At 38.2% G+C, this 70,564-nt stretch overlaps 8 protein-coding genes and 1 non-coding gene across 10 annotated transcripts in view; 3 read left to right on the top strand and 6 right to left on the bottom strand.

The window, feature by feature from the left end:
• LOC109226198 (uncharacterized mitochondrial protein AtMg00810-like) lies at nucleotides 14,590-15,420 on the bottom strand. The gene is made up of 3 exons (XM_019390991.1): nucleotides 15,012-15,420; nucleotides 14,894-14,966; nucleotides 14,590-14,821 (listed from the first exon to the last, which is right to left on the bottom strand). Exons 1-3 carry the CDS (start codon nucleotides 15,418-15,420, stop codon nucleotides 14,590-14,592), a joined length of 714 nt encoding a protein of 237 aa, XP_019246536.1.
• Nucleotides 19,706-22,738, bottom strand: LOC109225804 (GDSL esterase/lipase At5g45950). Its single transcript, XM_019390589.1, has 5 exons — nucleotides 22,374-22,738; nucleotides 21,541-21,671; nucleotides 21,172-21,405; nucleotides 20,534-20,786; nucleotides 19,706-20,052 (listed from the first exon to the last, which is right to left on the bottom strand). Exons 1-5 carry the CDS (start codon nucleotides 22,663-22,665, stop codon nucleotides 19,862-19,864), a joined length of 1,101 nt encoding a protein of 366 aa, XP_019246134.1. The 5' UTR covers nucleotides 22,666-22,738; the 3' UTR covers nucleotides 19,706-19,861.
• LOC109226196 (uncharacterized mitochondrial protein AtMg00810-like) lies at nucleotides 28,866-29,531 on the top strand. Its single transcript, XM_019390990.1, has one exon. It carries the CDS (start codon nucleotides 28,866-28,868, stop codon nucleotides 29,529-29,531), a length of 666 nt encoding a protein of 221 aa, XP_019246535.1.
• On the top strand, nucleotides 30,461-30,533 carry TRNAE-CUC. Its single transcript has one exon. It is a non-coding gene; the product is annotated as a tRNA-Glu (tRNA).
• Nucleotides 30,593-36,958, top strand: LOC109225803. Of its 2 annotated transcripts, XM_019390587.1 has the most exons (15): nucleotides 30,595-30,857; nucleotides 30,937-31,003; nucleotides 31,149-31,242; nucleotides 31,457-31,546; nucleotides 31,634-31,711; nucleotides 31,843-31,911; nucleotides 32,510-32,591; nucleotides 32,679-32,728; nucleotides 32,852-33,073; nucleotides 33,147-33,217; nucleotides 33,297-33,366; nucleotides 33,580-33,645; nucleotides 35,370-35,522; nucleotides 35,695-35,828; nucleotides 36,491-36,958. In XM_019390587.1, the coding sequence occupies exons 1-15, from the start codon at nucleotides 30,737-30,739 to the stop codon at nucleotides 36,561-36,563; spliced, it is 1,440 nt and encodes a 479-aa protein (XP_019246132.1). In that variant the 5' UTR covers nucleotides 30,595-30,736; the 3' UTR covers nucleotides 36,564-36,958. The 2 variants fall into 2 exon arrangements, with proteins under 2 accessions (XP_019246133.1, XP_019246132.1); XM_019390588.1 differs by lacking the exons at nucleotides 35,695-35,828; nucleotides 36,491-36,958 and adding an exon at nucleotides 35,174-35,276 and having other exon boundaries at nucleotides 30,593-30,857; nucleotides 35,370-35,457.
• On the bottom strand, nucleotides 39,987-43,768 carry LOC109225802 (D-tyrosyl-tRNA(Tyr) deacylase). Its single transcript, XM_019390586.1, has 7 exons — nucleotides 43,561-43,768; nucleotides 43,382-43,473; nucleotides 43,188-43,254; nucleotides 41,722-41,752; nucleotides 41,390-41,530; nucleotides 40,391-40,416; nucleotides 39,987-40,292 (listed from the first exon to the last, which is right to left on the bottom strand). Exons 1-7 carry the CDS (start codon nucleotides 43,600-43,602, stop codon nucleotides 40,230-40,232), a joined length of 462 nt encoding a protein of 153 aa, XP_019246131.1. The 5' UTR covers nucleotides 43,603-43,768; the 3' UTR covers nucleotides 39,987-40,229.
• Nucleotides 44,285-47,953, bottom strand: LOC109225801 (peroxidase 19). Its single transcript, XM_019390584.1, has 3 exons — nucleotides 47,450-47,953; nucleotides 46,965-47,165; nucleotides 44,285-45,072 (listed from the first exon to the last, which is right to left on the bottom strand). Exons 1-3 carry the CDS (start codon nucleotides 47,723-47,725, stop codon nucleotides 44,494-44,496), a joined length of 1,056 nt encoding a protein of 351 aa, XP_019246129.1. The 5' UTR covers nucleotides 47,726-47,953; the 3' UTR covers nucleotides 44,285-44,493.
• LOC109225800 (glutamate receptor 2.9-like) lies at nucleotides 61,588-65,327 on the bottom strand. Its single transcript, XM_019390583.1, has 5 exons — nucleotides 65,023-65,327; nucleotides 63,468-64,771; nucleotides 63,022-63,334; nucleotides 62,477-62,868; nucleotides 61,588-62,355 (listed from the first exon to the last, which is right to left on the bottom strand). The coding sequence occupies exons 1-5, from the start codon at nucleotides 65,282-65,284 to the stop codon at nucleotides 61,828-61,830; spliced, it is 2,799 nt and encodes a 932-aa protein (XP_019246128.1). The 5' UTR covers nucleotides 65,285-65,327; the 3' UTR covers nucleotides 61,588-61,827.
• The window catches only part of LOC109226195, a 2,892-nt gene continuing 1,522 nt past the window's right edge, over nucleotides 69,195-70,564 (bottom strand). Inside the window, exon 2 of the mRNA XM_019390989.1 lies at nucleotides 69,195-70,564. This exon is cut by the window's right edge and continues 849 nt beyond it. Within this exon, the coding sequence (XP_019246534.1) occupies nucleotides 69,195-70,564 (1,370 nt within the window).

Here is a 70,564-nt window from a genome sequence, read left to right as displayed (position 1 = left end):
TATTTCAAGTTTTAGCAATCAGGAGCCCGCCTGGAGAACAGAGGCATATATTTTAAGTTTCAGCAGTCAGGAGCCCGCCTGGAGACTAGAGGCATACATTTCAATTTTCAGTAGTCAGGAGCCCGCCTGAAGAACAGAGGAATACATTCAAGTTCAGCAGTCAGGCATCACCCGGAGAAAGGGCAAAACATCTCAGATCACAGTTTAATTCAGCAACAAAGGAGGCTTGCGGAAAGAATGCGAGTCAACAGTCCGAGACGACCAGCGAAAGGCTGTCACAATCCAAAATAATAAAAGAAGAGGAGAAACAAAAGAAGGCAAAAGTGAATCCAAATGCAGAAGGAGAGAAAAATGTGAATTGCTTGAGACATGATTGGAGTCACAAGCTTGGTGTGGTGTCCGGGATTAGTCCGAAAAGCTGAGGAAGAATGAATTAGCACCTGCAACTAGCAAGCATCAAGGTTCAGATTCAAAGTCTGCATGAAGAACCATTCAAGACTCAAGATCAAGCTTCGGAAGACTTATAGATAGGAATCTTGTAACTCATAGTTGTCAGGCTTAGCTAGTCTTTTTCATTTCTTTTGATTTTGATGTAATAACAGGACCGCAGACTGGAACCTCGGCGGAACGGCACCTCGACTAGCTTTTCACCTCGGCATACTCCATCATCTCACTCACCTCTGAACTACACGTGGCCTGATTCCTTTATAGCCAAGGATATGCAGGCAGCTCAGATACCAGGGCTCAGTCACATTCCCCCTTCTCAGTTTTAGTCTCTCTCAAATAAGGGTCGGGTCAAAAAACCTATCTAGTCGTTCTTTGTCTGAAAACTCTTCGCGTTTCCAGTCAAAGAGGGGCAGCTGTAGACATGTGATTTTTGAGCCTCCCCAAGATTTTTTATATTTTAGCATGTAAATATTTAATTTAGGCCTAATAAAGCTATTTCAGCCATTTTTGACTTCTTTCCTTTATTTTCGTCATAAAAATGGAAAATTACAAAAATATTTTAGCTTACGTATCTTTCATAATTTTAAATCAGAATTATACAAAAATAGTACCTTATTTTTATCTTTATATAATTTCGAAAACACAAAAATAGTTTCATGTCTAGTTTAATTAATTAGGATTAGCTTTGGCATTGTGTAGTATTTCTATCTTATTTTTAAAAATAAAAAATAAAAAAAGTCATTGTGTAGTCTAGGGACCCTTCTAGACTCTTCTTTGGGATAAAAAATAAATAAAAAAAGACCCTAACGACTTAACACAAAAAACCTAGGGACTAATGGGCAAAATACACAAAAATACACCTAAACCTAGACTCTACCTATAAAATAATGCTTAAAAAAAATTCTGAAGGGGGGGGGGGGTAGAGCAAGAAAAGAGGGGCCTAGAAGGTTGTTCTCTGGGCCTATCTTTTGCTCCCAGAGATGCTGGTTCGAGTCCAGCTCGTGAAAGAGTTTGTGAGTATACCTCGGGTATGACTTTTTATCCTACTACTCATCCTCGAAATCTAGTCTAGTTCAGCCATAGAGGACTTGANGGGAGTGCCTAACCCCTTCTCCCGGGTTAACAGAATTCCTTACTCGGATTTCTGGTTCGCGACTGTTAAACAGAGTCAAATCCTTTCCTCGATTCGGGATTCAAACCGGTGACTTGGGACACCATAAATCTCCCAAGTGGCGACTCTGAATCTCTTAATAAAATGAATCTCGTTTCGATTGTCCTTTAATTGAAAAAACTCCTTATACTCCCTTCACGGGGTGTAATAGTAAAAAAGGAGGTGTGACAATTACATCAATAAATGCTAAATGAATCAATTTGAATGCATAAAATGAATTTCCCAAAGTTTTGCCCAAAAATTCCAAAATCGCCCCCGAGCCCACGTGGTCAAAACCCGAGGTTCGAACCAAAACCTGGCTACTCATTCCCCCACGAACCCAAATATATGATTTGTTTTGAAATCGGACCTCAAATTGAGGTCCAAATCCCCAAATTTTAGAAAAACCTAGGTTCTACCCAAAACCCCCAATTTTTCCCATGAAAATCTTTGATTTTAAGTTGAAAACATGTTAAATGATGTTAATGATTGAAAAAACGAGTAAAAATTGACTTACAAATGATTTGGAAGAAAACTTGTTCTTGAAAAATCGCCCAAGAAGTTTGTGTTTTGAAAGAATGTTGAAAAATGGTTCAAAATTCGGCTAAGTGTAAAATATGCAGGTTGCAGATGTGGAAAATGCGAACTGGGGTTCGCAATTGCAAACCCCGACCTGATGTGGGAATTGCGAAAAATAGTTCGCAATTGAGAACCCTTTCAAAAACCTCGGGCTTCGCATTTGCGACCAGTTATGTCGCATTTGCGACCAGCCCCTACTCGCATTTGCGAACCAATGGGTCGCATTTGCGATCAGCAAGCCAAATCCCTGCTCTCGCATTTGCGATGCAATTGCTCGCATTTGCGAGAGCTTCTTCGCAAATGCGAAGATTGCAGAGCTGAACATACCAGATTTTTCACAAGGTCAAAAATGCACTCACGGCCTATCCAAAATTCATCCGAGCCCTCGGGGCTCCAAACAAAACATACACACAACCTCAAAAATATCCTACGGACTTATTCGTGCGATCAAATCACTAATATAACATTATAAACATCAAATTAAGCCTCAAAATCCATGATTTCTTCCAAGTTTCACAAAATATCAAATTTCCCATTTTAAGTCTGAAACACGTCAAACGACGTCCGTTTTCAACCAAACTTTACAGAAAGTGCGTAAACCATATATAAGACCTGTACCGGGCGCCGGAACCAAAATACGGGCTCGATACCATCACGTTCTAATCAATTTTCATTTCCAATTTCCTTAAATATTTTCAGAAAACAATTTTACTCAAAAATTCATTTCTCGGGCTTGGGACTTCGGAATTCGATTCCGGGCATACGCCCAAGTCCCATATTTTCCTACGGATCCTCCGGGACTGTCAAATCACGGGTCCGGGTCCGTTTACCCAAAATGTAATCGAAGTCAAATTTATTTATTTTAATATCAAAACTTAGCATTTTTCATAGAATTTCATATCTAGACTTTCCGGCTATGCGCCCTGACTGCACACGCAAATCGAGGCGACCCTAAATGAGGTTTTCAAGGCCTCGGAAGCACAGAATGAATAAAAAAATAAGTGATGACCCTTTGGGTCATCACAGGCGGAGAACCCACCTCCTGGCTAGAGGGAGAAACGGAGGTGGTACATTAGGAGGTAATTGTGGTCGAGGTGGCTGAAACTGCTAGAACCGCTCCCAGGCCCAAACCTAACAAGCAAAGTTGACGTAAGGTTTAAGATAAATTCTAACTAGGTAGAGTTGGGACTGATGAACAGATTATTTAAATATGTTGTCACCTGTAGAAGCGGCATAAAATCACAAATATCTCTCTGAGTGCCCATGCTCGCCCGGCACATCTGCCTATACATGTAGCCGAGAACAGCAGCACCCCAGCTGTAATAGGATAACTCATCTAGCAGCTGAAGATAATGAAAAAATCTCAGACTGACTAGGTTCCCCGAAGTGTTCGGGAACAAGACACCTCCAAATAGAAGAAGCAGTAACAACCTCGTATACCGGGTGATATGTACCTCCTCTGTATCGTCGGTGATATCGAGGTGGAGTACCTCCAGGTACTGTCTAACAGGTGTCAAAGTCAACTGACTGGCACCCGACGATGCAGTCTCGTCCTGTGACCTGAAACCCGTGAGCTGCTGCAGCATGTCCAAATAAGCATCACGCGCCATAGATCTCATAGCAATAGGCAGTGAAACGGCCACGCCATCAACGGGCAGGCCATATAAAACCTCCACGTCCTGCAGCGTGATGGTAGCCTCGCCAATGTGCAGGTGAAAAGTGTGTGTCTCCGGTCGCCACCGCCCAATCAATGCCGTGATCAAAGCCCAGTCAACCTGTATCCGCCCGATCTCAATAATCTAATAGAATCCCGTATCCTGGAGGCGATGGACTACACGTTCGTGGAGATCTCTGGGCCTCAGAAAATCCCACAGGTCGTCCACTCTCCTATCGCGGAGAGTCTGGGACAGTAACTCTCCCTCCCGTATATAGGCGGACCTATGATCGCTCTGAGGCACTAATAGCTCACGAGAGTAAGGGCCGGGATGTATAGGCGGCGTGTCCATGTCGTCAACTGTAAATTAAAAAATATTAATTGTATGTTTATTATTTAATTGTACAAAATATATATACCTATTGGGTTCTAGGCTCGATATTTGAGGCCCAGTAGCACCAAACTATCATGAATATTTATGTGTGTCAAATTCAATATTTTGATTATTTTGTGTGTGTTTGTTTTATAATTTAAATTCTTAAGTTTTAATTATTTAATTGTGCAAAATATATATACCTATTGGGTTCCAGGCTCGATATTTGAGGCCCAGTAGCACCAAACTATCATGAATATTTGTGTGTATCAAATTCAATATTTTGATTATTTTGTGTGTGATTGTTTTAGAATTTAAATTCTTAATTTTTAATTATTTAATTATACAAAATATATATACCTATTAGGTTTCAGGCTCGATATTTGAGGCCCAGTAGCACTAAACTATCATGAATATTTATGTGTGTCAAATTCAATATTTTGATAATTTTGTGTGTGTTTGTTTTATAATTTAAATTCTTAATTTTTAATTATTTAATTGTACAAAATATATATACCTATTGGGTTCCGGGTGCGATATTTGAGGCCCAGTAGCACCAAACTATCATGAATATTTATGTGTGTCAAATTCAATATTTTGATAATTTTGTGTGTGTTTGTTTTATAATTTAAATTCTTAATTTTTAATTATTTAATTGTACAAAATATATATATACCTATTGGGTTCCAGGCTCGATATTTGAGGCCCAGTAGCACCAAACTATCATGAATATTTATGTGTGTCAAATTCAATATTTTGATTATTTTGTGTGTGTTTGTTTTATAATTTAAATTCTTAAATATATATACCTATTGGGTTCCAGGCTTGATATTTGAGGCCAATAGCACCAAACTATCATGAATATTTATGTGTGTCAAATTCAATATTTTGATAATTTTGTGTGTGTTTGTTTTATAATTTAAATTCTTAATTTTTAATTATTTAATTGTACAAAATATATATACCTATTAGGTTCCAACCTCGATATTTGAGGCCCAGTAGCACCAAACTATCATGAATATTTATGTGTGTCAAATTCAATATCTTGATTATTTAATTGTACAAAGTATATATCTTCATCTACCAGTATAAGAAATACTTATACTACAGGGATTCTACGCTAAAATACTATATAGTTTACTACACTAAAAGTTTCTACATTTTACTACGCTAATAAATAAACTAAATGTAAACAACAAATACATTTTAATCACATAACATTCACAAAAATATATATAACATACTAGTTTCGCAAATAATACACAAAATGACATGGAAACACTAATATCTAAAATTCGGATATTAACATAAAAAATTAAATCTCAATTTTACATTTATATTAGAACACATTAATCTAAGTTCGGATAAATATAACATACTAGTTTCGCAAATAAAACACAAAACGACATGGAAACACATTCAGTCAACCAATATACATTATTATACAAGTTTCGACATAAAATAAATCGAAATACCTCGATGTAGTGAGTGTTTTGTGTGAAAATTTGAAGACGATGGAATTAAATCACAATAATACAATGCTCCGGTACGATGTGGGACCTACGTTCTTCACCTTTTGTGTGACGGGAGGGGCCCACAAATTTTTTTTAAAAAAAAACGAGCAGTGGAGGGGACCAGAAGCAGGGGGGGTTAAAAAAAATGGGGGAAAGGGTTTCTGGTCGGGGAAGAAGATGAAGGGCGATATTTAATTAAGGGTATAGCATTTTTTTTTGGACGCTATATGTATAGCGTATGAAATGAGGACGCTATATATGTCAGTCAAATCGTCAGGCTATATAGCGTCCAAATACAAGACGCTATATCTTAACGGCAAAAGTTACCGTTAAGGTATAGCGTCTTGTATTTAGACGCTATACATAGATAGGTAACTTTTTTTTTTACACTTATTAATATATTTTGAGTCCAAAAATATACTATTTAGGTTCCGGACTCTACAAAATATACTAACTTCACCAATAGATTACCATTCATTTTTAACTTTTTTGGAGCCTGGAGGTAGGAGTTTATCATTTAGTTCGGCTTTCACCTTTACTTAGATCTTGTACATATCATATATTGTCTTGCAAATTCGTAGATAGTAGATACTGCCATGTCATTTGTGCGGCGGAATAATGATGGGTTAACTTGCACACAATTAAGTATAAAACAAAGAGAAAAGATGAAATAACAGAAGAATTTAATGGCGTTCGGCCAAATTTACTTCCTCGAGACAAAAACAAGGAAAATTTTCTACTATGAAAAAAAATAAAAGAATAGTATTAAAGATCTATATACGGTCGAAATCAGGTATGCCCGATTTCGTAGGCTCGGGGAGTTGCTTCGAGAAAAAGCTCAAAACGAACCTGGCTCGAGCCCGGCCCGATGGCGGAGTATAGAATTTGAAGACCGAAGTGCACGATGAAGACCAAGACCGAGTATGACCAACCTCGAGATAATACCGTTATGGTTTAGTAACAGAAAGAGCAAGATTCCCGCAACGGTCCGAAGATCCCGGCGTAAATTCCGGAACGAAACTGCACTTGGCGGTTAGACAACTATCTAATAATATTCCCTACTATAATTAGAAGTGTACCTTATTTAGGACCCCCTACTATATAAGGGGGATCCCATTCATTTATAACACACGATTCGTGGACAAAGGAATATACATTCTTCACTTTCTTGCTTACTATTCATCAGAGTTGCCTTATAATTTTGTTGTTCTTACTAACCTACCTCGAGGCCACCATAACTCGAGGTCAAGACTTGGCTTGCACACTGGTTTGACTTGCTTTATTTCTTCAATATATATATTTAACTCCTTGTTTATCAATTGGTATTGGATTAAATCACATATCTTTAAAACCACAATATAAGTTTAATTGTACTTGGATTTTAGGGTAAAAAGTTTGGCGTCCACCGTGGGGCTAAGGATAATAGCGATTATTTCGGTACTGATTCTGATAACACACGTTATTTTCATACTTGTTCTTGTCAAGAATTTTTGTTCTCGGGTTAAAACATGTCAAATTCCCATTACACACCCGCACATGGTGATGATGGTCTTGGATTTCGCGAGGAAAACGATAACGTAATTGCTCCAAGAGCCGGGGTGCCATCGATTAATCCCGGGGGAGTGTCGGTCGATATCAGTTCGCACATTGCTTTGAATGCCAATTTAGGCGCAGACCCCAAAGGGTGTGTACGTAGGGAAGGCCAATCTGGTGGCCAAGGAACACAAGGTGTAGGAGACGGGGGAGTTAGCCTCCAGGTAATATTCGAGATGCTACAGGCTCAGCAGGTTTCTATGGATCAGGTTCAAAGTCAACATAAAACTCCGAGTGTGGTCGAACCAGAAATCACTCGCCGTACTAAGTCGGTGCCAGAAAGGTCGAACGGTAATGGATCGAGGACTGATCCTGCAATTATGAAGATGCTCGAGGAGCTCACCAAAAAAATCGAGTCAGGGAGAAAAAATCGAAGATAATGACAAGAAAGTGGAAACATACAACTCCCGAGTTGATCAAATACCGGGGGCACCCCCGATCTTAAAAGGTTTAGATGTAAAAAAGTTCGTTCAAAAGCCATTTCCTCAGAGTACGGCTCTGAAGCCCATTCCTAAGAAGTTTCGTATGCCGGATATACCTAAATACATTTGGATAACCGATCCTAATGAACACATCACTTCGTACACATGCGGGATTAAAGGAAACGACTTAAATGATGATAAGATCGAGTCGATTTTGTTAAAAAATTTGGGAAAACTTTGTCAAAGGGAGCAATGATTTGGTATCACAACCTACCACCGAATTCCATCGACTCATTTGCCATGTTAGCAGACGCCTTCGTGAAGGGACACGCCGGGGCCATAAAGGTCGCAACGAGGAAATCGGACGCTTTTAAGACAAGATAGAGGGGTGATAAAATACTGAGGGAGTTCGTATCCCGATTTTAAATGGAACGCATAGAGTTGCCACCGGTCACAAATGATTGGGCCGTTTCGGCTTTCACCCAAGGGTTGAACGAGCGGAGTTCGAGAGCATCACGACGGTTGAAACAAAACTTGGTCGAGTATCCAACTGTAACCTGGGAAGATGTACACAACCAATATCAATCGAAGATCAGGGTCGAGGACGACCAATTAGGAGCCCCTTCCAGTTCAGTACATCCAAACAGGCTAGCAGTTAAAACCTAGAGGACATCGACAGGGAACCAAGGTCGAACAGGGAGCGGTATCAACCATATACCACGGATCGAAGGAACAATGGCTCGGGATGCAAACCTCCCCAGAATGATCAATGGAACGATCGAGGACAAAATTCTAAGGGACTTATGAGTAAAAGCGGTTTCAATAAGCACGTTGATCCCGTGGAGGCACCTCGATTGTCGGAATATAACTTCAGCGTTGATGCATCACGCATTGAATCGGCAATCGGAAGGATCAAAGATAATAGATGGGCCAGACCCATACAAACAGATCATTCCCAAAGAAATCCAAATTTGATATGCAAATATCATGGCGCGCATGGTCATAAAATCGAGGATTGCAGGCAATTAAGGGAGGAGATAGCCTGTCTATTCAACGACGGCCAACCTCGAGAGTTCCTCAGCGATCGAGCCAAGAACCATTTCAGAAACAGAAACACCAATAGGAATGATGAACAGGAGGAACCGCAGCATGTCATTCATATGATCGTCGGCGGGGTCGATATTCCATAAAGGCCTGTATTCAAATGCACTAAGGTGTCAATTACTAGGGAGAAGCGGACCCGGATTATGTGCTCGAGGGTTCCTTATCATTCAACAATGAGGAGGCATAAAGCATTTCTCAACCACACAACGACGCTCTGGTAATTTCTATCTTATTAAATAAAGTTCAAGTTAAGCGTGTTTTAGTGGATCCAGGTAGTTCGGCGAATATCATGCGATCGAGGGTCGTGGAGCAACTCGGCATACAAGATCAAAATTGTGCCCGCAGCTCTGGTCTTAAACGGCTTCAACATGGCTAGTCAAACAACTAAGGGTGAGATTACTCTGCCAGTGAACGAGTCCAGAACCATTCAAGATACCAAGTTCCACGTAATCGAGGGCGACATAAGGTACAATGCCCTACTCGGGAGGCCTTGAATCCACAACATGAGGGCAATTTCTTTGACTCTTCACTACATGATGAAATTTCCAACGTCGGATGGCGTGAAAAGAGTATACGAGGAGCAGAAGAAGAAGAAGAAGAAGAAGAAGAAGAAGAAGAAGAAGAAGAAGAAGAAGAAGAAGAAGAAGAAGAAGAAGAAGAAGAAGAAGAGGACTTTCTGACTCCTCGAACCTTGATTATACCCGAAGACTCCGACGCCACCAAATCAATGGTCAAGGAGCTGGAACAGGTTATATTGATCGAGCACCTGCCCGGCCGAAAGGTATACCTGGGAACGGGTTTAACCCCCTAGCTAACTCAGGAAAAAACTTATTCAGTTTCTTATCGATAACATGGATTGTTTTGCTTGGTCCAATTTTGACATGACCGGGATCCCACTGGAGATAACAACATACTAAGCCTCGAGCCCAGGTTCAAACCGGTGAAGCAAAAGAGAAGGCCGCAGTCCGAGGTAAAGCATGCATTCATAAAGTATGAGGTAACTAAACTTCTTGAAATAGGGTCCATTCGGGAGGTAAAATACCCCGAATGGTTAGCCAATGTAGTCGTAGTCCCTAAAAAGGGAACAAACTTAGAATGTGCGTAGATTACAAGGATTTGAACAAGGCATGCCCAAAAGACTCTTTTCCACTGCCTAACATCGATCACATGATCGATGACATGGTTGGCCAAGAGATCCTTACCTTTCTCGACGCCTATTCCGGGTACAATCAAATTCAGATGAACCCGGAAGACCAGGAGAAGACCTCGTTTATCACCAAGTATGGAATATATTGTTACAATGTAATGCCCTTTGGGCTAAAAAATGTAGGAGCTACTTACCAACGCCTAGTAAATAAGATGTTCAAAGAACAAATAGGTAAGTCAATGGAAGTTTATATTGATGGCATGCTAGTTAAGTCCCTGAGCGCAGAGGACCATTTGGCTCATTTGCAGAAAATGTTCAAGATTTTGAGGAAATATAACATGAAACTCAACCCCGAGAAATGTGCTTTCGGGGTCGGCTCGGGAAAGTTCCTAAGCTTCATGGTGTCAAATCGGGGGATCGAGATCAACCCCGATAAAATCAAGGCCATCGAAGACATCACCGTCGTGGACAGCATAAAAGTCGTGCAGAGGCTAACCGGACGGATAGCTGCTCTAGGCCGATTTATCTCGAGGTCATCGGATCGAAGCCACAGATTTTTCTCTCTACTCAAGAAGAAGAATGATTTTACCTGGACCCCGGAGTTCAACAAGCATTAGAGGAATTAAAATAATACCTATCTAGCCCACCATTGCTTCACATCCCGAAGGCCGATGAGAAACTCTACTTATATTTCACGGTGTCGGAAATAACGGGATGTGGTGTCCTAGTTTGAGAAGACCAAGGTACACAATTTCCCGTTTACTATGTAAGTCAAACCTTAGGGGAAGCAGAAACTAGATATCCACACTTAGAGAAATTAGTACTTGCACTAATAAGCGCTTCTAGAAAGCTGAAACCATACTTTCAATGTCACCCCATATGTGTGTTAACCACTTACCCACTTCGTAATATTTTTCACAAACCCGAACTTTTGGGTCGATTGGCCAAATGGGCAGTCGAACTCAGTGGGTACGATATCGAGTATCAACCCTGAACGACCATCAAGTCTCAAATTTTAGCGGACTTCGTGGCTGATTTCACGCCAACCCTCGTGCCCGAAGTTGAAAAGGAACTCTTGTTAAAACCGGGCACATCATCGGGGGTACGGACCCTTTTCATAGACGACGCTTCTAATGTGAAGGGGTCTGGGCTAGGCATCATTTTGAACCACCCACAGGTAACACTATTAGGCAGTCTATCAAAACTTCTAGGCTGACTAACAATGAGGCCGAGTACGAGGCCATGATTGCAGGTCTCGAGCTAGCTAAAGACTTGGGGGGGAAAGTCATTGAAGCCGAGTGTGACTCTTTATTGGTGGTGAACCAAGTAAACAAAAGCTTCAAAGTTCGAGAATACAGGATGCAAAGGTATTTGGACAAGCAACAAGTAACTTTGCACCGCTTCAAGGAGTGAACTCTAGACCATGTACCTCGAGAACAAAACAGTGAGGCCGATGCGCTTGCAAACTTGGGATCATCAGTCGAGGAAGATGATATTATCTCCGGGACTGTCGTCCAATTATCGAGATCTATGGTCGAGGAGGGTCATGCCGAGATAAATTCTACAAATTTGACTTGGGATTGGAGGAATAAATACATTGAATATTTAAAGATTGGAAAGCTCCCATCGGACCATAAAGAGTCGAGAGCCCTACAAACCAAAGTTGCTCGGTTCACATAGGATGAAGATGGAACATTATACAGAAGGACGTTCGATGGATCATTGGCGATATGTTTAGGGCCAGGGGACACCGATTATGTTTTACGAGAGATCCACGAAGGCACTTGTGTAAACCACTCCGGCGCTGAGTCTTTGATTCGCAAAATCATTAGAGCAGGGTATTACTGGGATAACATGGGAAAAGACACTAAGGAGTTTGTTCTAAAATGTGATAAATGTCAAAGGTTTGCACCGATGATTCATCAGTCTGGAGAGCAACTTCATTATGTCCTATCCCCATGGCCATTCATGAAATGGGGAATGGACCTCGGCCCTCTACCAACGGCCCCAAGTAAAGCTAAATTCATTTTATTTATGACTGACTACTTTTCTAAATGGGTGCAATCACAGGCCTTCGAGAAGGTCAGAGAAAAAGAAGTTATAGACTTCATCTGGGACCACACAGTGTGTCGATTCGGGATACCTGCCGAAATCGTATGCGACAACGGAAAGCAATTCATCGGCAGCAAGGTAATGGAGTTCCTCGAAGAACACAAAATAAAAAGGATCTTATCAACGCCGTATCATCCGAGCGGAAACGGACAGGCCGAATCGATAAACAAGACTATCATTCAAAACTTAAACAAAAGGTTGAATGCCAAGGGAAAATGGAGAGAAGTTCTACTCGAAGTTCTTTGGGCGTATCGAATGACACGAAGTCCAGCTTCACTATAATCCAAAGGGTCAAAGCAAATGGGGTTTTGAATGCATCATTTTTAATTAGATGAGACATCAATGATAAACACCCAAACAAAGGTCCACTGCAATTACTGCTCCTACACAAACTATTTGTTTTTATTCTCTATGGTGCGTGATCAAATCTTTTATTTTAATTAAGTCCATTCATTTAATGCATTTTTTCTGATTAAAAATGCATTTGTACCATTTTTGCAGGTTTTGATGACGTCTCCTCAGGCTGTTGTGGAAGTGGGCTTTTCGAGGCTGCAATTTTCTGCAATCCAAACTCAATTGTTTGCAATAATGCTTCGGAATATATTTTTTGGGACGCAGTCCATCCAACTCAAGCTACTTATTATAATTTGTTCCGATCCTTGCGTCCCATCATTGATTCTGTTATCAAACAATAACAATTTTTGGGTTAAAAAAAAAGGAAAAGATGTGTTTGATGAATGAAAACTGTTTAAGAAATCTTTTTCCATGATTCTATCATTATGGTGGTATGATGTCTTGTGGTTTTTCTTCCCTACTTTGCAAATACTTTTTAGTGTTTAATATTTCTTGGTTGACCAAAGATATATAGAAGTAGTAGATTGAGAGCCATTTTTTGAAAGTTTTCCATAATATTTCCAATTCCCTTTTGGTATCCGTAATAGAATTGAATAGAATTAAATTAGAGGAAAGAAGTATCTGTCTATCCTATTAAGGGTGTCCATGAGCAATGACGGAACAAAAAACTAATAAAACGGGATTCAAAAAAAAAAATTAGAATGTCACATTTGGGATTTAAAACCCCTTTACTACTATACTTTTCCTTTATGTCAAGGGAATTCAACGTCTTACGAATAACTTAAAAAAAATTTAATTTACTCTATTTACAAAGTGTAATTTCCTGATGAATGGGATTCAATTCCTTCACTCCACTTATATTCGCCACTGTTCATGAGCCCATGAAACATATCGAGATTGATTGTTATTTTGTGATGAGGAAAAGCCGATTGATATTTGATAGGCTGGTTTCCTTGGATTTTGTCTATACTTTTTTTTAAATTGCTGATATATTGACCAAGCCCTCGGTTGGTGTCCGGCGACACGCGTTGATATATCCGAGTTGAGAATGGCACTCCCTTTCAGCTTCAGCGAGGGGTGTTGGGGTGGATTTTCGGTCTGGCCCAAAATGGCCCAACGTTATAAATCCACTCAAGCCCAACATGACAAGCCCATTCTAGAAGCAGTTCGTGTCGTTAAAATATCATGGTATAGCCAGTTTTCACACTGGTCAATGAAAAATAGCCAGCGTTTACCAAGTTAATGAAAAATAGCCACTATTTTGCTGCAACAGGGACTGGTCCAGTATAATATACGGGAGTTCTGGTGCATTTGTGTACGAACTCCAGCATATTATGCTGGACCAGTATACTTTGCTAACTCCTGTAAAATTTGCGGGAGACTGGAGCACCAGTGCTCCAAACTCAAGTATATTATACTGGACAATTATACTTGCTGGAACTCCCGTAAAATTTGCGGGAGTTCCAGCATAATTATGCTTGAACTCCCGTAAAATTTGCGGGAGTTCCAGCATAGTTATCCTGGAACTCCCGTAAAATTTACGGGAGTTCCAACATACTTATGCTGGAACTCCCGTAAAATTTGCGGGCGTATTTTTCCGGATTTTGAACAGTGTTTTCGCTCAGATTTAAAGTGGCTAAATTTCGATGACTTTTGAAACTTGGCTATTTTTCAACGACCAGTGGTAAATCTAGCTATTTTTGAATTTCTCCCGTTCGTGTCTAATTATATGGGCTTTTCCCACTTTTAGCCCACCCCAAAAATTATTTGTATTTGGCTGCCGAAAAAGTATATAAAATTTGTACAATTTTTGTATATTAATATATATATATATATATATTATATATATATATATATATATATATATATATATATATATATATATATATATATATATATATATATTGCTTTATTTGGAGAACGGCTATACAATGTCATTTTACCTAATTTTGTTATTGTTCTCACTGTTATATTTCTTTTATGTAAATTTAAATACCTGAGAGTTTTTAGAATCCGAGGTGATATTCATTTACTGTAACAATGTGTATTTCACAACGATCTCTATCGTAGTACATGGAGAGATTTATAGTATTTTACATGTACATAAGAATGACTAAACTATCCTTGGATACAATATCTATTACTCCCCCTCAAGCGATGCATGATCGGAAAGAACATAGAGCTTGTCACGTAGATATAACAATCGCGGAGAAGGAACTGCTTTGGTTAACAAATCAGCAAGTTGATCTTGACTTGGAACATATTGAACTTGGAGAGTACCTGATGCAACCTTTTCACGGACAAAATGAACATCAATTTCAATATGCTTGGTGCGAGCATGTTGGACAGGATTGTGAGCCAAATAAATAGTGCTAACATTATCACAAAAAATTATTGAAGGTGAAGAAACACATATGTGAAGATCTCAGAGAAGAGAGTGTAACCAAGTGAGTTCAGCTGCAGCATGAGCAACTGATCTATATTCAGCTTCAGCACTTGATCGGAGAACAACATTTGCTTTTTAGAAGACCATGAAATAAGATTTAGGGCCAAGAAAAATACAATATGCCGAAGTAGAACGGCGAGTAGTAGGACAACCGGCCCAATCCGCATCAGTATAACATTGCAAACTGCCAAGAGAACCACCAGCAACAAATAAACCATGATTCAAAGTTCCGTGCAAGTAGCGTAAAATTTGTTTTACCGCAGTATAGTGAATATCTAGGGGAGAATGCATAAACTGAGAAACTTGATTAACCGCGAAAGCAATGTCGGGGCGAGTGAACGTTAGGTATTGAAGACCACCAACAAGACTACTATAAAGAGTTGGATCAGAAAATGAAGGAGAGTCATTTGAATGTAGAGATAATTTGAGAGAAATAGGTGTTTGAAACTGGCTTGGACGATAGTAAATTGGAACGACTAAGAAGGTCCTTAATATATTTTGACTGACAAAGAAAATAGCCGCCATCGCGAGCACTAACAGAAATACCAAGGTAAAAGTTAACTAACCCCAAATCATTCATCAAAAATTCAGACTTGAGAGTTTCAATTTAAAGATTGAAGCAATGAAAGAGAGGAGGCAGTAAGAAGAATATCATCAACATAAAGAAGAAGAACATCAAAGCCTGAATTTTGTTTGTAAATAAAGAGAGAGGAATCAGAGGAGCTATTATTGAAAACCATGAGTTAGAGAGAAAAGAAGTGAAATCGTTGAACCACGCCCTAGGGGCTTGCTTTAAGCCATAAAGAGCTTTGTTCGATCGACAAACATTATGGGGAAATTGTGGATGAACAAAGCAACTAGCTGCTTCATATATACCGTTCATAAGATTACCATGCAAAAAAGCATTCTTAACGTCTAATTGATGAACAGGCCATCGTTTAGATGCAGCAAGAGCAAGAACCGTACGAAATGGTGACTGGTTTCACCACAGGACTAAACGTTTGATCACAGTCTAGTCCTTGTTGTTGATTATAACCCTGAGCCACATGACGAGCTTTAAGACGCTCACGAGAAACCATCTTGATTTTTGTTTAACCCTATACACCCAACGACAACCAATACCATTAGCATCGGAGGGGCGGGAACTAAATCCCATGTGTGGTTAGCCATGGAGGCATTATACTCTTCTGCCATTGCACGTCTCCAATGAGGACACTTAGAGGCTTCAGTAAAGGATGAGGGTTCAGAAGGAAGAAAAGAGGTATGAGAAAGCAATGAAGGAAGAATACGAGGCTTAAGAGAACCTGTTTGTTGACGGGTAATCATGTGATGCATTTTATTGTTGGAGGAATGATCAGCAGGTGGAAGGTCGATTTCACCACAAGGTTGTGTCTGTAGGGTATAAGGAAAATTATTTGAGATAGAGTGAGAGTTGTCCTGCTGGTACAAAAGCTGAGCAACATCAACAGTTGGTTGCGCAGAAGAAGGTGAAATAGTTAAGGGAATATCAGAATGTGACGAGGATTGAGGAGATGGAGGCAAATTTCTAGAATGTATTTTATTTGAATGCAGTTGAATATGTGATGGAGACTGTAGAGATAGAGTAGGAGATTGAGTCAACATTGGAGTAACATTATTTTCTTGCAACAGATTCTCCTTACGTGACCAGTAGGATGTGGAGAAAAAAAAGGAGATGCATTAGAAGTAGTAGCAAGTTGGTGTATTGAATTAGGAGTGGTAGTTGAAATTGAAAAAGCATCTGTAGCTTTAAAAAATCGTGAGGGATAAGGGTGAAACTCTAGTACAGAAGGAAGCTTAAAATTAGGACTTCTTGAACCAGAATTAGGTGAAGATAAAGAGAGAAGATAAGGATAAGGAAAAGAGTCCTTATTGAAAATAATGTGTCTAGAGATATATACCTTATTACTTGAAGGATCAAAACACCTATATCCTTTATAATTAGAGGGATAACCAAGAAAGATACAATGTTTGGATCTAGGACTCAACTTATGTGATGAATAATCACGTAAATTAGGATAACACGAACAACCAAAGACACGTAAGTGATGGTATGTGGCAGGCTTGCCAAAAAGAACTTCATATGAGGTCTTAAAGTTAAGTTTAGAGGAAGGAATAATATTTAAGAGATGGACAGCAGTGTTAAGAGCTTCAACCCAAAATTGAGATGGAAGAGAGGACTGAAATAATAAAGAACGAACCATATTTAAAATTGTACGATGCATGCGTTCGGCTTTACCATTTTGTTGGTAAGTATGAGGGCATGAAATGCGAAGCAAAACACCGTTGTTATTAAAAAAGGAACGAAATTCCTGAAGCTTAACAAACTCAGCAGCCCCATCACATTGGAGAGCTTTAATTTTTATAGAAAATTGAGTTAATGCATATGCATAAAACTGCTTGAACATAGTGAAAGCCTCAAATTTGCGCTTTATAGGAAAAACCCAAGAAACTTAGTGAAATCATCAATGAAACAAAATAATAATATCTAAAACCAAAAAATGAAGGAACTGGAGAAGTCCAAATATCACTATGGATTAATTCAAAAGGAGATTTAGAAAAGGAACACGAATCCATAAACGGTAACTTGTGACGTTTGCCAAGTTGACAAGCATTACATAAATTGTCTAAGCCTTGCAATGAAGAACAAGGCAAGTTATTAATCCTAACTAATCTAGCTAAAATTGCTGAGCTTAGATGTCCTAGCCGACGATGCCAAAGGTTTGGAGAGGCGCGAACACTGGCAAGAGCAGAGCAAGATGCATCAACTAGACCACCGAAAGGCAAGAGAGAGTATAAAGAAGTCCAGAGCTATTGCACCGATGAAGGAGCCTCTTAGTCGGGAATTCCTTAATAGACAAACTAAGAGGATCAAATTCAATAGAACAAATATTATCTGAGATAAATTTACGAACACTTAGTAAATTAGCAGAAAGGTGAGGAACAATTAAAATATCCATAAGAGAAAAGACGGAATAAGGAGTAGAAAGTGTACCATGGCCTGTATAGGAGATAGTAAGTTGAGTACCATTACCCATAGTTACACGATCGAAGCCATTATATGGATGAATGGATGATAAGATGGATGCATTTGGGGTCAGGTGAGAAGAAGTGCCACTATCCACAAACCAAGAGGCATCACCAGGCGAAGCATGAGACGAGAAAGAAGGATTAGAGTGAACATCTGAGACAAAAGCTTTAGAACCCAACGATGGGCAGTCACGAGCAGTACGGTAGGGCTGATAGCAAAGCTGACAAGAAAGTATTCCATGAGTGGTTGGAGAGGAAAATAACGGAGCTTGACTCGAAAAGGGCGGAGGGCCTAATATAGAGGGAAAACGGGGGCAAGCAGAAAATTGTTGAGGGGCAACGTTAAAGGATTTTGAGAATCCTTGATTGTGTCGACCTCTACCACGCCCACCATTAAAATTTCAGCCAACATTGTTGTGCCTACCACGTCCACGACCATTAGAGGAAAAAGACTGTTGCTTAGCCACAAAAGCAGTAGTAGAATTATCAGTAGATGGACGGGAGATACTACTCAACTGAGCTTCATGAAGAAAAAGAAGGGATCTGGTTTCAACAAAGGTGGGAAGAGGGATACGAGTAGAGATAGACGTGCTCACAGACATGTATTCAGGAGGTAGACCAGAAAGTATTTGTAAAACGAGATCCGAATCAGAGACGAGATTACCAATGGATGTTAACGCATCAGCAATGGACTTGAGACGATGAACATATTCATTTATTGAAAGATCACCTTTCTTAAGATTGTGAAACTGGACCTTGAGTTGAAGAGTTCGGGAACTGACTTGGTCACGAAATAGACACTCAATTTGAAGACAAGCATCCCTAGCAGTGAGAGTATGGTGTGGCTTGATTATAGCCTGGAGAATCTCTTGAGAAATAGTTGCATGAATCCATGAGAGAACAATAGAGTCCAGTTGAACCCATTGTTCGAAAGCAGGATTGGATACAGAGGTGCCATTATCACGAGAAATAGAAGGCTCGGGACAAGGGATACTTCCATCAATGAAGCCATAGACACCATGACCCTTAAAGACAGGCAAGAAAAGTTCTCTCCATAACATATAATTTGTGTAATCAAGAACCGTTGGGACAAGATTCTTAATGTTCGAGACGGAAATAACAGAATGAGATGATGGGAGAAGGAAGGAGCCTCTGCCATGGAGGTGGGTGGAGAAGGTGTTGATTCAGTAGCGGAAGAGGAAACCATAATTCGATGAAAGAGAGGAATAATCAGTGTAGAGATGACCTAGACTTTTGATACCATGTAACAATGTGTATTTCACAACGATCTCTATCGTAGTACATGGAGAGATTTATAGTATTTTACATGTAGATGAGAATGACTAAACTATCCTTGGATACAATATCTATTATTTACAACTTATTCTTAACATGGTCTCTAAGGTTTTCTCACTAATATATTAGATTTCTCTCTTCCATTCTTGATGGTTTCAGTACTATCTTATCTCTCAAGCATTTCGGCCTTCAAATTTCCATAAATCACCAAGTACTGAATTTATTTCCTTTACAGAAAGAAGAAGGAGCAAAAATTGTGTGATGCTCACAACTATTGGATGATATGATTTTTATTTCTTGATTTTTCACGATGGAGCGGTATTTGAGCTATTCATGTCTCTTGAGAATTTCAAACACATTATCATCCACTAAATTGTATCTCCAAAATCTTAAGTCATTAATATACTTTTAAGAAAAAATAAGTATGATTTCTTAATTTAATAAATTTATTCAATTGAATCTACACTCAAAGGTGAACCACAATTTCCGATCAATATTTCAGAAGCCAACTTTGCTGCTATCTTGAAAAATCCACAAGGCAAATATAGAACATGCACAATTACTATCTATGGGTAGGAAAATAACAATCATAACAAAATGATACTAATAAATAAGATGATTATCAGCTGAGTAAATCAGTATTGATAGCTTTAAGAGCTTCATCAGCCATGATCTTATGCATTTTCTCTGAGGGATGAACTGCGTCCCAGAACACAAACTTTGTTCGATCAGCACAAGTTGTCAACCCTTTACAAGTCTCTCCATACTCAGTCGTTCCTGTCCCACAGCAGCCTTTACTTGTCTCTTCAAAGCCTGTCAGTAATTCATTTCATTAGTATCGACCTTTTATATTACTCATTCTGTTTCAATTTAGATGAGGTGGTTTGACTTGACACAGAGTTTAAAAAAAAAATAAGAAGATTTTGAAACTTGTGGCCTTAAAAGCTTAAACGGTAAAAGCTTTGTGGGGCAATGACATTTGTGTGGTATAAAAGTTTCTCATTAAGGGTAGAATGGGTAAAATGAAGAGTTTAAAGTTGAATTATTTTCAAATTTAAGAATATATATGTTATTTATTTTGGAAAAGTACATCATCTAATTTGAAACGGAAGGAGTATCACTTTTCAGTGGATTATTAAAGTGAAGCTCGATTTATATAAACTTATTACTTGAAAATAATTAGATCTACTAACGACTATATGAAAATAATATACAAGTTGGAAATTTCTTTTGTTTCAAAACGTCAAGAATTTCCTTGTAAATCGTTGACCGAAATGGATAATTAGTTCCTTACCGAATTTATGGGGGTTTTGGACTGCTTCTTGAATGATGCTATAGATGTCTATAAAGGAAGCTTTGATCCCAAATAATCTTTTTAGAGTTTGCAACTCTCTTTTGAGTTTCAAATTGAAAGAGAAAGCAACTTTGTTCAAATCATCGTCGCACTTTGTTTCATCATCTCGAATGGTTCTAATAAGTGGTTCGCACCCAAGAGGAGGAACTCCTACCACTGCTAATCTCCTTGCTCCTACACCATGAATTATATCCTGCCAAAGTTCTTCACATCATCAATTGATATAATTTAAATCCATAAGCATAAACACTGTAACTTTGCTCGGCCAACTCTCTCATAAATTTTACCTAGAACAACTATACAAAAAGACATGCATCCCTAAGTAAAAACAGGAGAAATTTTAAAAATAGAGAAAACATTAATGTTTGATTCTATCTTAAACTTATAATACATGCTAGGTTTTTTAATACGTAGTCTAGCAGCTAATGAAAAGCGTGAAAATCTATGGAACGTCATGTTCAAATTCCAAAAAGTTAATGAAATAGTCGAGATGTAGGCAAGTTAGCGATCACCATCATTATTAAAACAAAAACGGATATACTCGTCTTTAAACATATATAAGAGGAGAGAATGAGGACCTTGACGTGAGTAAACATGGAATGGATCAAGAAGTTCTGGTATTGTTCCACAGAGTATTGCTTTGAACGTACAACTTCCACAAAGTAATTTTGGAGGAAGTCATTAGTGCCCATACTTAGTATATATAGTGCATTTTTCATTGTCTCTCTTGCTTTCTCAGCTCCCACCATTTGCCTCAAGTGGATTTCATAGTGCCTGAGATATTCTCTTTGCTTGGCTAGTGACATTGCATTCTGATTTTATCAGAAAAAACATTTAAAGAAGAAAAAGTTAATCCAAAAAAATAAACTGAAATACAAAATTAAGGACCAAGCTGGGACTTTGGAAATAATTAAATTAAAGATGTAGCTAGGAAAACAATTACATACAGACAAATTAGCAGTGAGATCATCATAACCAGAGCCAGCTGATGCAAAACTAATGCCATGTAGCATATCCATGTTGTTGATTTGTGGGTCGAGAAACCCTCTTGTCATGTTCACGTAACCAAGTGCCTCCGCTGCAATACGAAAATTTTACTTCAAATTAGAGGCTTTTTTACTTTTGTTTTATTTTCCTGTGGGGGAAAGGGAGTTGGAGGATTAGGAAATTAGCATGGCTCAGATCCATGATACCATACATGGTTGCATTTGGCTCATGTGCATTTAGCTACTTCATGGCTTCTAAAAGCAAGAAGGGAAAAAGATGGGGTAACAAGAACTTCTTATTTTATTTTTCTGAAAAAAAATGAAACTGAAAACAAATCAAAAAGCTTAGAAACTAATCCAATAAGGCAAGGATTATTATTGGACAGGATCACATTTAAGGAAAAAGGCCAAATTGGATTAGTTGGTGTTTTTAACTAACCCTCCATTACATATTTCGATCATGAATACCCATATTATTAGCGAATCGTCTTGTACATTTGACCTAACGACATGGGCTTGAAACCTTTGAACCCTGTTATATTTTTACCGAGTAAATTCAAAAATTGTACTTGTACGTTTAACTATATTTTAAAATTACTCTTAACCCGGTTACTATGTATTTTTCAAATTAAAGAAAGGGCCAAGCATCAACAATTATTAGTCAAACATATACAAACAGAAAAACACCGAACATAACTTGTAAAATTATCTACAGTATTTATTCGTTCTGTATCTTTTATTACTCTAATTAAGAAGTAGTAGCAAGGAAATTAAAAGAAGAGTTCGATAGTTACCAATGAAGTCAGTGGCAAGTTTGCCATTAGAGAACCTGCCAGTAGGTTGAGAATTGGAAAGGTCCAAACCATAAGGCAAATAATTGGCTTTGTTTAGAGTAGAAAGATGGTTGTTGTTTCCAGGATCTACACTTGAATCTCCAAAAACCAAGATACATGTCACATTATTCTTCGCTGCCACTTTCCTCAGCTCACCTATTTCTATGGCTTCTAATACAGCATTATGATGAAAAAGCACCAGTGCCAGAAATATGAGAATAATCAACCTCACTGACATTTTGATGCTTTTCATTTCATTCAAACGAAAAAAAAGAGAAGATACCGAGTATATAAGCTTGCTGTTTCGTAATACTACTGTGGCAAAGTGAACTCTGCCTGTGTCTTAAATAGTGTAGAGGGACTTTAATATTGTTAGGTCAACAAGCAGCGACCTATTATGCGGTGGCAGACATAAGAAATTGAAGTGAGTAAGACGTTTGTGTGAATCTTTTGGCAAAGTAATTCTACTAGTTAATTTTACACTCTAGTCACTAAATATCCACTATAATAGTAGGGGGCAATTTTAAAGACCTTGTAATAATGCTAACTATTATTCTAACTACGTTAAGATCTTGCATTAGTTGATTAAATTTAAGACGTTAATATTAAAACGGGACATACGTCATACGTCCCAATAAAAACTAAGGAAGACGGAGATAATAGGAAATATTGTGAAAAGCCACATCCATAATACTTATTGTTTTTTTTTCCTTTTTTTTCGGGTAAAAACATCCAAGGTGTGTTTGGTATGAAGCAAAATGTTTTCATGAAAAATGGTTTTATGGAAAATGAGTGGTTTTATCACTTATTTTCCCTTGTTTGGTTGGTGAATGGAAAACATTTTCCGGAAAATATTTTTTATTGTTTGGTTAGAGAGTAGAAAATATTTTTCGGAAAATGTTTTCCTTCATAGTTCATACCAAACACACCCATTGAGATTGAAATTTTAAGTTGCTTTCATTGCATTTCTTTATCAGCCTACCTTTAAGTAGGCTAATCCGCGGCCTGATTTTCAAATTGTCATGTGGCAGTTTAGAAGATTTAGACATTTCGAATTGGTTTCTAGTCAGCCTGGAATTCACAGCAAAAAAAAACCATTCCTTTATCTGAAATATTTTTTTTATTTGAATAATTATCCTTGTTAATACTATTTCAAGAATGCAGAATCCCCATTATTACATCTTTGAACTAATATTTTTCCCTATGAAACTAAAAAGAAGGAATTTGATCAATGATCTCGTCGTACAATCTCAAGATATCAAAGTCATTGACAAACATCTCATAAAATTTGTAGCCGTACACACATTAATTTTCAGCCAACCTTGAGCGGCATCAATGGCACTGCTGGTCCTAACTCCTAATTATAGTGCATGTATAACAAAAGAGAAATAGTTGGAATTGGCCATTGGTCAAAGTGCAAGCAAATAATTCAGATTTTCTTAACATTGGCGGTTGCAGATTTTTCAATTACCATTGACCATTATAAACTCAGACTCGTACGAGTAGTTGTGAAGTCTAGCGACATCATCAATCTGTCCGTCCATTTGCTAATCCAACCAAAAAAAAAGAACAACTTTTTCAAAATCCTTTTGCGAAGAGTTCACATACATAATTTATCTTTCTTTGCATTCTATTATTCCAATTTCCCCACTATTTCCTTTGGCTATATGCTACCAAATTCTATATCCACTTTTAGTAGAAAACTCTCGACATAATTTAATTCGTTGCTACCTAACTACTAGTATACAGTATACACATTCACGAAAATGATCTGAAAACCTGCAAATTCAAATCGAGAACTAGAAAAGCGACGCGTCTTGATGTCATAGTAACAGTAACTATAATCAATAGGACGGTAGGCAATTAAAAGCTTGAGAAAGTAGGTAAAATTCAAGTTCTAAAATTTGATGATTAATCATGGGTAAATTACAAACCAGCCGATGAGGCGAAACTAATTGCATTCACTAGCCAAAAATTACATATATATATATATATATATATATATATATATATATATATATATATATATATATATACCAAAAAAAGAAAATTATCGGTTAGTATTATTTTTTAAAGCGGCTAATTTATATAAATTTCACGTTTATCATAGCATCAAACTGAGTGGGTAAGCTAGCTAGGCCCAAGTACGTTTCACACTCCACTCAAACATAAATGAAACATGTTGAAATCAACATGTGTAATATGAAGTAGTACATAAGCAATGATATTTGTACATAGTTAATTACTATTAGTTTAGCACTAATAGTTAGTTATATGTATTGTTAGAGGAATAGGGGTTATATATGTATGGGTTACACACGTGTACATTGAGGTGTAATAACAGAGTGAAAATTCTCCAGAACTGTCCTGTCTCTCTCTCTCTGCTCTATGCTCTTTCTTTCTTAGCTCAAAGAACACATCTCTTCCTCCTTTCAATATGGTATCAAAGCCATAGATTTATGGCGATTTTTGACCTGATTCTTTGAGGAATCTAAAATTAGTATAGATATATTCACTCAATCTTGTCGGAGAAGTGAGAGATTAAGAGAGTTCGTCAAAAACTTGGGGAATTCACCTACGATTTGCGATTGATCTCATAATACACAAATTCCGGCAAAGTGAAAGGTTTTCCTTGAAGATTGATGCAGATTCTACCTTCGAATCACTGATTTCAAACCTCGACGATGACGAACACAACTCTTGAGACCGGGAAGGACGACAGAGAAAAATTCACGAACATTCATCCCAGGCATCCTCTGTACTAACACCCCTCGGACAGTCCAGGTAGTGTGCTAATTCCTCAACAACTAGCAGGAATAGAAAACTATACAGCTTGGAGTAATTCTATGCGAGTAGCTTTATTAGCCAAAAATAAGCTAGGGTTCATAGATGAAAAATGTCAGAAAGAACAGTATAGTGGTGATTTAGAGCATGAATGGGAGAGATGCAATGCATTTGTGTTATCCTGGATAACTAATTCAGTGTCTAAAGAGCTAGCAAATAGTATAATGTACTCAACCAATGCCTATAGTGTTTGGACAGACCTAAAGGAAAGATTTGATAAGAAAAATCTCACTAGAGTTTATCGACTTCTCTGAGAAATTTGTACACTAGTCAAGGAAGTTTATCAGTGTCAAAATATTACTCAAAACTGAAATGTGCATGGGATGAGTATTGGTCAATGGTACCATTTCCATGTGACTACACTAAGCATAAGGAATATGCTAAACACATGGAGCAACAAAGACTAGTACAATTTCTGATGGGCTTAAAAGAGACATATGCACAGGCAAGGAGTCAAGTCCTATTGATTGTCCTTGTTCCCACTCTCAATCATGCATACAACATGATAATGCAGGATGAAAGCCAAAGAATGCAATCAAATATGATATCTCAGGTAGTACCAGACCTGCAACAACTTGATTTGAATGATCCTGCAGCATTAGCCTTCATTCAAAGTAACGGGTTCAGAAAGAACAATGGAAATAGTGCATTGCAATGTGACTATTGTCATATGAAAGGTCACAAGAAAGAAAATTGCTATATGCTGGTAGGATATCCACCTAACAACAAGTTAAACAAAAGGAGAACTTTTGACAAGGGGAATTCAGGAGGAAACAGGGGACCTACAACCAATAGTGTGAGTTGTGTATTGAGGAATCTGAAGGAACCAGCTCGGTATATAGCTCATCAGGGCTCAGCAACATGCCATTTTTCACTCCAGAACAGTATCACCAACTATTGAAGTTAATTGACAAAGAACCTACAACAACAGATGCAAGAGTAAACATGGCAGGTATAGCTGATCTCCTTAATGCATGCTTCTCTGTAGGTTCTAAAACTAACTCCTGGGTCATAGATACTGGAGCTTCGAATCATATGGTTTCTTGCTTGGACATCTTAATCGAATCCCATTTTGTTGCCTCTAACTCTAGTAAAGTACACTTTCCTAATGACAACACCACTTCTGTAACACATACATGATCATTAACTCTTTCTAATGACCTAGAACTATATAGTGTCTTTATGTTCCTAACTTCAAATACAATTTGTTATCTGTTTCAAAGTTAACTAAAGAACTGAAGTGTTGTGCACTATTCTTTCCTGAATTCTACATTTTTCAAGACCTCTACAATGGCAGGGTGAGGGGAATTGGTAAGGAGAAGGATGGACTTTACATACTTCAACCTGCCAAGATACCACCACCTGTCAAAGTACCTGAAACACCTTCAGCTCCTGCTTTCAACTCTTTTATACCTTCAGCAATTCCAGCTTCTACTATTCCAGTCCCAGAGTCATCTAATGTCTCATCAAAGTCATGTTCACATTCTTCCATTTGGCACAAAGACTTGGTCATGCCCCAGTAGCAGTATTACAAAAGATTCCTTCATTAAAGAATCATTTTCTGAATAAAGACAGTTTGAACTGTACTGTTTGTCCTTTAGAAAGGCAAACTAGATTTCCTTTTTCTACTAGTACAAAGAATAGTGTATGTCCTTTTGATCTTGTACACATGGATGTTTGGGGTCCTTATAGACAATGTACTTACAATGGATACAAGTATTTCCTTACTATTGTAGATGAGTACTCTATAATGACTTGGATCTATTTGATGAGAATGAAAAGTGATGTCTTCCTTTTAATCAAATCTTTTCTTACTCTTGTCAAAAATCAGTTTTCTGCCACAATTAAGATCATAAGATCAGATAATGGTATTGAATTCTTCAATTCTCAGTGTTCAACTCTTTTCTCATCAATTGGCATTTTACATCAAAGTTCTTGTGTACATACTCCACATCAAAATGGAGTAGTAGAAAGGAAACATAGACATTTACTTGAAATGGCTAGAGCCCTTAGGTTTCAAGCTCGTGTACCATTAAAATTCTGGGGGGAATGTGTACTAACTGCAGCCTTTCTTATTAACAGACTGCCATCTTCAGTCCTATCTGGGAAATCTCCTTACGAGGTTTTTCATGGACATCCTCCCTCACTTGACATCATTAGAGTTTTTGGATGTCTTTGTTATGCAACCACCTTACATAACGCTGACAAGTTCTCACAAAGAGCCATACCTGCTATCTTCATGGGTTGTTCAACTTCTCAAAGGGTTATAGATTATACAACATCTTCACTGACACTTTCTTTATTAGTAGGGATGTTTCTTTCAGAGAAACAGTGTTTCCATTTAAGTATTCTAAATCCACCTTCCTACATACTCTATTTTCAAGCTCATCGCCTACATTTCCTGTCAGTTCTCCAACTTTCCCTTGCGATGATTCTTTCCATACTTCTAGGATCTCTTACCACCTGCAACTCTAGACTCTAATTCTCCGTTAACTTTTTCTGAACATCCCTTATCTCCATCTACCTCCTTTTCTATGTCCTCTCCACTTCACTCACCTTCCTCTACTTCTCCTCTTCCTTCTCCTACTCCAACATCCTCTCCTATCCTGTCTGATCCTCCTCCAATCTTATCTTCAGCTCCACAGCACCAGGATCTGCCTCATACTCCTGCAACTCCTTTAAGGAAGTCTGGAAGGCCATCTAAAACACCCTTGTGGCTTTCGGACTTTGTCCATCAAGTCAAACCTTCATCCTCCACTCCTTATTCCATTACTGATTCTATTAATTACTCTTCCTTATCCTCTTCTTATCAAACCTGCTTGTCTTCCTATTCATCTATCATTGAACCAACCTCTTTTGATCAAGCTGTCATTGACAACAATTGGGTTCAAGCTATGAAACTTGAGATTCAAGCACTCACAGACAATAATACCTGGGAGTTAATGACTTTGCCTGCAGGGAAGTCTCCCATAGGTTGTAAGTGGATTTATAAGATCAAGTACAAAGCTGATGGATCTATAGAGAGGTATAAAGCCAAGTTAGTGGCTAAGGGGTTTACTCAGCAGGAGGGTCTAGATTATCATGAGACCTTTTCCCCTGTAGTTAAAATGGTCACAGTCAGGAGTGTGGTTGCCTTGGCTTCTTAGTATGCTTGGCCCTTGTTCCAGATGGATGTTTATAATGCATTCCTACAAGGTGATCTTTCAGAGGAGGTCTACATGTCCTTACCATAGGCTTTGGTAGTCAGGGGGAGACTAGAGTGTGTAGACTACTCAAGTCCCTGTATGGTCTAAAGCAGGCCAGCAGGCAATGGAACCTGAAGCTGACTTCAACCCTTGTAGACTCTGGTTTTAGCCAAAGCAAACTGGACTATTCCTTATTTACCAAAAGGAGTGGTAGGGATATAGTAATCATATTAGTATATGTAGATGATCTCCTAATTACAGGAAGTGACAATGATCTAATACAAGATGCCAAAAGGATTCTAAATGGTAATTTCAAGATGAAAGATTTAGGAGAGCTCAAATTTTTTTCTTGTTATTGAGTTTGCAACATCACACAAAGATATGTTATGAATCAAAGGAAATATGCCTTAGAGCTTATCTCAGAATGTGGTTAGGGGGAGCAAGACCAATTATATTTCCACTGGATCAAGATGTGAAGCTAACTAGTGTGGAATATGACAAATTGTTTGGGATACAGGAGAATGATCATAAACTTGAAGACACAAGAGTATACCAGAGGTTAATTGGCAAACTTCTATATCTGGCAATCATAAGACCGGATATCTCTTTTGCAGTTCAGACTCTAAGTCAATTCATGAATGCACCAAATCCATCTCACTATGAAGCAACCCTAAGAGTAGTAAAATATGTGAAAAACATCCCAGGGAAAGGTCGACTGATGAGTAGCAAACAGAGTGGCAAGGTTATGGCATTTTGTGATGCTGATTGGGCATCATGCCCAGTAACTAGAAAATCAGTAATAAGCTATTGCATAAAACTTGGAGATTCAATGATTTTCTGGAAATCCAAGAAGCAGAGTACAATTTCAAGAAGCTCAGCAGAAGCAGAATGCAGTAGTATGGCCACAACTGTAGCAGAATTGGTGTGGTTACATGGATTACTCGAAGAGGTAAGTATGAAGGTTGATTTGCCCATGGAGTTATACTGCGACAATAAAGCAGCACTGCAGATTGCATCTAATCCTATGTATCATGAGCGTACAAAGCATATAGAAATTGACTGTCATTTTATTAGAGAAAAGTTTAAGTAGGAATGATAAAAACAGCTCATGTGCCAGCAAGGAGCAGATAACAGACATGTTGACCAAGGCACTCGGGAAGCAACTGCACAGTGAATTAGCAAGTTGGGTATGATAAACATTTTTCATCACCAACTTGAGGGGGAGTGTTGAAATCAACATGTGTAGTATGAAGCTGTACATACGAAATGATATTTGTACATAGTTGATTAGTATTAGTTTAGCACTAATAGTTAGTTATATGTATTGCTAGAGGAAGTTAGAATATGGATTATATATGTAAGGGTTACAGACGTGTACATTGAGGTGTAATAACAGAGTGAAAATTCTCCAGAACTTTCCTATTTCTCTCTCTGCTCTGTGCTCTTTCTTTCTTAGCTCAAAGAACATATCTCTTCCTCCTTTCAATAAAACATCAACTGCTACTCCATGAATCTCTCAAAGAAAGACTTTCGATGTCAATGTGGATGCTTTTAATACAGCAAGATATGGTGTTTTAATGTTGTCCACTAAATTATCAACTATAATGTGAATGTATCTCTCATTACCCCAAAGGTAAACATCATACGTAGGGATCCAAAACAAAATTTGTGGATCTAAGCTTCAATAATGGATTTATCACACCTTTTTCGATCATTAACTAAACATTTGGATGTCTAATTTAGGTTAGAAAAAAATGGTCGATGAAGTGTGTAATTTAGATTTGGAAAATGAAATATGAACGAGGATATTTGGGTTTTCACAAATATATGAATAAGGACATATAACGTAAAACTTAGAGCAACAACTTGTTCAAAAAATCAAAATTTCGATTTTAGGCCTATGAGGACGATGAAATGTCTCTTATTACTAGTTGTAATATCCTTGCTTTTTTATGACCAAAACCTTCATTAAGCATTTAGTTATGATTAATTATCTTAACTAAGTACTTTCTTAACAAATCCGTTGTAGTCTAGTCGGTTAGGATATTCGGCTCTCACCCGAAAGACCCGGGTTCAATTCCCGGCAACGGAATTTTATATTTTTCCAAATCCGAATCCGATTTTTCGCTGACAAAGCCCGTGAAGACCAATGAAATTAAATGATTATGACACCCGAATCACAGCATCACAGTGGCGGGAAAAAAACCAGAGAGACACCAGGAGTGAGTGAGTCAACTCGTTACTTCCTAGGGTTTTTGAGAAAACGAAAAAGTTGGAGAGGAAATCGAAGAGAGAATGGAAAAGAGAAAGAGCGGAGGAGGGCGAGGAAGGAATAATGGAGGAATTGAGGAGAACACAATGGCAATTCTCGATACTTCTGGTTTTAACCGGCACTCTCACCACCGCCTCGACGATAGTACGCCCTTTTCATTTTTCTTATTTCTTTCATTTGTTCATCCGTTAATTATTTCTTCGATTCTGATTTTTCTTTGTAGGGCTTGTTTTTCTGGAAGCTGTTCGCTCTGCTTCGTTACTTCCTGATAATGGAACTCCGCCTACTAGGTAAGTAATTATTCCCCCCTCTCTATTTTGTCATTTTTCTGTTTGTATTAGAGTATATAATACATTCTAGTCTTTATAAGTTTTTAATCTGAAATTTGAGATGTTATGATTCTGACCATCCAATTAAATGGATATACTGGAACAGCACGATGTGGCAGGCAATTTTCCAAATTTTGAAGGAAGAGACTTCTCTTGAACTAATAATGGGAAGTTATCAACTTCTAAATGAGTTGGATAAGGTACACACTTGCTTTATTCATCACGTTTTATGTTTTAAAAGAGCTGTGGGATCAGTCACTATGCCATCAGGATAGGCTGCATACATCACACCCCTAGGGTGCGGCCCTTCCCTGGACCATGCATGAATGCGGTATGTTTGGTGCACTAGGCTGCCAATTCTTTTTATTACCGCATTTGACATTTTTACTTGGATGAAATTTCTTGTGAACGTAGCGCTATCCTAGGTTGTGCTTGCCCAAAATGGAGAAGTCAGAATCATGTCTGCCACCAACTATTTCGAATGAACCTGTTGTGGTTGAAGAGGTATCTCCATCCTCTCATAGTTGACGACTCCGTGGTTCCCAGACAGAGTTGTTTTGTCAAAAGTAACGATTGGGTACTCTATTTCAGGCCTGGTGTCCATTTACCCTTGGATTGGATAGGGATGATGAAACAAATAAAGGTTCGAGTGCATCAATTGACTCCTTGGTGAGTCAGATCGTACGTAATGGCTATATCACACATACACATAAATTTCTTATGTATATTTCTCTATTCTACTAATCTTGTTATTCCTCTCACCTGTATCTTGGTGATGGTAATCTTTCTGGTGATTTTAGGGCTTTCATTCACTAATACAAGAGCTTGGGAAAATGGTCAACCAGAAATCAAAAGCATTAGAAACAGAGGTCGGATACCACATTGAAGCTTTCTTTCCATTTCTGCGACTTGTAATATTATATGTTTTCCTTTAATATCATATAGCTTGTGAGTTCAGATACCAGTAGTAATTGCAATTTCAGCTATATTTAGTCCGGTAGCCAGGTTCTTTTCACATTTTTCCTGATTTATGAGCAGATGTTGCATTTCCTTGAGCATGTAAGAAGTATATAAGTTATTATTTGTTTTTCACATTTTTCCAATGGGAGCAGTATCTCAGGGTGAGCATGTATCAATTAACCAAGTGCTAGTACAGTTAGCTTCTGACCGTTCTTTTTCACCAATAGTGTGTATTTTAGCTTTTACTTTAGATATATAGTTATGTCGAATTCCTTTGTGGCTATACATTTAGTTGAACATGCCTTTCCGACAATCTTGACTAATAAGATAATTTCACGGGTCAATTTTATACTTATTTCTTTTCGATTAATAATATAGTTCACAGGTCAAAATTGTACTTAAATCTTTTGTCAGCCATTTAGTTCGTCAATTTGTGCGTAGTGTCATCATTGAAGAATTGCCTTGTCTTTCATCTTTCATCAAATAGTCTGACAAGATCAATTGCAGTTTTTAAGGAAGATGTTACTACTTCACTATCTTGTCAGTGTGCTTGAAGCAGACTTTGTGCCTCGTAATTATGCATTTAAAGGTAATGATTTTCAGAGGATTCTAATTCTAATGAAGTGTTATGCACCTTAAGAAATCTTCTTGAAAAGTTAGGAGGTTCATCTTGCAGAAAAGATGAGGTGGACCCTTTTGAGGGATTCGTTGCTCAACATGCTTCTGGTATATTTTTCGTTTTCAAATGCTACCGTTATTTATTTGTCTGTAATATTGCTACTTAGAAGTTTTAGATTACTGAGGTATGCATTGGATGCCATTACTTATTTGTCTTCGCTCATTGTTCAGGGGTCAAGAAAAATAATCTACAAAGGCTTAGTCAAGGACTGCCTGTCGGTTATATGTGATGTGTTCTCTGACTTATCTGACCAATTGGAGTCCACCTCTGATCTGGATTCAGTGGCACCTCCCTCAAAGGAGACATCATGTATTAACACTTCCGCTTTTGCACTAGCTTTACCTGAACTCAGACGATCTACTTGTATCTGTCTGAAGAAGCTCCTCATAATGGTAAATTCTTGTGCATTCTATTCCTTAAAATATGTATTTGACCAATTCTAACTGTGACTTGTTTCACATTTAGATGATGGAGCTGGATACATCACGGGACGTAGCAGATGTTCAAGGCCTAACCACCAGAGCTGATGGTGTGAGGTATTTCCTTAAATGAATTAATTTACTTTAAATAAAACCATCAGATTATGAAATATAATTGATATCGGAGATGGTGCAGAACACCTGCTGCAGAGATCATTTTGGATGAACTCGCTTACAATTCTGACATGCTCTCCCCCTTTTTTCAGGTAATATCCTTCTTTCCTCTTTTAGTAGGACAATGAGATTATACTCTGTCTTTATTGGGAAGATAATAACATTTTCCCTACATGGTTCTTGGAAATCTTACATCACAAATGTTCAATGAAACTTTGAGCATTGTACATGTTTCTTTGTCATTCTGACATAACCTTGGTTGTCAAGAAGAATGTTACCTAAAATGATAAAATAAATTTCTACAGGTCTTGGATGACCCCAGGTGGAAGCTAAAAATGATCATGCCGTATTTTCAGAAGTACATTCCTAAGGTAAATGGATTCTTCTGTCATCATGACAGATCTTAAGAAATGTAAAAACAGAGACTGGAAGTATTTCCACTTAATTCACCTGGTAGGAATTATGTAGTGGAAGGTAGGCTAGATACAAGAATTGGGGCAATGTTTTAGTTTATCAAATTTAGTTTCATTATGAAGCTTAGGATTTTGTTATTGGCATTCTGTTGTTATTGTTGCTCTGTTTTGTTTGCTTTGGTCTTTGGAGTCTTTATAACTTTTTGGTGATAGAATACATGTAATATGTTGGGATGTTAGACAATATGCTCTTGATACATACCTCCTTTTCTGCTTTTAAAAATACTTCTTTGAACCTTTTCTACTAACTTCTTCTATCCTGCTAACCTTTCCGCTTTTTTGATTACTGGGTTCATGCTGCAATCTTTATGTGGCGCTTCTAATGGCAGGCTTACGTCATACGAAGTGTCCTACCCTATTGAACAGTTATGCTATTTGTTCAATGCTGTCCAACTAGCCCACCGGGATAATCCACACTTCTTTAAATTGATCTGCTGCTGGAAAAGCATAAAAAAAGGGTTCTCTTTCTCCATCTTGTAGGACATTTTGCGTGTTTTCATGAGATGAGGACGTGAACATATTTTGATTCTTGCTACAACATAAAGTCAATTTCTAGTGACTTGGTACTTGTACATGTTCGAATGACAGTTAGACTTGTCTGTAGTGACATTTTTCTGGAAGCTATCTAGATGTTCTCAGTCCTATTTTTGTTGCACTGCATGACAAATTCAGTTTTACAACAAAAAAGTACACTCTTTTATATATAATTACAGGGATGAGTTATTAGTTATTTGTTAAGACAGTACGTTCGCTAGATGTCCAAGCCACCAGATGTTATCTACATTCTAGACAAAGACTCATGACCTTGTTTGAGAAGTCCTTGGACTCTGTAGATATTAACCATGGAACTTTTTTATTAGAGGCATTAGCATATAGGAGATGACCCGTTTCTCATTCTAACATTTCTTATATTTCGTAAACACAACTTACCTTTTGTGCTGTCTTAGTCCATGTTGAGCCGGTCTCTTCATTTTAGTTTGATGGTAGACATGCTAAGTTGTTCATGAATGCATAAGATAATCCTTGACAAGATGTTTACCTAACCACATTTGTCGTAATTCGTAAAAGATTTATCTTTAACCCAATCTCTTTTGAATTTAATCACGAATTCCCTACAGATATTTAGACTCTGGTCGATACGTTGCTGAAATACTAGTGCATGGATTGTTGAACCACTCTGTTGCTTAGTTTCTTGATAATGATATTCAGGAGCTTTTGTTTCAATCCTATCACATTCAAGGAGTAGAGATAGAGTTTGCCGGCTACTTTATGGAAGATATTTACTGTGAGTTGGGAAATCTGGGGCATAATTTCCCTAATCTCCTAGATGAGAAATGATGTTCAAGCAAGTTCCTTGGAGTTCATAAGTCCTTAGTTGTGACACTTACTTTTTCAACAAATGAATCGTTCGCATTTCCTTTTTTAGGGAATTTCAAAAGGCTTTTCGTTTTTGGTTCAGTTGGTGGTTTTCCTGTACAATATATTGTTGAGGTGTCATCTCAAAAAGCTTGGCCTGGTTTAATACAAAGGTTACAAGCTAAAATTTTGAGAAATTAAAACCACTTTAATGTACTCTATGTTGCAGTCTTATTAAAACTACTTTAATTTAATTGATATTGCAGTCTTCTGTTCGTACTAGGAGATCAAATAGTCCAGGGAACGATTCCACATTTGAAGGTGTTCTGAAGTGCTTCTCAAACAGCAGCAGCACAAAGAATATCATCAAAAAAATTGGAGCTGATGTTGCTCAGCTGCTTCTAGGACATGCCTTTTTGGTGATTATTCTTACTAGCAAACAGATTCGTTTAATATCCTATTTTGATTCCTAGAATAGTTCTTTCACTTGCAGAATTTCCAGAAGACGTTGCTGCAAAAGGGCTTTGAGTTCATTTATAGATAATCATTTTGTTCTATTCTGACCAGGATAAGTATTTCATTCTCTTATAGGCTTACTTGTCAGTATCAGTGGAATCTTCTGCTGAACATGTTGATGATCCCGAAGAGATAGTGAAAGGAAGCTCTCTCTCTGAAATCTGCAAGCACATAATAGCCGCTTTTACTTCTATCAGAAAAGAAGACAAGTAAGATTTACTTGTGTGTTGATTGGTTGCTCTCGCCTACAGATAAATTTGCTTAATTTCTTCAAAGATTTTCGGTCGCCTTCGTATATTATTTTTGAACCAGCCATTGCACAAGCTTCACATAATGAATTAGGTAGGCACCTACTGGCTTTTAGATTCCCCGAATATTTGGGTAGAGATGAAGAGTATAAGAATCTGCAACATGACAATTGAAGTAGCATATTTTGTCTTTTTTTCGTGAATTTTATATGTATCATGTTCCTATTAGAGTTTAGCTTAAACACGTTACTCGAGTTGCGCAATTCCATGTAGAAGCTAAACTGGATGAAGTAAAATCTATTCGGAAATAAGATCAGAAGGGCACATTTGGCCCAGATAATTATGATTAGAATGACTACCTTTGAGTTGGATTAGTGCTATAGTTGTTAGAAAAGCAAATGGACGAACAAAAGTCCACTAAGAAATTAGATTTCCTAGTATATTTAATAAGTTTTTCTGCACTCCAGGATTTCCTCTCCTTATTTAGAAGGCAACTTTTGTTCATGCCTCATCATATCATATACTAATGTGGTAATAGACTGTTGAAGCAATTTCTTCATTTCCTTGTAAAAGCTTTTCCGGTGTCTAGCTCAGATCTGTTAATAAGCTGGCATATGATGCAGGAACACAGAAATCCTATCTTTTGGTAAAGAAGCGGTGTTTACAGCAGCAACCATTCTCTCTACCAAGTCATAGGAGAAATGGCAGTTGATATTTGTTGCTGGTAATGTATATTTTGTTCAAATGGACGCAATTAGCAACCTCCTACCTCTTGAAGTCGGTCAGGTGGTGCTTCGCACAAGGGGTAGGGGTAAAAGGTTTTGGTCAAGGAAACCTCAGTGGAAGGTACATTTGTGCCTTCTTTCTATGATGATAGATGGTACTTAATTTTTACCTATAATTTTGTATCCGCACTAGATGACAGCATATTAGTTTTGAACTATTGTAATTCGATATCTTCTGGCTGGTCTGATTAAGGTCTTTAATAGCAGAAGGAACTGATGGAGGCACTCTTGTGTAGCTTAAGGAAAACCTTAAAAGGGTCACACTGTTTAAGGAAATTGTCGTATGAATATCATAGCTTTAAACTACGCAATATGCACTAGTGAACAAGTGGGAACACTCTAATGTTGTTAAATCCTATCCAATGATAGTCATGAAAACACACACAAAAAAAATGGACACTGATGAAATAGTTGACGTGCTTTGTGACTTAATCCATGGGAATGTTTTTCAAAGTGGCAACTGTGATCTACATCAACCACCATCAAATGTGCAATGTTGTTGTGCTGATAGTTCCAGTAAGAATACCACAAACAACTTAGATACTAATAGTAATAGTTTAGTAGTTTGTAATAGGGTGCAAGATATGCACCACCCTCTCTACGCATACGCTTATTTAATGAATATTATCTTTTGCAACAACAACAACAACAACAACAACAATCCAGTGTGGTCCCACAAGTGGGGTCTGGAGAGGGTAGGATGTACGCAGCCTTACCCCTACCCTGGAAGGGCAAAGAGACTGTTTCCGATAGACCCTCGGCTAAAGAAGGTGAGAGAAGCCCTGGTAGCAAGTAATAGCAAGACAATAATTAGAAAACTAAATCGAAGATAGCAACAGATAATATGAAAGTGGTACTGATAACAAGTAGTAGCAAGATAACATATTTAGAAAACTAATTTTGAGGCAGCAGACGAGAATATGAACGAAGTACTGCTAGCAAACTACGGAAATACTAATGGCAAGTAACAACGAAACGAGACATGCGAATATAGCAAACTAAGGAAAAAAGGGTACCGTACTAGCGCTAATATTATTGAGCTAGAGAGGACAAAGGGAGACGCACGACTACCTACTAACCTTCTACCCTAATCTTCAACCTCCACACCCTTCTATCTAGAGTCATGTCCTTGGTTAGCTCAAGTTGCGCCATGTCCCGCCTGATCATCTCTCCCCAAGTTTGGCCTACCTCTACCCCTCCTCTCACCTCCTAAGTCCAACCTCTCACATCTCCTGACAGGGGCATTTGCGCTTCTCCTCTTAACATGCCCGAACCATCTCAACCTTGCCTCACGCATCTTCGCCTCCACAGGGGCCGCTCCCACCTTATCTCGAATAACTTCATTCCTAATTATATCCAACCTAGTAGGCCCACACATCCATCTCAACATCCTCATTTCCGCTACCTTCATCTGCTGAATATGGGAGTTTTTGACTGGCCAACACTCTGCCCCATACAACATAGTCGGTCTAACCACTACCTTGTAGAACTTACCCTTAAGTCTCAACGGCACATTCTTATTACACAAGACACCGGAAGCGAGCCTCCACTTCATCCACCCTGCTCCGATACGGTGTGTGACATCCTCATCTGTCTCCCCATCCTTCTGAATTATAGATCCTAGGTACTTGAAACTCTCTCTCCTGGAAATGACTTGCGTATCGAGTTTCTCATCCCCGTCCGCCTCCTGGGTAACACCGCTGAACTTGCACTCCAAGTATTCTGTCTTGGTCCTGCTCAACTTGAAACCCTTAGACTCCAGGGTATGTCTCCAGACCTCCAGCCTCTCGTTAACGCCACCTCGCGTCTTATCAATCAGGACTATGTCATCCGCAAATAACAAGCACCAAGGCACCTCCCTTGAATGTGACGTGTCAAAGAATCCATCGCCAGGGAGAACAAAAACGGGCTAAGTGCTGATCCCTGATGCAACCCCATCTCAACCGGAAAGTAATCCGAGTCTCCTCTTGCTGTCCTAACCCGTGTCTTAGCTCCATTATACATGTCCTGAATCACTCTAATATACGCTACAGGCACTCCTCTAGCCTCCAAACATCTCCATAGAACCTCTCTGGGGACTTTGTCTTAGGCCTTCTCCAGGTCAATGAACACCATGTGCAAATCCTTCTTCACCGCCCTAAACTGCTCCACCAATCTCCTCACAATATGAATGACCTCGGTGGTCGACCATCCCGGCATGAAACCAAACTGGTTCTCGGAAATGGACACACACCTCCTCAACCTCCCTTCAATCACCCTCTCTCACACTTTCATCGTATGGCTTAACAACTTGATACCCCTATAGTTGTTGCAATTTTGGACATCCCCTTTGTTCTTGTACAACGGGATCATCGTACTCCGCCTCCACTCTTCGGGCATCTTCTTCATCCTAAAAATGACGTTAAACAACCTAGCAAGCCATTCCAAGCCCTCCTTACCCACGCTCTTCCAAAATTCCACCGGGATCTCGTCCGGCCCCGTCGCTCTACCCCTACTCATCCTGCGCGTAGCCCATACAACCTCCCACACTCGTATACGTCTACAATACCCAAAATCTTGCTGCCCTTCCGAGTACTCCAACTCCCCCAGCACAATGCCCCTATCTCCCTCTTCATTCAAGAGCCTATGGAAGTAAGACTGCCATCTCTGCCTAATCTGTGCCCCCTACAATAAAACTCTTCCCTCCTCATCTTTTATGCATCTCACTTGGTCCAGATCCCGGGCCTTCCGCTCTCTCACCTTCGCTAGCCTGTACAACTTCTTGTCCCCGCTTTTATCCCCAATTTGTTCGTATAGACGACTAAATGCGGCGGCCTTAGCCACAGTAACCGCCAACTTCGCCTCCTTCCTAGCCTTCTTATACCCCTCCCTCTTAACCTCAACCACTAGCTCCCTTAGATCCTTATCAACTAAAATGCCTACCCCGTTCTTCCCTCTCACCCTCCCTGAATACCACAACTTAAAACCATCCGCCTCCCGAGCCCTGTTCCCCACCCATCTAGTCTCCTAGACACAAGCTATGTTAATCTTCCTCTTATGGAGTATCTTTGCTAACTCTATAGACTTCCCCGTAGAGTCGCTATGTTCCATGACCCCACTCTCAACCTAGAAGGTGCCTTACCCCCTCTGCCACCCTTACCCTCTACCCCCCGCTCCGCCCGCTCCCCCCGAGGACATGCTCTCACTTTATCTTTTGCACCAAATAAAAAATGTTAGCCAAATTTGCGGGATGTTCTCCATTATATTGGTGCAATGTACTATCCAATTAGGCTTCCAGCTATTTAAACAAGTGATAACAGCCATAAACTGAAAATTCATATCTATGACACTATAATCCAAATGAAAGAGATTGGAGTATAATCATGTATGAATAATAAAATTCCACTGGGTACTTTCTTTACATTTCTTCTCCAAAAGGTAGGGGAAGAAACTGTTCTTCTTTCCCCCCTTTTAACTCCTTTCGAGATTTCAGGTTACAAAAATGTATGAATGAATAACCCCAACAATTCTCGTTGCCTTTCAGAATATGAGATTTATAATCCAAACTGCTAAAAAAAAAAATCAATTGCCTCATGTCTCATTTTGACGGTTGTGCCGAATCAAGATGCATCGTAACAGGACCATCATTAACCAAGTTGACCTGCCAAATTAAACACACACAAGTCTGAGCACAGCTGCCCGGTTCAACAGAGATTTTATAAAGCTAAAAGTCGTACTAATCTTTTCAGGGAATCTAACCTTCATCATTGCTCCAAAGATTCCATCTGCAATAAAACACAAAAAGAAACAAAAAATTAATATAGATGGGCACCTCGTATATACAGTTTCTTTCTCAAAAAGAAAAAAGAAAAGAAAAGAAAAGAGTGCAGAAGTTTCTCCTGTGGATTCATTATTCACCAACGCATTTTGAGACCCCATACCATTAAGCATTTTAGTCAAGTAGCTATGTTCTGGACCTTACTAAGGTGACTAAACTAGTAAGACCAGAAAAAAAGAGGATGCAATATATAGGCCTCATCAGTCTTAACAATAGCATCAAAGCCAGTCAATTTTTGACCATTGTCGAGAGAACTATAACTTCTTTGTGCATACACAAGAAGCCAGAAAACCATCTCAAGAGAACAGTGATACCAATGAAGAATTATGTTGTTGCTTACAGACACTAGAATTTTTTCAAGAATTGGAGTTATTAAAAGGAAGCAGATAATTGTTCAGCTTTAAGATCTATATGGATCCATGCATTTGATGATTTTCAACATCGAGCAAATGTAAGAGCCTCAACAATGAGATAGTTGATAGGGGAAAACCACAGATGCAAAACCAACATCCTTATTTCGGAGTAGTTATCAGATGTCATTACTATAACTGCATGGATGATGTTGAACGCAACAAGTGAAAAGCTTAGGCATTAAATACTCATCCAAACACTTCAAATACATAGCAGAGCATCTCATAATGGCTGGAGAAGTTTGGTCTTATATTCCAGATACAATGATATAAGTATTTTAGTCTGAGGAAATTATTGTTTAATGCTTTTTCTCAAAGCAGGGGCTAGATACTATATATCACGCCATTATGGATTAAAACATATTTAAGCAAATCCACACAAAATTTCTTTAGTTTAAAAGGGAAATTCCGCTCTAAATTTCTGCTACCTCCTTCTTTCTACATCCATGGACTATCACTACCAAAAAAGGAGATCAAAACTGAGAATTTACTGAAAAGAAAATTATTCACCTTTGACTGCATCCTGTTTGTAAGCTTTCTGGAATTTCTCAACCAAAGAGGCATAGAAGGGTTTTGCTTTTTCAGGAGGCATTGCAACATGAAAATCTGGCTTGTTTCCCTTCAAAATCCCATATAGTGTGAACTGGCTCACTGCATCATCCAACAGTATTAGACATACAAGTAAACCGCCCTGATCAAAGTTTTAACTTATTTTCCAATCATTGAGATAGTCAAAGCATCATCTTTAAAGTCATTTTAAATTATTTTCCCGTCATAGAAACTTTCGAAGCATCATTGTTAAGACTTTGACCATTGTGACAACTTGTAAAGAAAGCAGTTACCTAACAGAATTTCATAACTCTTCTGAACTACCTGCCAATGGACAATAGAAGCCAGTAAACTTAATACTGAAGCAATGACGCAAAAGTAAGTGTCAGTTTTGAACAGTAAATAATACAGTTCTCTTTTTCTAAATGTCCAAGCCATGCAACAGTACCATCATTTATCTTGCATCAGAATACCTGACGTCGGAGATATGAAATGGAATAACGATATTCTATACTCATAAATCCCCAAACCCAGAATAACCAATATGGTAAAATATCCAAATTAGTCTTGTTTCAAGAGTTTAAAGACCAACCTAGTTGGGGCTGATGATACGAATCCTCTATATATTCCGCTCTTTCTTTTCGTGTAATAAATTGGAAATGGCATACACTTGTGACAGAGCTAACTGTTCATGTCATGAGATGAACTCTTCTGTGCCAATGCTTATCGCTGGTAAACTTCTAAGGTTCAACTAGCTTAGGAGGTAAATTTTTGAAAGAAAAATAAAACACTTACTCAAGCAATAATTTTCGATTCCAAATCAGACATGGCGATTAGGCAAGACATGACCCTGGATAGGAAGGTGTGAAGGTTGAGAATTAAGGTAGAGGATAAGGTAGCCGAGCGTTGTCCTTGCTCTTACCAATAATTTTAGTGCATTACTTAGTGTTAGTCTTGCAAATTCTTATTCTTATATTTCTGTTATTACTTGTTTCTTTCACTTCGGTTTTTTGATTGGTTTGCTGGTGTTATTGCTTGTTGCTGCTCCTTCCTTTTTTTATCTTTCTTGAGTTGAGGGTCTACTGGAAACAGCCTCTTCGCCTTCTTAAAGGTAGGAGTAAGATTTGCGTACACACTACCTTCCCCAGACCCCACTTGTGGAACTACACTGATTTTTTTTTATTGTTGTTGAAATCGGACAGTCAGTTAGTAATGCTTACTAAACAGGAAGCTGACAGTACTAAAAGTCAGCACTTGGAAACCACACATATTATACAAGGCGTGAAGTAAATATGCAATTCCGTCATATAGCAATAGAAACTCATAATTAAGGTGTTCACTCTACAGCGAGAAGTTTCTGAACTACATGGACAGAACGAATAAATGAATTGATCATAAAATATAAACTAAACCCGTTTCAAGTTATATAACACTCTTTCCATTGTGAAATGCTGCAGAACACTTGACACCACTTCATTGGACTTTTATAACTTGCAAGAGTTCAAAAGTTCATTTAACTATTCAAGTTTTAAATTTTGATGTGAATATTTCCCTATCAAAATGACTATTCATTCATTACTTCAGTATTATTCTTCCGCAATTACTATAAAATACACAAGTCAAAATAAAATTTTAAACTCCTTGCCCCGTCAAACAATCCCATACAAAATGAATTCCATAGAAAATGAAACAGAGGGAGTAAATTGTTGTAAATATTAATTAACAACCACAACAGAGATTAAAATAGAGAGAAAATTACACTGAGATCCCATGTCTTTCCAGTTTCCTCATTTGGGAACAATCTCATATTTAACACTTTGCGACATCTGCAAATTACAAACATTAACGGAACCAAGTAGACAAAACGAAAGGAAAATTTGAATTCGCTTTAGAAAATATTTCCTACTATTAAGCATTTCAAAGTATCAATTTTTACTATCACAGTTAACTTACATGTAGTCAGCATCAGAGTCAACGTCAGATTCATGAAGCCCGACCAGAACCAGCAAGCCCGGCCCGATTGCTGATACTATACGCCCTTCTACCTGCAAAATTGCTATTATGCGCTAGGTAAGTAGTGAGCGCCATTATTCCTAGCTATATAAATAGAAAAAAATTATTCAAGGGTTCACCTCTACACTGGCTGAAACAACACGCTGAACTACAGCCCTCATTTTGGATCTCCGTCGCCGGCGACAAGTGAGGCGTCCGATTACGGCGCAATATTCGGGTTATTTGAGTTTTCCTTCTTATATTAGTTCAAACTTAAGGAAGGAGCAAAATGGTTTTGACATTTTGACTTTCATAACCAATGCCGATATACTAATTTGGTTGCCAAGAAAAGAAAATTAAAGATTAGAAAGTTTACTATTTTTGTTTTTATTTTTTTGTGCGACAAGAAAATTGTAACAAAAGAATAACTCAATTTTATCTATATATCACGCAAATTATATATTTATCTTTGTGACAAAAAAGTCTTTCCAACTTTGCCTAATTATTAACTTCTCTCCTAATAACTTTCTATGGTATTTAAGTATACATGAGTGTTTTTTTAGTTACAAAAATAATTTAGTGATTTTTGCGACCAAAAAATGATTTAGCAACTTTAATGCAATAGCGTAAAAAAATGAGTGATCGTACATAAAATTAACCTAATTTTTGTCATGCTAATACCAAGGGTCAAATTGGGGAATCCATTCTGAATGTATTAACGGGAAAAAATAAAAAAAAATTAAATAAAGGAGAAAGAGAGAAAATCATCATTAATTTACAGACGACTGAGAAAGACAACTCCAATCACCCGGTAATAATGAAAATAAAAATCGCCCGTTAATACTTTGAGGAGGCCAAAAGAAATAACAGAAAGAAAAAGTTTTTTCTTTTCTTTGCTTTTAGTCACTATCTCACTCTCCATTCCCCTGTCCCCGTGGAGATATCATAGATGTGTACTATGATGATATTAAAGTATAAAAAAAGAAGAAAAAGAAAAGGACCAAAAGCTAGAAATAATAATCAAATGAAAAAAAATGAAGAATTAGGAGAAATTAGATCCAACAACCAAAGACTCACATATGCATAGTGCAATCCTTTCTAAATTCCCCATGCTTTCTTCCCCTTTTCACCCCAATATTTCCCATTTTCTCCATAGCAGCAGCAAAAGCTTGAAAAAACTTATGCTTATCCTTTGCAAAATCTTGAACAAAAGACTTGGTTCTAGGGTCCAAAGACAAAGCTTGATCAGAAGCTAGCAATCCCAACTTAGCCTCCAAATTCCCATAATAAGCATTATCAAATGAGAAAGGAGTTGTCACATCAAATGGTGCTACAATATCAACATTGCCACCAAATTGTGGACATGACATTTTGAGTGCCTTGAGAAGCCTAGGATCCATATAAGGGTCAGGTTTCTTGGTCCCTTTGTAGTCATAGAGTCTGTTCACAAATTGTTTGCAATGTGCAAAACCAATGGTGTGTGCCCCGGAGAGAACCACGAGGTCTTCTGGTGTGAGTCCTTTTGAGGAAAAGATTTTCAAAAGATGGTCCACTGTTGAGTTTGATTGGGGAAGATTTTGATGCACTCTTGATGCCTTTGATATTTTTCCGTCCCATCTTCCTTTCTTCACTTGATAATATGGTCCTCCAACCTATTCAAAGCATATAAATTAATATGACATTAGGCTATAACATATAAATTTATATAATTAGATCTCTTATAAAGTAATTATAAGTAAATTTTTATAATTAACATTAGTTAATAATTTTGTAGAGACGATATTTAAATGCTATTACACATGTTAAATTACACTAATAGTATACAAATTTTTGATGCCATTAAAGTATAATAACTTAAATTTATTAGGAAATTCATTCAATTATATACACTGATGATATAAACAATTTTGTTACATAATGTGATTTGATATACGGCAACAACAAAAAATGCATCCCGGTATGCGGTGTGTCCGGGGAAGGGTCGGACCACAAGGGTCAGTCTTACCCTGCATTTCTCCATGAGGCTATACACGACAACAGATCATTGTAGTTAATTTACAAGTAACCCTATACTGTCAATGTCTATAAAACTTGCTAATTTTCCAATTTCATGAGATTATAATATTCCATTGCCGTAGTCTATTGTTGTTTGGCCGATCAGAAGTCAATGTGGAGCAAAAGGTGACAACAGTTGGTGGGACAATTCTAACGATTTGCCCCTTCTTCAAATCATACAGTGTGGCTCTCAAAGAAAGACAAGTCAAAACCTTGTTATTATCCCAAGAATTCATTTTGGAGCCCACGGAATTACATTAAAATATGTAGCTCACATGTATGATCAGGTCTTTACTATCAAATGAGCCATGTTTATTGCAATTTTGTACATTAGCTTGGAGAAACTCAAATCTTCTGAAACAACATACAATATATAGATGACAAATGTGACCTTTGTCTTGCTTCTCATTACATAATCATGCCAAAACTTGGACAGCTATTTTGAGCTTTTATATGTAAAAAAAAATCACGATTTTGGACTTTTGTTCCCTATATATTAATCATTCGAGAACCGTTTGATTCTTCTCATAAAATTTGGATAGAGGGATAAGACATCTTGATATCACGCATTAGATTTCTGCAGATGACATGAGAAGGAGACAATTTCGATGAAAAAGAAACAGGCCAAATGACTCTTTCCTTTTTATTTTGTGGTGCCTTACATACGAAATTAGGTACGAAAAGAAAAGGGGCAATAGGGCCGAGGAAGCGAAAAATAGGAATAAGTTAAGAACTGTACATCTATTGGAGAATAACGTAAAACTACCAACTTTGACATATTAACATCATTTAACTATTGAGAAATAATTCAAGATACTCATGTATTTTGATTCGGGACTTTTTCTTACTTTAAATAAGAGGTAAAAACTTCTAAATTTATTACTCCCTCTTGTCCATAACAAATGATTTTTTAGTCTTTGACACACCACTTAAGAAAATACGAATTTCTAGAGAGACAAAAAGTATTCACTAAATTACCCTTAATTTATTGTTACCTTGACATATTGGGATATCTAAATAAGGGTAACAAAAAGGCTAAAATGTCACTTACTAAGGATGGGAGGAGTATCCATTTTTTTTAATTAGCAAAAAAACATAAAAATGTGAAAAAATGGGAATATAGCACATTATTATCTTGGAAAGTGACGAACTTATGAGATAATCAACAACCTAAACATCTGAACCAGGTCACTTTGTCTTCGTGGTTGGGGCTTTCTTAAAGTATGAATTTTAGCCACAGACTTTCGAATTTTGAGAATTCTGAAGTTGCATGTGAAATGCTAATCAAGAAAAACCTTAATCTTCTGGTATTTAAACTGCTGACATAAAAAAAAAAAAAAAATGCTGACGGACTGAAACCCAAAAACCATCCCACGAAAATACTCTTTTTCTTCTTCTACAACGTTAGATGAGGACCATGATTACCATGACAATGGAGCTATGCCACTTAAATTAGTAGACTAATTTCTGAAGTATTTGATTTACTTACTAAGTGGACAAAATCTCTGGTAGCAATGGCAAGAATGTCTGCACATGAAACAACACCGGGACACTTGCTTTCCACCACAGCTTTGGCTTTGTTTATGCCCTCAAATGCCTCCTTAGCTAAATCCTTGTTATCTTCTGCATCTTTCTCTGCTAATTCCTTGCTTCCTGGTTTAGTTGATATCAATATTGACCCATCACACCCCTGCATTCAATTACATAAACATAATGAAAAACAATTCACAAGCCAAAATGTAGCACAATGAGAATTCATATATTTTTTTTAAATGTCTAGATCAACTTGGTATAGCTCGAATATTACATTAAGTACCTGCATACTATCTCACACACCAATACAGGTACCAAATACTTCTGTCCACTAAGACTTACGCAGACAGAAAGAAATCATTTAGAATTTGAACCTAGCACATATAGAATTCATATTCTGGTGAAAGAAGCTACTAGTAGATTATAGGAATTGTGACTTACTTCAACAAAGCAATCATGAAAGAAGAGGCGAATGGTGGCTGGGCCAGAGGCCGGGGCATCTTTGAACATCTGGGAGGTTACTGAGCCAACGAGAATTTCAACTTTAGGACAAGTCTTGGCATAGTAATTAACGGTGAGTTGTCGAGGCTGTCGTCGGAGGGTGGCATTGATGGATGGGGAGTTGAGCAAAGAATTGGAGGAATGTAAAATGAGGAAAAAGAAGAGGAGCATAAAAATGGTGAGAGGAGAAGAAGAAGAAAATGCAGAGAAAGACATGGTCAATTGGTTTAGTGGGCTAAGACAAAATAACAAACAGTAATGGAGAAGTTGTATATAGGAAAAATCGAAAGGTGACTGCTATAGACAGACAAGAAGTAGCCATGTTCCAAAGAGAATCATCACCCGTGAGAAGATGCCCAATATAATATTCTACATAAATAAATATGATAGCGGACAGAAAATGATCAGGTGAATATTTCTCAGCCTATTTTTCATTGCTTTCCTCTTTTGTAACGGTAGTTAGTGAAATTGTGATCATTGTTGAATAATGTAACTTTTATCCAAATACATACTACTTTTTTATTTATATGTATCGACCACTTAAGTAGTTAAGCCAAGCCGAGTGATAATTGTTTAACAAGGGTCAGTTAATCTCCAGTACCTCGACTGGACCACACGAGCAATTTTTACGAATTTATTGACGCTCCTTGATTACTGCTTAGTAATAAATCAACAACTCTTTCATCCACTTGGCTGATTTACTTCTTATAATTAATACTTAGTGGGTGTTCGGACATAAGAATTGTAAAATTTCAAAAAAATGAAAATGATATTTGAAAATTAGAGTTGTGTTTGGATATGAATATAATTTCGCGTTATTTTTGAATTTTTGTGAGTAATTTTGAGTCAAAATTTTAAAAAATAGTTTTTTGGAGTTTTTAAATTTTTGAAAAATTCCAAAGTTCATTTTCAAGTGAAAATTGAAAATTTTATGGCCAAACACTGATTTAAGAAAAAACGAATTTTTTCGAAATACGTGAAAAAAATTTCATGGCCAAGCGGACCCTTAGTATTTGCTTTTTCTTCTTCTTCTTCTTCTTTTTTTTATTTTTTTTTTCGGGGGTGGGTGGGGGGGGGGGGGGCAAAGGGGATGAATCGTACGTACCATCGGATGGGCAGTGCTGTTACAGAGGACCTTAAAGTTATGTTGTGCACTGGATAAGTAAAAAGGCAAATAAAAGGTGAAAGATGAGTGGAACAGTGACTAAGGTTTGGGTTATAAGCACAAAATTTTAATTGATTTTGCTTTCTATGGAGAAGAAAAGAAAGGGTGAAACTAGGTGTCTGATGTATTCAGTCAAGCATGAAGTAATTCTAAATGATATGTCCATGTGCAGTTGATTGTTAATTCTTTTTCATGTTATCTTTTCAAGGCCAATGTTTTGACCCCTTTTTAATTACTCCATTATTTTATAAATAACCAACACCATAAAAAGAGGTAGACAAGACAGAAACTAAAGCAAAAGCAACTTGTATTTCAAGCAAGAAGCAGTTTGGCTCATGATTGTCCCTTCCGTTTCACCATCTAACGGCCCTAAAAATAATGAGTCTTGGAACTACAAATTAATTTTTTGAGTTTTTCCTCTGGGGTTTGCTTTAGTGAAACTATTTTCGGTGTTTTTATGACTTATGAGAGAGCCGGTGTGTTTTAAAGAAAAACTATTTTTACAATATGTTGGTTTTAGTAGCACTACTCTTGTATTCTAATATTGTAGATTTCTATCTTTATGTTATCTTTTTCGCTTTATTCTCGTTGTTTCTTGTTGTTATTGTTTTTTTCTTATTTTTCCTCGTGCCAAGTAGACTGCCAAAGGTGTACTGAGAACAGTCTCTCTACAATGTCTTCGTGCTATCTACCCTCCACACACCCCACTTATGAGATTATAGTGAGTTTGTTATTGTTGCATGTTTCCAATTGGACCTACCAACCGAAGCATTCAAAGGAGTGACATAAACGTTAATGAAGTGAGCGAAAATCATGAGCGAAAACCATGATAAAAAAATTAGATGATTTCTTTCAATTTGCCCAAGTGGTCACATATATTTGATATAGATGCCTATGAAAAATAGCAGTTTCGTATTTTTTAGTAAGAAAAAATATTCGCAACAAAAGGAACTCCATTTCAACATTAGCTAAAGTAGAATTCTGGAAAGACCTTTTTGTGGCTCACTTAAATGCCTTAAATGTAGAGCATGTGCAAGTGCAAAAAGGGATCTCATCTTTACACAAGTCAGCCATTAATAAACGACACCCTCTTTACATTTGTGTTTAAAATTCTGTCATCCCTTTCTTGATATCACTAGCTTTCTACCAGAAATGTGCTGAGTAAAAGCTGTGGACCATGCACTTCAGTCTTCATACCTCTCATGCCAAGCTTTAATGGGGAAAGAACTATCTACATTTTGTGGCCCTGAAGAAGGAGAATTAAAAAAAGTCCCTCTCAAGTATCAAATATTTGTTTCCAAGTGAGTGACCATTTTGTGAAAAGTACAATATATTTTTTACTTTCATATTGCCATGATCATTCCACTTTGCCTATTCTTTGGGCCACAAGTTGGAATCCTATAATCGGTTTTAAAGATGAGGCTAAAGATAGAGACAATTCTTGCTTAAAGTAGCTCAAACACACATTTACACACATTTGAGTCTGAGAACATGAGAAAATCGATCTAGATTTGAGAAATTAATGTTAGGGTTCATGAGATAGAAGAGAAAAAAAATAGATCTTTCTAGATCTGATTGTGAGGAAATAACCCCGATGGGCTGATTCGGGTCCACCCTGTTAAAGTTGTACAACATCAGTTTCATTTAGTGTTGACTAAGTCTGTAGTATAGCTAGTTTTTAGCTTCAAGTTGTTATTTTGTTATTGTTAGTTGCAAATATTTTTCCTAGTTTCTAGAGTTCAGATATCTTTTCCTAAAGTTTAGGAGAGTTTGTTTAGTGGGATAACAGGTTCAAGCTAATTTGTAAGCCTATGTAAGGCCATCAGTGAATTGAATAAACCATCCAACTATTTTCTTCCACAAAAATTTCAATTCTACTTCCAGTTATTCTTTCTAATGTTGAGCTTGCAATTCTATTTTGATTCTTCATTTGGTATCAGAGCCAGCACAATGACTGATCTTCAAGTAGTTGGCGGAATCAAAAAGCTCAATAATCAGAATTACAATACATGGGCAACATGTATGATGCCTTATATGCAGGGCCAAGATCTTTGGGAAGTGGTCAACGGAAGTGAAGTTACACAACCAGAGGCGGAGGATGGGAATGGAACCTTGCGGAAGTGGAAGATCAAAGCAGGCAAAGCAATGTTTGCTCTCAAAACAACAATCGAAGAAGACGTGTTGGAGCATGTCCGTGATGCTAAAACGCCAAAAGAAGCATGGGACACACTTGCTGCACTTTTCTCAAAGAAGAATGACGCAAGGCTGCAGCTTTTAGAGAATGAGCTTTTATCAACAGCTCAACGTGATATGACGATTGCCCAATACTTCCATAAAGTAAAGTCGATATGCCGTGAAATTTCAGATTTAGATTCAACGGCTCTAATTGGGGAAACCACGATAAAAAGAATAATTATCCATGGTTTGAGGCTTGAATATAGAGGTTTTGTTGCTGCAGTACAAGGATGGCCAAATCAACCATCATTTGTGGAGTTCGAGAATTTGCTTGCTGGCCAAGAAGCCATGGCGAAGCAAATGGTAGGAGCTTCGGTGAAGAATGAAGAAGAAGCTCTCTACACCAACAAAGCCAAGAACTTCAAGCAACATACTGCTAGTAGTTCTAAAAAGAGCAATTTTCATAGAGATGGAAATTCACGCTCAAGGGGAGCTTTGAAAATCACGGGAACAATAGAAGATTTGAAGGGAATTATCACCATTGTGGAAAGAAGGGTCATATGGCAAAAGACTGTTGGTCCAAGAAGAAGTCTGTGGAAAGTAATGCTGCTACGTCAAATTCAAATGAGAAAAGCGAAGAAGATTGGGATGCTGAAGCATTTTTTGCTAGAGAAGAGGAAGATTTAGCACTCATAACAACAATATCTGAATCAATTGATCATGAGAACGACTGGATCGTTGATTCGGGTTGTGCAAATCATATGACGGGTGATAAGCAAAAGTTGCAGAACTTGACAGCATACAATGGAAGTCGTGTTGTGGTGACGGCCAACAATTCAAGGTTACCGATTGCTCACATTGGTAAGATGATAGTTTCTCCTCAACAAAGTTCCAGCCAGATCTCACTTGATCATGTTTATCATGTTCCAGGTATGAAGATGTCATGACCCATTTTCTGAACAAGTCGGGACCGGCACTCGATCACTAAACATGACCGAGTGAATCATCTCTGCTTATCAAATGTATTATAACTCCAAACTTTATATGCAACAAGGCAATACTCTAACCAAATACTTGTTCTTAATTCTTGGTAGTGGGTACTTGTTCTTAATGGTAACTTTATTCAACTGCCGATAGTTAACACGCATTCTAAGAGACCCATCTTTCTTCTTGACAAACAGGACCGGGGCACCCCATGGTGAAACACTCGGTCTGATGAAGCCCTTGTCAAGAAGGTCTTTTAAATGTTCTCTCAACTCATTAAGTTCTACTGGAGCCATCTTATAAGGAGGTATAGATATGGGCTGAGTCCTGGCATGAGATCAATGCCGAAGTCTATGATTCTTTCGGGAGGAAGTCCGGGAAGGTCATCTGGGAAAACTTCTGGAAATTCTCTAACAACTGGCACTGACTGAAGAGCTGGTGGTTCTGATTTTGGATTAATAATGTGAGCCAAATAGGCGAGACACCCTTACCGATAATTCGTGTGCCGTAAGTAAGAATAAACTTACTACAAGCGATGCTGAAACTCTTCCACTCTAAAGCTTCTTCATTAGGAAAATGGAACCTGACTATCTTGGCATGACAATCTAATATGGCATAGCAGGAGGATAACCAATCCATACCCATGATCACATCAAAATCCACCATTTCTAACTCTATGAGATCGTCTTTGGTGTTGTGACCTTGGACTGAAACTATACAACCTCTATAGACTCTGGTGACTTTCACTGACTCACCAACTGGAGTAGATACTAGGAATGGCTCACTAAGTTGTTCAGGTTCTAGTCCGAGGTTAATTGCAAAGTATGGAGTCACATATGAAAACGTTGAACCTGGATCCATTATGGCATAAGCATTATGTGAGCAGACTAAAAGTATACCTGTAATAACTTCTGCAGATGCCTCTGCACTCTGACGATCAAGTGTAGCAAACAAACGGGGTTGTCCCCCTCCCTGAGTAACTCGGTCTGCACCTCTGCCTGCTCCATGCCCGGTCTGATTATGAGAACCACGAGCCTGCGGTGGTGCAACTGCAGTAGCTGAGGAACTAGATAGACGAGTTGATCCACCACTGAAATTATGTCGCAACTTTGGGCAGTTGGCCTTTATATGACCAATGTCTCCACAAAATGGTAGCAACCATGAAATCCGAGCTTGCACTGACCTGAATGTTTCTGCTTACATGTACCATAAAGACCTTGTTGATGTGAATGTTGCTCAGCATGACTCTGGCTATGTGAGGATGATGTCCTAAAATTCTGATTCTGGCGAGACTGATTTCCATAACTCTGAGTACGTCTGAAGGAAGACCCACCGCCTGACTGATGATTGGACTGAGCTGGTGCCAATGACTCCTTATTAGAGGAATCCCTTCCACCTCCGCTGGATGTACCATTAAACCTGCCCGTTGTCCGGGCTTTCTTGTTATGCTCTTTTTCTTCTCTCCTTAGTTGTCTGTCCTTTTCTAAGTGCTTGGCAAATCCCACAACAGAGGAGAAGGCTTTCATCCCTACTGCTGCAGCTGATGTCGTATCCTTAATGTGGTAAGCTAAACCGCCAACAAACCTGCGAATCTTTGCTTTTTCTGTCCTAACCATGTGAGGAGCATGCTTAGCTAACCTTATGAATTCCATGTAGTACTCTTGCACACTTTTATTCCCTTGTTTGAGCTGTTCGAACTCTGTATCCTTAGCTTCCCTATCCTCTTCTGGGATAAAGTTAGCCATGAAGGCCTCTTCAAATTCTTCCCAAGTAGGTGGACCATCATCTTCATCTCTTTCCTTTTCCCACATCTCAAACCAAGCGCCGGCCACATCTCTAAGCTGGTAAGCAACTAGCTCCACAGCTTCATCATCAAATGCTTTCATCACTCGGAGAGCTTTCTTGACACCCTCTAGCCACAACATTAGATCTTCATCAACTATAGAACCCTGGAACACTGGAGGAGTCAACTTCAAAATTTCATTCACTCTTGAGGACTCAGAATTGTTCTGTCTATTTGATTGAGGTGGAATATCATCTCTTCTCTCGTTTTGGTTTTCCATAAAGGCTTTAAACATCTCCATAGCACTGTTGACAGCATTAAACATCTAACCCACCTCGGGAGATATAGTTGCCTGAGCCGGAGCTTCCGTTGGGGCGGTACTGGATCCTGAGGTACTGGATCATCATGCTCCACCCATTCTTCTTGCTCAACCCGGGGTACTTGGACTCCCTTTGCGGATTTTCCCCTCCTTTTCTGAGTCGAAGCCTTCTTAGTTCTACCTTGAGCCACAATAGTAGCGATAGTTTCTTGAGCAGCATCCTGAGTGTCAGTGTCAGAGTTGCGAGTACAAGCCATTTCTGTGAGTTTTGGAGAAACGAATAAATTAGATAATTTCTTAGAGGTAGACTCTACTGCATGATCAAAAGTATGAAAAAAAATAGATTATTCCTAAATGCTTGTAGCCTCCTGTTTATAAGTATGGCGCGCTTCATACACATAAACAAGACTCTACTAACACGGCTTCATAGACCCCTAGGACTCCATAAACCTGAGGCTCTGATACCAATTTTGTCACGACCCATTTTCTGAACAAGCCGGGACCGACACTCGATCACTAAACATGACCGAGCGAACCATCTCAGCTTATTAAATCTATTTTAACTCCAAACTTTATATGCAACAAGGCAATACTCTAACCAAATACTTCTGTTTAATTTAAACATTTAAGTAAATCAACTCCAAAACTTTATTCATAGTAACCAAGAAATACTGCTAAGTTATTATCAAAAACATCTGAATCCTAACCCAACGACTATGTCTATGAAGCCTCTACTGATAAACTGACACACTGCTCAGGACATGAGATTTCCTGGCCAGTTCTCTAAGTAACAAAGAAATAACTAAATAAAGATGACTCTAAGGAATACTCCACGAACAAAAGCGGAGCTCACCAATAGCACTGGACGAGAAGGAAGTCCTAACTCGTAGCCTGCTCGCCTGCAAATCCGGTTCCTACGTTGTACCGCAGACCAACGTAGGTTCCCAAAAGAGAACGTCAGTACCATCCATTATACTCAGTGAGTGTCAACAACATGGGGTGAAACTCTAATAACATATACATTACGAGCAAAGGTTCTAAAGGCATGTAAAACATAAAGCTTATAAGAATAATTCTAAATAATTTCATAATAGCAGTTTATGAATATTCTAAAAGAAATTCTTTTCTTTTCTTTCTAAAAAAGAATTCTTCACTTTATACTTTGGGAGTTCCAACTATCCTGACTTAATTCTGTCTCAGTCACCGTGTGATCGGCACGGGTTCGATCCCAACCTGATCGAATAGGCCCAATCCACGAGGTGCCACTTGCTTTATGGTTCTCAGCGCTCATGTATCATACCTTAGCATGGCTAAGTAAATTCTTAGCAATGAGACCCTCGGCTCGTGTGCTCCCAACTTTGGCACAAGTAGTTTCAGGAAGTCAACGCCTTGGTCACGACCCTCGGCCTGTACGATGACCCCTTCTCAGAATAAAGGATACTCCCAAAATTCTTTTCTTTCTAAAACTTCTTCTTGTGACTTTTCAAGTCTAAATCTTTTCTTTATAAAACATCATGTACATGCTCATGCCGGTATCCTTAAATGTAAAGTATGGCATAAGAATGAAATAAACATGTAAAAGTATTTCTAAAGATTCTTTCTTCTTCATAAATTTTCAACATGAAAATAACATATAAGAATAACACAAGAATCTAAAAATTTAAGCACCTATATCATAATAAATTATCTAAACTTTTGCTAGAATAATTCTAAGTTAATAGGTACTCATTCGCTCCAATTAAGTAAATATAAACTCTTTTAAGCAATTCATGAAACACCTTGTATGCGTGCTTTTGTGAGTTAAACCACTTTAGTAAAGGGTTATATCAACTCACCTCAAAACTTCTCGAGCCAATACGTAGGCCCCAGTCCAATTGACACTAGTCAAACAATGGATTCTACAACAACGAGTGCATTTTAATTAATTTTAAAGTTTCGCACCTAAACACGGAACTTTACTGTTGATATAAAGAAAGAAAGGAATAACTATTCAGTTCTTACCTATTACTACTGTAGGGTAATTGACAATAGGGAATTTTATATACCTGAGTTCAAGAATTAGTGATTTGTAAAGAACCCTAGATTTTTCGTTGCCTGCGTGATAAGAAGCCTCTGTTTCGTGAGCAAACTGTTCTTTTTCGTCTAAGCTTTTGCCTTCCGTCGTTTTTGATAATGACAGAACGAACGTTCTGTTTCTCTTTGAGGCTTGGGGCCTTTTTGTTTTCCACAGCCCTTCTATGGGCTTTTAGCCCTTTTTCCTTTCTTCTTTTTTTTTCTTTTTTTTCAAAACTTAATTAATAATTAATATACGCACTTTTAAAAATTAATAATATTTTCCTAATTGTATATCCAATTATTTATAAATAGAAAAGTAACTCAAAAATCAATCACAAGGAATTAAATCCTTAATAGAAGTATAATTTAAAATAAAAAAAGATTAAATTAAATTCTATATTTAGCGCGTCTTGAAACTTTTATAGATTTGAGGAGTGTTACACAAGAAAAACTTGCTTTCAGTATCACAATTAACATCATCTGAAACTATGTTCTGTTCGGTCCTCATGATGTGATGGTATATCGTGATCTCAAGAACTTAGAAATCCAATTATGAAGGGGCGTAAATCAGAGTCGGTTTATGTAATGTCTGCGGAGTCAGCATATGTTGAAAAGACTAGAAAGAACGAGACTGCAGATTTGTGGCACATGCGATTGGGTCACGTGAGTTATTCCAAACTAAGTGTGATGATGAAAAAATCATTGGTCAGGGGTCTTCCTCAACTTGCAGTAAGAACAGACACCATTTGTGCGGGCTGCCAATATGGTCAAGTGCATCAGTTGCCTTTCCAAATTTAAAGCTGAGGAACCGCTAGCATTAATTCATTCTGATGTATTCGGACCTGTCAAGCAAGTGTCCATTGGTGGGATGAAATATATGATGACCTTCATTGATGATTTTTCCAGGTATGTGTGGATTTATTTTTTAAAGGAAAAATATGATTCGTTTTCAAAGTTCAAAGAGTTCAAAAAGGATGTTGAAGCAGAAGTTGGTAAGAAAATTCTTTGCTTGCGAACTGACAATGGTAGGGAATATACCTCAAACGAGTTTGCTGACTTCCTTCGAGAGTGTCGAATACGTCATCAGTTCACATGTGCAAACACGCCGCAACAAAATGGCGTAGCAGAAAGGAAGAACAGACACTTAGCAGAAATCTGTCGGAGTATGCTTCACGCGAAAAATGTTCCAGGACAGTTTTGGGCAGAAGCAATGAAGACTGCAGCTTTTGTGATCAATAGACTTCCTCAACAAAGGTTAATTTTTCTTTCACCTTTTGACAAGTTGTGGAATATGAAATCTAATGTCAGTTATTTGCGAGTGTTTGGATGTGTGTGCTATGTTTTTATAGCAGATCATCTACGTAGCAAAACGGACAAGAAAGCTGTCAGACGTATTTTTGTGGGCTATGACAGTCAAAGAAAAGGGTGGCGATATTGTGATCCAACAACAGGAAAGTGTTACACTTCTCGGAATGTAGTATTTGATGAAGCTTCTTCATGGTGGTATTCAAATAAGGAAGTGTTTCCCGACTGAGATGTTTTCAAGGATGTGCTGGAATCGTCCCAGATTCAGTTGAGTGTAGATGAAGCTGAAGGTGCAACTTTTGAAGGTAATGTTGAAGAAGACGTGACTCAAAGTCCTTGGCAATCTGGTGTATACCAACAACCAGGTGAAGAAGGCGAGCCTAGTAGCGTAGCTGCACCACCCACACTCAGAAGGTCAATAAGGATCAAAAAGACAAACCCGAAGTATGCCAATACTGCCACAGTTGAAGAAGCAAATGCGATAGAACCTGAGACATTTGAAGAAGCATTTGAAGATCCAAGGTGGACTAATGCTACGGAAGAGGAAATTGCAGCATTAGAACAAAATCAAACTTGGGAGCTTGTGCCAAAGCCAAAAGATGTGAAGCCTATATCTTGCAGATGGATTTATAAAATAAAGCGTCGGATAGATGGGTCGATCGAGAGGCATAAAGCTCGTTTGGTAGCTCGAGGATTTACTCAAGAATATGGTTTGGACTACGATGAAGCTTTCCGCCTAGTGGCAAAGTTTACAACTGTGCGAGTCTTACTTGCACTTGCTGCTAGCAAATATATTTGTGGCAGATGGATGTAAAGAATGTGTTTCTACATGGAGAACTGGATCGGGAAATTTACATGGTTCAACCAGTGGGCTTCCAGAACCAAGAACATCCTGAATATGTTTGTAAGCTAAGGAAAGCGCTCTATGGATTAAAGCAATCACCAAGGGCATGGTTGGTAAAATTGCTGAATTTTTAACTCAAAGTGGTTATTTTATTACATCTGCAGATTCAAGTTTGTTTGTCAAAGTCAATGGAGGAAAGCTAGCTATAGTGCTAGTATATGTCGACGACTTGATCGTAACTGGTGATAATGAAGATGAAATTCTCCAAACAAAGGAGAATTTATCTATTCGGTTTCACATGAAAGAACTTAGACAACTCAAGCATTTTCTTGGCCTGGAGATTGATCGTACTCAAGGAGGAATTTTTCTTCATCAACAAAAGTATTCTAGAGATTTGTTGAAGAAATTCGGAATGCTGGGGTGCAAGCCAATTGCAACACCAATTGAACCAAATGCCAAGATGTGTGCGCATGAAGGGAAGGATTTAGATGATGTGATGATGTATCGACAATTGGTAGGGAGTCTGATTTATTTAACTCAAACTCGGCCCGATCTTTCTTTTGCAGTTGGTGTAATGAGTCGTTACATGCACAATCCAAAGAAGCATCATACGGAGGCTGTTTGGCGAATGCTAAGATATGTAAAAAGTACAATTGATTATGGTCTTTTGTATGAGAAAGGTGACGATTGCAAGTTAGTTGGGTACTGTGACGCGAACTATGCAGGAGACCATGATACCCGTCGCTCAACTACTGGATTTGTGTTCAAGCTTGGAGCTGGAGCAATTTCTTGGTGCAACAAAAGGCAACCAACCGTATCTTTGTCAACAACAGAAGTGGAATATCGGGCAACAGCAATTGCAGCTCAAGAAAGTACATGGCTTATGCAGTTGATGAAAGATGTACAACAACCAGTAGGCTACGCGATTCCCTTGTACTGTGACAATCAGTCAACAATTCGCTTGGCTGAAAATCCAGTTTTCCACGCAAGGACTAAGCATGTGGAAATACATTATCACTTTATCAGGGAAAAGGTGTTGAAAGGAGAAATTGTTTTGGAGCATGTTAAAATCGAACATCAAATAGCAGACCTGTTCACAAAAGGTTTAAGTGTCAACAAGGTTGAAAGTTTCTGCTATCAACTAGGCATGGTTAAGATAATGAGAGCTGATGTCGAAGGGGGTGTTAAAGTTGTACAACATCAGTTCCATTTAGTGTTAACTAAGTCTGTAGTATAGCTAGTTTTTAGCTTCAAGTTGTTATTTTGTTATTGTTAGTTGTTAATATTTTTCCTAGTTTCTAGAGTTCAGATATCTTTTCCTAAAGTTTAGGAGAGTTTGTTTAGTGGGATAACAGGTTCAAGCTAATTTGTAAGCCTATATAAGACCATCAGTGAATTGAATAAATCATCCAACTATTTTCTTCCACAAAAATTTCAATTCTACTTCCAGTTATTCTTTCTAATATTGAACTTGCAATTCTATTTTGATTCTTCACACCCCTCTTCTTATATACGACCCAAATACAAGTTAGAATACAAGTGTCTTCTACAACTACTAAAATATAAAATGGGCTAGTTCAGTAATTACAAGGAGCCCAATGCAAATACAAGTAAAATAAATAAAGGCTACACTATGAGTCTTTCCTTTTGAGCCCAGATGCCATATAATCCATGAGTCCAACACCCCCCTTCAAGTTGGAGGGGGAGAACACCTGCAACTTGCGAAGAAATTGATTCCCTCGAACAATCATGCTAGTATGCTATGATACCATGATAAGATATGAACATTAGGCCTAACTTAACCCCAAAAACTAGCTCATGAGGTGAGGATCCGCCATATAAGGAGACCAAGTCCCCCATCCCTTAGCCGATGTGGGAGACTCAACACCCCCCGGCACGTCCAGGCCTGCCAACTGGAACATGGACAATATAATATGGGGGCTCAACATCGGTGAAACATAGAATTGCGATGGGTCCGGCTCTGATACCATGAGAACATGAGAAAATCGATCTAGATTTGAGAAATTAGTGTTAGGGTTCATGAGAGAGAAGAGAAAAAAATAGATCTTTCTAGATCTAAATGTGAGAAAATAACCCCGATGGGCTGATTCGGGTCCACCCCTCTTTTTATATACGGCCCAAATACAAGTCAGAATACAAATGTCTTCTACAACTACTAAAATATAACATGCACTAGTTCAGTAATCAAGGAGCCCAATTGCAAATATAAGTAAAATAAATAAAGGCTACACTATGAGTCTTTCCTTTTGGGCCCAGATGCCATACAATCCACGAGTCTAACAGAGTCACTTTAATTAGTGCAAACCAAAAAGACTAGAGTTATTGGATATTATGCCGTCCTGCTATAGCTTAATAATTAAAAAGCTCTGTGTCGAACTTCAACTCCATTGAATTGGCCACAAATTACAGTCTCTAGTGCCCCCACACCAGTTCGACAGGAGGGGTTGAGCATGAGATATCCTAATGTCATCAACATGCATCTGCGTTCCAAATTTCATTCCAAATTTGGAACAAGTTAAAGCATCAGTATTAAAATTGCATGGTACAATATAATCGGCGCCATTTGAAGTTGTTATTCTTGAATACCTCTAAATTATATGTTTACATTATATAGAAAACAACCGTTTTTGATACTGTATAAATTAATTGAGGAGACAATTATAACTGCAATAGATATGTTACATGTCCAAACAAGAATTTGAGGCTTTCACTAATGAGCTTGTGTTGTCTCAAATTCACTAATTATGAGCTTGCGTTTGATTTTTTAGTTCATTCGATAGTGAAAACTACGCTTCGAACTGTCCATTTACAGATAACATGTGCACTTATATAATCCAATAATCTGAAAACACTTGGTTCATGGTAAAGATTTGCTCTAGCTCTATTTCAAAGATTAAATTGCAGACAATTTTTATGACATAGGCAAAGGTAAAGGAGCATTCTCATCTTATTGGCCGTATATTATGTTTAAATACCTTTTTTGGGTTGAGCATTAATAATCATCATTTTCTGAGCTCGATCCATTATTTGGTATTTTATGACCTCTATTGCAAGTGTTTTATACTTGAAGGTCACGTAAGACTTTAGACAGAGTCCCACATCGGCAAAATACAAGAGCGATGATGAGTATATAAGTTAACAAGCCTTAGACCCTAGTGATGCGTTTTAAACCCGTGAGGGCCTAGGCGGGGAGCGGACAATATTACTAGCGGGCTGGGCTGTTACAGGCTTAAGTTCTTTTGGGAGAGGTTTCTTGATAATGTAAGAACGCATATGTAAGGTTTTTGAAGGAATTGCATTTGGAGGGGGAAGTTCATGGGTGCATATGGAAGGCCAGAAGGGGAAGGGGATATCGCTAGCTCAGATGGGACATCAGTGTAATATAGACCTATCATTTAGTGACTATAAAAGATGCAGAGGCCAAATGTTAAATGCACTCTCTCAATACTTGTAATACCAGAAATGGTAGTGTGCTTGAAATTAGCTTTCTGACAGTGTTACTCAAACCTAACCAAAGAATACACTAGTCTACCAACTTATAATTCTGTCAGAATCTTAAAATATGGTTGATTCAGAGGAATCATTTAATACCTACCTACCTACCAGAAATTAGTATACTGAGTCTAGTACACATTTGACATTTTGTTACTATCTGAATAATTCTACTTCATTCCGACCTTAAATTCCCCATTTCTAGGGAAGATTGAGGATGTTGGGAAGACCCGTCAAAAACCTGTGCAGCGTCTGAAGGACTCACCAAGTGCCACCTTGACGAAGACCCTCTCTCCTCTACCCCGAGCCCTGCTGCCCGACCAGATGTTACTCTCCTTAAAGATACTGTAGGGTTGTCATTTTGGTAATACCGTATGATTCCAGCTGTCTTTGTCCAGAAACATTGATCAGTTGATGGATGAACTACATTGTCATAATATGCTTGACTATGTTGCCGGGATTTTCTGCATAAACGCCAGATGAAAAATAGCAGACAGACAGTAGATGTGGCACCAGACACTAGATATAAGCCCCAGAAGCTCCCAAGGGTGAGACTTTCGGTTTCATTACTAGCATCAACATTGTCACAATTCCTTGATAAAGCAAACCAACGTTCTTCCAAACTGTTAAGTGTACCATCTTGTGTTAGAGTCAGTATGGCTTCAGACACATCACGAGCTAGCGGAGAGCCTTTCTGGAATACCTGTTTGCATTAGCCAAATGAGTCGAAGATACAGACTATAGACATAACTAACGGACTATTTGTGCTAGTAAAAAGAGCAAATGGCATAGTTATTTATTTAATAGAAGCATTGTCTACTTACAAAGGCTAGACCACCAAATCTGTAATTAGGACCAGCTACAACATACTGGTTGCAATGCTCTCTAAGGAAAACCTTCTGATATGGGATTTCAAGAAAGGCTGCTTTGATGTTTCCACTTTCAAATTCCTTTGGATAATCTTCCTGATTGCTAATGTTCTTGATATTTTGAAGCTCCAGGACTTGCCTCAAATAATCCTTAACAAAGGAATCACCATCACATCCAACTGTTGTGTTTGTTCTCTTTATCCAATTTATGTCTTTCACACTTGGTTCCAGTCTTGGAACAGTCAGCATTGAAGTCAAAGAAGCTGTATAACTCGAGGTCAACACAAAGACCAGGAAGAGCCAAACTACGACTACAATCTTCGTGTAGTTGCTCTTGATATTTTCCCCTGATTATCAGCCAAAGTAAAAAATGTTATCTCCTTGTGACTTTTATTGTTTAAACATAGCTAATAAGCTAAATATAACCTTATCGAACAAACCAACATTTCACGGACACTTCATTTAACATTAAATCTTTATTGATGGATAGCAATACTTACGGTGAGCAAAAAACAGTGAAGAGAATGTAAACCACATTGCAGTTCCAAGTTGATCTTTCCAGCGGCCTCTAAATTCAGGATTCGACTGATGCTCCATGAACCAAACTACAAGCATTGTGTAAACTAAGATAGAACCTGTTACTATCCACATGCTTATAGTGAAAGGCTTCAAGAACATCCATGCCTTCTTCGATCCATCAAACTTCACTGGAACCACCATGGTCAATCCTGATTCTGCAAATGGCTGTGTGAACTCCACGTATTTTATCCTTTCAGCTAATATCGTCATGTCTCCAACAATAGCATCATACCTCTGACAGAAGGAGAAAAAAATAACATACCCCATTATTTTAGGAGTCCAAAGCAAAGAACTGTGATATAGGAAAAATAGGTGACAATAAGAAAACTGGATAGTATATTTAGGATATCAGAGACAAAATGCTTACCCTATTAATAACTTGCTGAACCAGGTCAGGATATGAGCCATCATATGGTTCAAATTCATAAGGTAGTGTATAATTTTGCTCCAAAATTTTAAGTACTTCTTTGAAAAGATCAATACAGAAACCACTATACTTCCTTTCATTTGAATTTGCCACCTTTTCAACCTTTACAAATTTCTCAAAAGAGGTTCTCCCTGGAACACCAATGATTAATGGTTTTGAATCAGTAGGCATTGCCCACCCTTTTGGGACACGGTTCAATTCCCCCGGCCACTTTACCTCACTAGACTTCATGGTATGGGAACCATTAACTTGGATTCTCTCCCCATTTTCAGCTTCAAGAACTTCCGAGAACCCAAACTTTGCTGACCAAAAGCCAAGTCCTTTGTACCTGTGTCCTACGACGTTTACAATCCTAAACGTTGAAGGGTGTGACAATGCTCCATCAACAATTCTAACTTGGCCACTCAAACCTGTGAAATTGCTCGAAAGAATTCTGTTTTTCAGCAACTTTGAGTCATTGGAACTCTTTGTACCCAAATTGTTCACAGCCATAGCAAAAGCTGTGATACTGTCATATGCTTTTAGAGCATGAATTCCAGGCTCTGAGTGATCTTCCATAGGGTACTCAGACCGGAAAATCTTTTGGAATTGACCTTTAAAATCTTGGAAAGACTTAGTGGCTTCTGAGTATTGATTTTTGATTCCTAAAGCTCCTTGGATAGATGAAACAAAGGGGCTGTCAACAGAATCCAAGAGATCAGCGAGAGAGTCTGAAAGTATCCAAGCTGAATCTCTTCCCATAAGTCCAATCCCTTTGGCTTCTTTAAACAAATGACTTGCAGTGGATACTGATGAGCGAAGAACGACAAACACCCTTGATTGTTTCCTTAGTAACTTCACAACCTCTCGTCGAACAACTTCCCTTGGATCAGATAGAGAAGAGGTTTGTGGAAGAATTACTTGATGCTCTATTTCTGCACCATCACCTTTTAGTGTTTCAGATAAAACTGCAAGCATACTAGAATCACTATACATGTCATCTTCATATATTATTATGATTCTCCTCCATTGGTACGAACGAACAATAGCAGATATACAATTAATTTGTTCCAAGCTACTTGTACACATTTGCACCAAGAAAGGCCATTTTAGCTGCACCAACTCTGGTGTGTAGGAAGCTGTAACAAAAGAGATTATTGGAATTTGATGCCTTTTCCCAATATCAGCTACTAAAGCTGTTTCTTCCCAAGTCTGCATGCCTACAACTATCATCTTGACATTGTTTTTCTCAACAAGATCTTCAGCTGCACCACAATTATTAAGACAAATGAACACTTATGAAATGAGTCAAAGTTCCATGTATTGACGTTGTAAAAAGATATTATTTACATAATTAGGTCACATATAAGATAATAACAACGAAATTTCCATGATAAATATTAACTGGTAACTTGATAAAATGGCAACTAACATGCTATCGCAGGTTAAACTACACTGATAGAGCAAGTTGATACAACAAGTTGATAAATGTTAAATTAAAAGCCAAGTATGAAACCTGTGGAAAGGTCCTGAATTGCATCCTTGCTGGTGTTCCTAAAATGAACTGTTATAAGCTGCTTGTGGTTTATTTTGTCATGGTTATAATTCTCAACTGCTATAGCTATGGCTGTTTTCTGTTCCTTCCCAATACGGGAATTTACGTCAACAATTGCACCTATTTCTATGGTTTCATTTGCAGTTGCTTTGAGAGTTAAAAGGGAGATTAAAATATAGGCTTTGAGGATGAAGATTAACTTAGGGAATGGCTTAGGACTCATGCTTTTTTCTACTTAGCTGAAAAGATTTTCTTGATTTAAGATAATTAACCACTATATATAATCTTATTCCTGTGTACTAGTCAAATGATTTTTTTCAGTTATACAGTTGAGTTGACTATGTCTTGTGGTTTAATTTGAAAAGTAGAAGGATGGTCATACACTCATATATATACTTTGGCACCACGTTAAGTGATTCGTGTGGACTCGTACAAAGATGAGAAATAGACTCATTTGTCAGCCTTGGGAATTCTCGTCGAAAGTAACATAAAAGAAAAATGCTAATGGTGAAATGTATAAGGTCAAGGAATGAACTTACACTGTAGCTAAGATGTCACAAACTTCCTTCTGTAAGAATTATGTAGTCCTTGTTCTTGGCTCTTATGATAGTTTAGTGTAGTTTAGAAAATAACAAAAAGATTTCTCAAAAGACCAAAAAGAATTGGTCCAAATTTATTTGGCCAAATACATAAGCAGGCACCTAAACTTGGCACCGCTTTTCACTTAGACACTTAAAAAGTTAGGCTTGTTCCTAGGGGTGTTCACGGTTCGGTTTGGGTCAGTTTTTCCCTAAAAAGAAACCAAACCAATTAAGTCGTTTTTTTATCAATTCGGTTTTTGTCGGGTTTTCGGTTTTTTCGGTTATTTATCGGTTTTTTTATTAAGTATGAGACATACACTACCAAACGCATATTCCGGCGACTACATTTTCAACATAACACTATCAAATCAATTGCTCTTTGAGACTATCATTTACCAAGATATATTGATGATAATTGAATCAAATAGTGATGAATAATTTAACTACTCAATTTAAAATTAATTATTTTTAACATGATCTAATTAAATTCTTGTACTTAGAAAAAGAAAATCACCAATCAAACTAGAATGTAAAGGCAAAGAATTAGATTATTAAATTCAAAAAACTAGATCAAAAATATAAATGACTAATATGTACCATAAAATTTTAGAAACTTTATATAAAAATATACATATATATAGGTGTAATAATAAATTTAAATAGCTACTTTTATAGTCAGTTTGGTTCGGTTTTTTTCGGTTATTTTTTTAGTAAAACCAAAACCAAACCAAATTTGATCGGTTTTTAAAATTCAAAGCCAAAACCAAACCAAACCTAAGAAGTATCGCTTTTTTTGGTCGGTTTGTTTTGGTTTTCGGTTTGGTTCGACTTTTCGGGTTTTTATGAACACCCTTACTTGTTCCCATTAGACACTTAAAGTATATTCATATATGTCTATTAAACACCTCATTGACCATTGATCAGTAGGAAAAACAAAGTGAGGGTAATCCACCCGCGGATGACATGGAAAATCAACGAATGAAATGAAGACATGTGTTATTTTTAACCTAAATAACTATTGAATAATTTTGAGGGAAAAAAAAATTTCACTAAAATTTCCACCATCTCCCCCCCGCCGCCCAACAAAACCTAGTTGCATCCCAATTCTTCTTCCTTCACCACCGTTGTCAGACCACCAAAAATCCCACAGAGAATTCACCACCACCACCATCTCTGTAGCAGCTCGGCTGCTATGTTTTTTAGAGAAAAAGAACAAAATGACAAAATAAGAATTTAACAGAAAAGAGAATTCATTTCATTTCGGATGATAACAAAATACAATGAACTCTGCTAAATAGAATGTAAAGGGCAATGACAGCTGATCACCTAACAACTCGACATATGAGACGACATGTGTCTCTATTCTAGAACCTCCTAATGGACTGGATATTGTAAACCTGAACTGGACTCACTATGGACTAAAAGCCACTTGGGCCTTATTTAAAGAAAACTAACGTGGGCTAAGCCCAAAACCTTTTTTCCACTATCATACCCAATTCTGAACATAGTCATGGCTACACTCCACCCCCCTTAAGAACCTTGATGAAGATCAAGGTTTAAACTCAGGAAATTGACTGGTCAGGAATGAGTATTCTTCCCAAGTTGCTTCTTCTGGAGCCAAATTAGCCCATTGCACCAAAACTTCTGCCACAGCTTTGTTCCTCTTCTTGACCATGCGCCTGTCTAAAATCTTTAGAGGTTCAGTCAAGATCTGACCTTCTAGTGCAATGAGGGGGTCTTGGGTTGCAAACACTTTATCACCCAACTTCTTCTTAAGTTGTGAAACATGGAAGACAGGGTGTATTTTGGAGTGTGCTGGTAGTCGGAGCTCATAAGCAACGGATCCAATTTTTCGAAGCACCTCATAGGGACCAAAGTAGCGAGCAGATAGTTTTAAATTCTTTTGAATGGCAATAGAGGATTGTCTGTAGGGTTGCAATTTCAAAAACACCCAATCTCCCACTTCAAAGCTCCTTTCTTTCCTCTTGCTGTCTGCGTAGTGCTTCATTCTCGCCTGTGCTTTTGCCAAATTGTCATGTAAAACTTTGGCCATCGGTTGTCTTTCTCGCAAAATCAGGTCCACAGACTCGAGCTTCATCTGGCTAATTAACTCAAAAGTAGGCTGTGGAGGATCATAGCCATACAAGGCATTGAAGGGAGTCATTCCTATAGCCAAATGATAATTCGAATTGTACTAGAATTCTGCAAGTGCGATCCATTTACTCCAATCTGAAGGCTTGTGGCCAGTCATACACCTAAGGTAAGTCTCCAAACATCTATTCAACCTTTCCGATTGACCATCCGTTTGGGGGTGGTATGCAGAACTTGGTTTTAATTGTAACTGTAGGCCCTTGAATAATTCCTTCCAAAAAGTACTGAGGAATATGGGATCTTGATCAGAAACTATAGAACTGGGTATGCCATGTAATTTGCAGATGTTATCCAAGAAAAGTTGGGCAATTTGGTTGGCAGTATAGGGATGGGTTAGAGCAAAGAAATGAGCAAATTTAGTGTATCTGTCAATCACTACCAAGACAGCATCTTTTCTATGTGACTTAGGCAGTCCACTGATGAAATCCGTTGCTATATGTTCCCACGCACGAGATGGTATGGGCAGGGGTTGTAGGAGACCAGGGTAAGCTACATTTTCACCCTTATTTCGTTAGCAGACTTCACACTCTTGGATTTGATTTTTGATGTCTTGGGCTAAACTTGGCCAGTAGAACAGTAACTTCATCCTCTGTTGAGTAGCTAAAATGCCTGAGTGAACACCCCAAGGGGTTGAGTGCATTTCCTTGATTAGTTTCTGTCTAAGAGAGCCATTGTTTCCTACCCATACCTTACCATGATGTCTGAGAATCCCTTGATGTAGCTCTAACCCTGGGACTGCTCCTGCATCCACACTCAATTGTGTGATGAACTTCTGAACTTCATCGTCATTAGTGTAGCTACCAATGATATCCTCAGTCCATTTAGGTTGGACTGTTGAAAGCCCACAACAGTCACCTTCCTCAAATCTTCTGGATAATGCGTCTGCAGCCACATTTTTAGCCCCCTTGCGATACTGTATCTCGTAGCTTAAGCCCAAAAGTTTAGTCACCCCTTTGTGCTGCAGTGAAGTGGCGATCCGTTGGTCCTTTAAAAATTTCAAACTAAAATGATCAGTTTTGATAATGAAATGACTGGGTTGTAGGTAGTGCCTCCATTTCTCCACTGCATGGAGTAGCGCAATCAACTCTTTCTCATATGTTGATAAGCCTAAGTGTTTTGAGCTTAAGGCTTGACTAATGAAAGCAATAGGCCTACCATTCTGCATAAGTACAACACCTACACCCTTACCGCTAGCATCAACTTCCACCACAAACGGAATGGAAAAATAGGGCAAGGCCAATACAGGGGCGTGAATCATTGCCTGCTTCAATTCTTCAAAGGCTTGAGTAGCCTCCCAAGTCCAACTGAATTGTCCTTTCTTGAGAAGGTTTGATAAAGGTTTACTAATGGTGGCAAAATCCTTTATGAACCTCCGGTAATAGCCTGTGAGCCCAAGAACCCTCACAATTCCTTAATGGATTTTGGCTGGGCCCAATTCAATATTGCCTCCACTTTAGAATTATCAGTGCTAATTCCTTCACTGGAGATCACATGACCCAAATACTCGACCTTCTTCTGCCCAAAATTGCACTTGGACCCTTTAACAAATAACTGGTTAGCTTTAAGTGAATCAAACACAAGTTTTAAATGGCGCACATGGTCTGTAAGCGAAGCACTATACACCAATATGTCATCGAAAAAGACCAGCACAAAACGCCTGAGGAAAGGGGCAAAGATTTGATGCATTAAGGCTTGAAATGTGGCCGGAGCATTGGTTAATCCAAAAGGCATTACCCGGAATTCCCAAAGGCCATGCTGTGTTCTGAAAGCCGTTTTAAACTCATCACCATCTTTCATACGGATCTGATGATAACCAGATCGTAAATCCAACTTTGAATAGAAGAGAGCTCCATGTAATTCGTCTAACAAATCTTCTACAACCGGTATGGGGTATTTGTTTTTAATCGTAATCTCATTGAGTTTACGATAGTCAACACACATACGCCAACTCGCATCTTTTTTCTTTACTAACAGGACTGGAGAAGCAAATGGGGATACACTCTTTGTTACTGTTTGTGCCTTGAGCATATCAGCAATAATCTCTTCAATGACGTTTTTTTGCTCGAAGGAGTAACGATAGGGCCTGAGATTAATGGGCTTGGCCCCTGGCAATAGCTCTATGGCGTGGTCACAGTCACGAGCGGGTGGCAGCCCTTTGGGCTCTTGAAATAACTCCTCATATTGGCCCAAAACTTCTGAAATCTCTTTGGGGATCTCATTCTGGGCCCCCTTGTCCTCCACCAAGAACAGTTGGGTCACAAAATTACATTGTCCTTTGTAAACTATTTTAAAAATAGCCCTGGCGTCAACATTGGGTAACTTTCTTTCGCTTGGTTCACCCAACAATGTGACCATCTCATTGCCATATTTAAAGGTAATGCTTTTGGGCTTAGTATGCAACAATATTGGGGTAACCGAATCAATCCAATCCATTCCTAAAATGATGTCACAACCCCCAGCTTTAAGTATTCTTAAATCAAAATGGAATGGCAGTTGTTGCATTTCCCAGTGGAAATTTTTGCACACTTGTTTGTTTGGTAGCAATTGCCCATTAGCTACTCGTACCATCATGGGCTTGGCCAATTCTTGCACATTTCCAGCCCACTTCTTAGCCACTTGAGGGTCCACAAAGCTGTGAGTTGCCCCTGAATCAATTAAGACAGAAACCTTGAGCCCTTTGACCCAACCCACTATTCTGATAGTAGTTGGGCTGTCACCATGGCCCAGCATGACATTCAAAGTCACCGCTCCTTGTTCAGCTCCTTCCTCCG

The sequence above is a fragment of the Nicotiana attenuata genome, chromosome 5 (genome assembly GCF_001879085.1).
Source record: "Nicotiana attenuata strain UT chromosome 5, NIATTr2, whole genome shotgun sequence".
In the NCBI taxonomy this organism is placed as follows: domain Eukaryota; kingdom Viridiplantae; phylum Streptophyta; class Magnoliopsida; order Solanales; family Solanaceae; genus Nicotiana; species Nicotiana attenuata.
Note: the sequence above shows the minus strand (reverse complement) of the source record. Positions and strands in the feature narration are given on the sequence as shown.

Bases quoted from the DNA above. Each gene is read 5' to 3' on its own strand.
- LOC109225804 (XM_019390589.1), bottom strand. From the start codon at position 22,665: ATGAAAAGCATCAAAATGTCAGTGAGGTTGATTATTCTCATATTTCTG. The intron at 20,787-21,171 runs GTCCTCATTCTC...GAACTTTGGCAG, and splicing joins CCATGTTTACTCACGTCAAG to GATATAATTCATGGTGTAGG. The intron at 20,053-20,533 runs GTAAGGAACTAA...AATTACTGACAG, and splicing joins CCAAAACCCCCATAAATTCG to GCTTTGAAGAGACAAGTAAA.
- LOC109225800 (XM_019390583.1), bottom strand. From the start codon at position 65,284: ATGAGTCCTAAGCCATTCCCTAAGTTAATCTTCATCCTCAAAGCCTAT. The intron at 63,335-63,467 runs GTAAGCATTTTG...TCCTTCTGTCAG, and splicing joins TTCAGCAAGTTATTAATAGG to AGGTATGATGCTATTGTTGG. The intron at 62,869-63,021 runs GTAAGTATTGCT...GCTGATAATCAG, and splicing joins TTCACTGTTTTTTGCTCACC to GGGAAAATATCAAGAGCAAC.
- LOC109225803 (XM_019390587.1), top strand. From the start codon at position 30,737: ATGGAAAAGAGAAAGAGCGGAGGAGGGCGAGGAAGGAATAATGGAGGA. The intron at 31,243-31,456 runs GTACACACTTGC...TTGTGAACGTAG, and splicing joins TTCTAAATGAGTTGGATAAG to CGCTATCCTAGGTTGTGCTT. The intron at 33,646-35,369 runs GTAAATGGATTC...TTGATATTGCAG, and splicing joins TTCAGAAGTACATTCCTAAG to TCTTCTGTTCGTACTAGGAG.
- LOC109226196 (XM_019390990.1), top strand. From the start codon at position 28,866: ATGTGGTTAGGGGGAGCAAGACCAATTATATTTCCACTGGATCAAGAT.
- LOC109226198 (XM_019390991.1), bottom strand. From the start codon at position 15,420: ATGGCGGCTATTTTCTTTGTCAGTCAAAATATATTAAGGACCTTCTTA. The intron at 14,967-15,011 runs GTATTTTTCTTG...TCTTCTAAAAAG, and splicing joins CCGTTCTACTTCGGCATATT to CAAATGTTGTTCTCCGATCA. The intron at 14,822-14,893 runs GTTACACTCTCT...TGATAATGTTAG, and splicing joins GCTGCAGCTGAACTCACTTG to CACTATTTATTTGGCTCACA.
- LOC109225801 (XM_019390584.1), bottom strand. From the start codon at position 47,725: ATGTCTTTCTCTGCATTTTCTTCTTCTTCTCCTCTCACCATTTTTATG. The intron at 47,166-47,449 runs GTAAGTCACAAT...AATTGAATGCAG, and splicing joins TTCATGATTGCTTTGTTGAA to GGGTGTGATGGGTCAATATT. The intron at 45,073-46,964 runs GTAAGTAAATCA...TGCTTTGAATAG, and splicing joins CCAGAGATTTTGTCCACTTA to GTTGGAGGACCATATTATCA.
- LOC109225802 (XM_019390586.1), bottom strand. From the start codon at position 43,602: ATGAGGGCTGTAGTTCAGCGTGTTGTTTCAGCCAGTGTAGAG. The intron at 43,474-43,560 runs GTGAACCCTTGA...GCAATTTTGCAG, and splicing joins TTGTTTCAGCCAGTGTAGAG to GTAGAAGGGCGTATAGTATC. The intron at 43,255-43,381 runs GTAAGTTAACTG...TGTAATTTGCAG, and splicing joins GACTCTGATGCTGACTACAT to ATGTCGCAAAGTGTTAAATA.